We start from the raw sequence: 72,089 nt of genomic DNA, 5'->3' as shown, positions 1-72,089 counted from the left end.
ATTCTAAGAATAAAATGTAGTCCCAGGGAATACTTGAATGTAGGAATATAATGGCACACAGAAGCATAGTTAATCAGTTTGCTAGGTATCCCTTTAGCTATACTATAAACAACTAATGTGGAATAATTCTTGATTCTTAAGGCAGAATGGAAGTGTTTGATACCACACTCATGAACAGCATGCATAGAAATGCATTAAAGACTGAGGCACACTTGCTCAAGATAATAAGGGCCAGAGTTGACGAATTGTGCTAGTTTCTCATTGTTGCTGCAACAAATTATCACAAACATAGTGGCTTGAAAAGAAACAGATTGATGATCTCACAGCTCTGAAGGTTAGAAAACTAAAATGTGTTTCATGGGGCTCACGTCAAAGTTGCAAAGGGCTGCATTCTGTCTGGAGGTTCTAGGGGAGAATCCATTTCTTTGACTTTTCCAGCTCTCAGAGCTGCCCACACTCCTTGGCTGATGGGTCCCTTCATTCATGTTCAAAGCCAGCAGTAGTAGGTTCATTTCTCACGTCACATCACTCCAACCTCTTTCCTTTCCTCTTCCACCTAAAGGCCCCTTGTGATTAGATTGAACCCACATAGATGATCCAGGCTATCCTCTCCATCTGGAGATCCCTAACTTACATCTATGTAAGTAACATGCATATGTACCTATGCTATGTAAGATAACATATTAATAGGTTTTGGGGATTAGGACACGGGTATCCTAGAGGGTGTCTTTTCTGCTTACTATAGAGAACATTTTAGGGTTCTCCAGGAAGGCTTATATTTCATACACTTAAAAACGAAACAATGTTTTTAGTGAAGTGGAAAATATTCAATTCTGGAATATTGTAATTAAAAAAATTTTTTAACGTTTATTTATCATTGAGAGAGAGAGATAAAGCACAAGTGGGGGAGGGGCAGAGATAGGGGGAGACGTAGAATCTGAAGCAGTCTCCAGGCTCTGAGCTGTCAGCACAGAGCCCGACGCAGGGCTCCAACTCACAAACCGTGAGTTCATGACCTGAGCCGAAGTCAGACGCTCAACCAAGTGAGCCACCCAGGCGCCCCTGGAATATTGTAATTTTAATGAAGTTTTCACATTTAGAGAATGAAATGGAAATGTCTTACTGAATATTTTCTAGAGTTGATATTGCTTTGAGCACAAAAGAACATCAGAGCCCAAGACCATGGGGTGATCTAGTGAAGTCAACCCTCTTTATTTAATATACACAGAAACTAAGGCCCAGTGGGGCCAGTGACATGCCGGTGATGACAGAAATGAGCCTAGGGCCTCCTGGCTTCGTTCTTAGGTGTAGGCCTCTTCCATCACATCTTAAGGCCGTCTCTCATTTTTTTCACACTACCAGTCGCTGTTTAGATTTCTGTGTAAAATAACTTAGCTTAATGCTCAAGAAAGGATCTTAGCTAAATGGCATCTGGCATGTCGGACAACTCAGACACTCTTTCACAGCTACTACTACTGATTAGAATAGCCTTCTGACTCTTCCTTCTTCTTTAGGGAAGTACGTGGAGGAACACAGTATTGCAGGGAAAAAAAAGCCATGGTCTTTTGATTGCCATGTGACGATAAAGAGTAGGAGGAAACTATGCTGTGGTAAGGAAAGTGGCTAAACCACAGATGAGGGGCTCACGGGAAAAACATTTTGTAAATACCTTTTCTCTTCTTTAAAATGCATCAGATGCAACGCCTTACTTATCGTGAGGGCAGTGAATTCCATACGGGCTGTTTAGGAAGCAAAAACTATATTAAACACCAAAAGTGTAAGGATCACAACAAACTTAGTGGACTCCTTAATGTATGCCATAATTTTTCTTGGCCAAATTCTTGTTTTGAAAAGGAAAAGCATAACTTCTGCAGGGCAGAGGGCGAAGAGAAGGCGGTGCCGGCCCTAAACACGGGCAGCATGAACAGCTTTGTCAACCGTCCAACCCTTTCCTTAAAAAGTAGAAAATTTTAGCTTCTCCTTGGAGAAGGGCAGCAAAGCCCTTCTGAAATACTGCTGTTAGAAACCCTACCATTAGGAAACTACACTGACAGATTAAAGGTTAAAGAGTGTCTGACGACTTCAGTAAATGCCAAGAAAACATTGTTGAAAGAAAAAAAATCCATCCCAGTTCTTTTCTTCATCTTAAAAAGCTAGTAATAGAAAGAAATTTTCTGAAATGAACTTGTTACAGAGAAGCTACTAAAATTCTAGTGCAGAAGCTGTAATGGTGAAACCCCTGTTCACAGATTCTAGTTAGCTTTTTAGTGCTTCACTCATAATATGACTAAATAGTTAAGGATCCTTAGACATTTGGTTAAAACCCCTAACAGGAGGGGCACCTACATGGCTCAGGCAGTTAAGCAGCTGATTCTTGGTTTCGGCTCAGGTGATGATCTTACAGTTCATGAGTTTGAGCCCCGGGTCAGGCTTTGAGTTCTGACAGCACAGAGTCTGTTTGGGATCCTCTCTTCCTCTTTCTCTGACCCTCCCCTGCTCTCTCTCTCTCTATCTCTTAAAATAAGTAAACATAAAAAAAAAACCCACCTCTAACAAGCTCATAGGTGGAAAAAACAGTAGAGCACAGGGGGAAAATGCAGGAATTAGAAAAACAAATAAAAAGATTTTTTAAAAAAACAAAAAACCACAGGGGTTCCTGGGTGGCTTGGTTGATTGTCTGCCTTTGGCTCAGGTCATGATCTCCTGGTTCAAAAGTTTGAGCCCCACATTGGGCTGTCTTCTGTCAGCACAGAGCCCGCTTTGGATCCTCTGTCCCCCTCTGTATGCCCCTCCCCTCCTCACTCTCTCACCTTCTCTCTCAAAAAAACAAAAACAAAAAACTATAGACAGGAAGGAAGGGAGGGAGCAGGGAGAGAGAGGAAAGAAAGAAAGAAAGAAAGAAAGAAAGAAAGAAAGAAAGAAAGAAAGAAAGAAAGAAAGAAAGATTGATTCAGAAAAGAGCTCCAGAAATTTAAAAATAACAAAGCAAAAACAAGAGAAAGGATGGAAGATAAAGTTGAGAAAATCTCCAAGAAAGTAAAATGAAGAGATAAAGGGGTTGAAAACAGTGGAGAAAAGATAAGATAATTAGAGGATCAATGCAGGAGATCAATATCTGAATAACAGAAATTCTGAAAAGAAAGCTCAGCTAAAGTGACAGACAGGACATTATTAAAGAAATAATAGAAGAAATTTCCAGCATAGACTTCTGGATTCAATTTCAAAGCACAATGGCACACCAAGGCACATCACTGTGAAACTGCAGATCACTTGGAACAAAGAGAAGATTCTGTAAGTTTCCAGAAGTTTACACAAAAATAGCATTGGTTGGCTCTGTCAATTAAGCGTCTGACTTTGGCTCAAGTCATGATCTCACAGATTGTGAGTTTGAGCCCCACATTGGGCTCTGTGCTGACAGCTCAGAGCATGGAGCCTGCTTCAGATTCTGTGTCTCCTTCTCTCTCTGCCCCCACCCCCCGCTCACACTCTGTCTCTATTTCTCAAAAATAAATAAACATTAAAGAATAAAAAATATAAATAATTAAAAATAGCATTGAATTTCAAATAACAATACTTTTAGTGAAAATTTTAGGAATTAATGTCTTCAAAATTTTGAGGGAAAAATATTTTTTTCAAGTTTATTTATTTATTTTGAGAGGGAAAACCAGCAGGAAAGGGGCAGAGAAAGAGGGGGACAGAGGAACAGAAGAGGGTTCTGTGCTGACAGTGAAAGCCTGATGTGGGGCTCGAACTCACAAAGCTTGAGATCATGACCTAAGCCAAAGTTGGACGCTTAACCAACTGAGCCACCCAGGTGTGCTGGGAAAAATATTTCTTTCTTTCTTTTTTCTTTTTTAGTTTTTTTTTTTTTTGATGTTTATTTATTTTTGAGAGAGAGAGAGCGTGCACGAGTGAGAGGCAGAGAGGGAGACACAGAATCAGAAGAAGGCTCCAGGCTCTGAGCTGTCAGACAGAGCCAGACTGGGGGGAGGGGGCGAGAACTCAAGAACCAGGAGATCATGACTTGAGCCAAAATCAGATGTTTAACGAACTGAGTCACCCAGGTACCCCCCTGCCCAGGAAACATATTTCTAACATAAATACCTGAATTCAGCCAAATTATAAATCAATTCTTGTTTGACACATTTCAGACATTTAGAGTCTCAAACACTTTACTTTTCATGAGTGTTTTTAAAGAAGCTACTGAAAAGGGGCACCTGGCTAGTTCAGTCAGTGGAGCATGTGACTCTTGATCTCGAGGTTGTGAGTTTGAGCTCCTTGCTGGGTGTAGAGATTACTTGAACACATTAAAGAAAAGAGAGAGAGAGGCTATTGAAAATGTTTGTTACCAAAACAAGGGACTGAAGTACTTTAGTAAAGTAAATCAAGTAAAGACTTAAAATTCAAAAAAAAGGGGGGATGCAAGAAAAGGAAGATGGCAAGGACTTCATAGACTGATGGCAGAGGCAAGGTGAAGGGTGACTGGTGTTTGGCTGCCCAGCGAGCAGTTATTTTTGATTGGAGAAAGACGACTATATCAGTCAGAACAGGTTAAGTTCAAAAACTTCGTTGAGTTAAAACATCAGAAGTTAATTTCTCCCTCACTCTACATGTCCGTTGTAGATTAGACTGGTTAATAATCTTTGCTTACTATAGTCACTTAGAACCAGGCCAAAAGGGTAGTTTCCTTAAAACTGATGACAAATGACTACCACCACATTAGCAAGGACAAGAAGGATGTCCCCAAGATTTTTTTTAAAGTAAAATATACATATTATTTCAATTAACTGTATTGAAATAAATTTTGGAGTTTTGTTGAAAAGTCTAAAGCTCAATTACTGTGACAGTTACAAACAAAAAAAGAACTCAGCAAAAGAGAAAAACTGAGGTTGTACAAGAAAGGAAATGTAATCATAGTACACTTTGTGTCTTAGCTGTGAACAAAATTTTTAACCATGTCAATATTAACAAAAAATGCATAATATAACAAATAGGAGTAAGTGAGGATAAGGAAGTATGTGTTGGGATAATATAAGAAAGCTCAGCCCTCATCTTTTAAAGCATAAAATAAATAGGAAATAAAATAAATGGGAAAATAAAAAAACGGAAGTACAAGGACACTATTAAAAATATAAAAGTAAATATTATTAGAAATAACTTAAAAATTGGAAAACATTTGCCACAGTGAAGTATTTTTTCATGTATCATTTATGGATTAATTTCAATTGATTGATATTTTCCCCCCTCATTTTGAGCTTCATTTTCTTGCTTATTTGAATGCTTGTTAATTTTTTACTGGATGTCAAATGTTATGAATTTTATTTTGCTGGGTCCTGTATGTTTTTTGTATTCTTATGAATATTCTTTATCCTGCTCTGGGACATAGGTAAGTTACTTGGAAATAGTCTGATTCCTTTGAAGTTTGCTTTTAGAGGTGGGACTGAACATCTAGACTAATTGTCCAACCAAGTACCCCTTCTGAGGATTCTACTTGATACCTTGTGTGGCAGGACATCTTTCCACTCAGGGTGGTAGAGATACAAACTGTTCTCACCCTGTGGGAAGTTTGGGGGTTGTCTGCTTGATCTTTTCGTGAAGGTCTTTCCCTGACCTTAGATAATTTCTTCGCACACCTGTGCTGAGCCTTACCCAGCTGCAGATTTGAAAATCCTTTGCAGAATTCTAGAGTTTTCAGAATTCTAGCTCTCTCTCTCTCTCCTTCACAGACAAAGTGAGTGCACACACAAGCGGGTGATTGGCTGAGGGAGAGGGGAGAGAGACTCTTAAGCAGGCAGCATGCTCAGTGTGGAGTCCAATGCAGGGCTCAGTCCCACAACCCTGGGATCATGACGGGAGAGGAAATCAAGAGTCCAACGCTTAACTGACTGAGTCACCCAGGTGCCACTCAGCTCTTTCATCTGTACTGCTCTGCCTTGAGAATTATAGCAGCCCTGGTACCTTTGAATTTTGAGTTCAGTATCCTGAATTCAAGGAGCCCACCAGGCCGTTCAGGTTCTCCCCCACTGTACTTTAGCCTGAAATTCTCCCCAGGTAGCAAATAGGCATTTATTAGACCCTCCTCACTTATTTTCCTTCTCTCAAGGATCACAGTTCTGCATTGCCTGTTGTCTAAAGTCTGAAAATCATTGTCTTATGTACAAAACCAATGGGCACAATCAACTGAATTTCTAAACTCCAGAAACAAAATGTTAAAAAAAATCTAGTTTTTAAAAAGGATACCATTACAACATGGATAAATCATACTAACATAATATTGAATAAAAGGAACACGACAGAGAATGCATAAAAAGATTCCATTCATATGAAGTTCAAAAACAGCATAAAAAGATTCCATTCATATGAAGTTCAAAAACAGGCAAAAGTAAACTACATTATTTAAGATGATATATCTAGGTGTTAAAACTAAAAAAAAAATAAAATAAATTTATAATTATTTAAAAAGTCAGGATAGTAGTTACTTCTCAAAGGGCCTGGGGGTTGCAACTTGGAATAATTGTTACAAGGCTTGAAATAGCCTATGGTTTGACTTGAGTAACATTAACATGGGTGCTCACTTTATTTTTTAAATTTATTTTTGTTTTTTAATGCTTATTTATTTCTGAGAGAGAGAGACAGAGTGGAGAGTCAGGGGTGCAGAGGGAGAGGGAAACAAAGAATCTGAAGCAGGCTCCAGGTTCTGTCAACACAGAGCCTGATGTGGGGCTTGAACTCAGGAACTGTGAGATTATGAGCTGAGCCGAAGTCGATGTTTAACCAACTGAGCCACCCAGGCACCCCTGGGCGTTCACTTTAAAATTATTTCTTAAACTGGGTCACCTGGGTGGCTCAGTCAGTTAAGCATCCAACCCTTGGTCATGATCTTATGGTTTGTGAGTTTGAGCCCTAAGTTGGGCTGTGCTGACAGTGCACAGCCTGCTTGGGATTCTCTCTCTCCCTCTCTCTGGCCCTCTCCCACTCATGTTCTCTCTCTCAAGTTAAATAAATAAACTTTAAAAGTTTTTTCAAAATTATTTGTTAAACTGTAAGTACATGTGTCTCTTCTCTATATATTAAATTTCATGATTAAGACAGTAAAGAATATATTATTTGTAATAGTAACAAAAATATAAGATCTATGTTTTTCTTAATAGTTTATTGTCAAGCTGGTTTCCATATAACACCCAGTGCTCATCCCCACAAGTGCCCTCCTCCATGCCCTTCACCCCCCTTCCCCTCTCCCCCACCCCAACCAACCCTCAGTGTGTTCTCAGCATTCAAGAGTCTCTCATGGTTTGCCTCCCTCCCTCTCCCCCACTATTTTCCCCCCTTCTTCTCCCCCCTGGTCCTCTGTTAAGTTCCTCCTAATCCTCCTATATGTGCAAACATATGGTATCTGTCCTTGATCCATATGTTGTCTAACAAACGAAGTATAATAACCTCATGGAGAGAATTATATAAGACATTAAAGAAAATGCTAAAAAAAAATCTTCAAAGATACACCACATACATCTATAGGGAAATTTAATATTATAGAGATGACAATTCCCATTAAATTGGTTTGTAGATACAAAATAAACCCAAACAAAATCTTAACAAGGATTTTTGTGGAATTGACAAATTTATTCTAAATTCATATGGAGCTACAAATGGCCAAAACTTGTAAAGATACTCTTGAAAGAAGCAAAGTGTTGGAAACTTTGGAAATATGGCCATTAGGGTAGTATGGTCCTAAAACAAGAATAGATAAATAGACTGATGGAGCAAAACGCAGAATCTAGAAACAAACCCATAAGTATATGGAAAGTTCTGTGACAGAGCTGGAATAGTAGCTCAAAGAAGGAAAAAAAGAGGCTATTGCATATATAATACAGGGACGATTCAAATATATGTGGAATAAAATAGAATTGGATTTCTACTTCAAACAAGTCTCAAAATCAGTTGTAAGTTGATTAACTACTTAAATTCTAAAAGTTTTTAAAATTTGGATAGAAAAAACTATGAAACTTTCAGGACACAATATGGAAATACATCTTTATTACTTTGAGTTAGGAAAGACATAGCAGTGTGTAAACTATAAAGAAAAAGACTGATATATTTGTCTATATTTTAGAAATATTACCTATCAATAGGTGCATAGAGGATACACATATGTACAGAATAGCACAGGAGGTGCATGCATACAATCATCTGATTTATGACAAAGATGTCACTGCAATTCAGTGAAAAATGTTTCAACAGTTTGTTGAAATTGCTGGGTCAGTTGGGTATCAATATAGGAAGAAAAATAGGAAATCTGACTTCCTCACACTATTTCAAAAAAAATTGTGGTAGAGCATGCGACTCTTGATCTCAGGATTGTGAGTTTGAGCCCCACAATGGGCATGGAGCCTACTTAAAATTTTTTTTCAAATGTGTTATAGACCAAAACATGAAAGCTGAAAGAGTCAAACTTCTAGATTGAGAACATATAGCCTTGGCACAAGAAAAGATTTCCTAAAGATGAATCTTTAATGTAATGTTAAGCATTATTATAAAAATCACAAACTGGATATCATTAAAATTAAGAACATATGTTTATCAAAATACAGCATGAAGAGAATGAAAGGGCAAGTCATAAACTGAAAGAAAATAGTCATGTTACTTGTGTCTAACCATGGACTTGAATCCAGTTTATAAAGAAATACAAATCAAAATCAGAAAAACTGACAATCCAAAAAAAAAAAAAGAGCAAAAGATGGTAGCACTTCACTTTTGTTTGTGTTTTGTTTGTTTGTTTGCTTGTTTGTTTGTTTATTATTGAGAGAGGAAGAGAGACAGAGCATGAGCACGGGAGGGGCAGAGAGAAGGGGAGACGCAAAATCTAAAGCAGGCTCCAGGCTCTGAGCTCTCAGCATAGAGCCCAATGTGGGGCTCAAACTCACAAACCGTGAGATCATGACCTGAGCTGAAGTCAGTTGCTCAACCCACTGAGCCACCCAGGGGCCCCCAAGATGGTAATACTTCATAAAAGAAATTTATGAATGACCATTAAGCCTATGAAAAGTTGTTCAACATCATTAGTCATCAGGAGAAGGTACAGTAAAGAGAAAACAAGGCTATTTGGTTAAACAATCTCACACGTGTGGCTAAAGTTCAAGGAATAGCCATACCAAGTGTTGACGAGAGCATAAAGCAACTGAAAATCTCACATTGCTGGTGACAGTACATGTTGGTACCACCATTCTGGCAAACTATCTGGTCATATCTACTAAAGCCAAACATGCACACACCAATACCCAGATATTCCACCCATGGATATAATCCAAGAAAAATAAGGGCTGCTGTTCATCAAAAAATAAGGACAGGAATGTTTATAGCATGAATGTTAAATCACCCAACACATGAACCCACATGGGCATCAACTGTAGAATGAAAAATTGCAAAATGACCACACAGTAGAATACTACACAGCAATAAAAAAGGAAAGTTTTTTACACACATATCTCAAATACAATGTTGGGTAAAAGAAACCAGATAAAAACAGTAGATACGATTCCATTCGTTATGAGTTAACAACAAATAAAACTAAACCGGAGTGGTAAAAGTAGAGTACTGTGAGTATGTGCAGTTCAAGGGTTCCAAATAGAAGGGAGGCATAAGGGATTCTATTGAAGTCCTGTAGGTACCTTATGTCCTGATATAGGTGATGGCTATCTGGATATATACATATACAGTAGTTCTGCACACTTAAGTTTATTCACTTTGCAGAATACAGGTAAAACCTCCATGATAAAATATACATACCTTGTAAGTTTAATTGAGAAAATACAGTTGCAAAGCATAATTGACAAAGGAGTAGCATCCAAATAAATGAAAATGTTCTGTCTATTTTAAAGAAGAATATTAAAACCAACAGAAAACTAGGTGTAAGTGAAAAGAAAACAGAAATGTATGAAAAACATTAAAAGATGTTCAAAGATGCTCAGTCCTATTAGTTATCATGGAAATACAAATTAAAATTGCAAGGTGCCATTTCCAAACACCAGAGAAGCAAAAATACGTTTGTTGATATCAGGGAGGAGGGGTGGGCAAAATGAATGAAGGGGAATGAAAGGTACAGGCTGCCAGTTATGGAATGAGTAAGTCACAGGAAATCACAGGTGCAGCATGAAGAATACAGTCAGCGATAGTGTAGTAGGGATGTACTGATGTAACAGGACAGATGGACAGATAGTAACTACACTCATGGTGGACGTACCTGAATGTACAAACTTGTTAGCTCATTAAGTCGCACACCTGAAACTAATGTAACATAGTGTGTCAACTATAGTGCCATAAAAAAAAATAATAAAGTTCATCAATATCAAGTGTTGGGAAGGACAGTAGAACAATCAGAAGATAAACTGTGTTGATGGCACTTATGATCCCCATCTACATCAAGTTGAAAAAACAGACAAAACTAAAGCACTAAACCGTATATTGATTTGGAAAAATATACAGATGTATTTGTTATTTTTCACAAATGTTTGCATTGAACTTCTATATCAAATATACCTTAAGAAAAAGTTGATAAAATTTGGTTTAGAGCCGAACTAAGTGATCTCTTAAATGTCCTCTTTAAAAAAATGTATTTTGTTTTTTAAGGTAAGTTCTAAACCAACACAGGGCACAAATACACAACCCTGAGATCAAGAGTCGTATAATATGCTTTACCAATTGAGCCACCCAGGTGCCCTTTAAATATCTTCTAATTCTAGTAAATCAAAGGGTTCATTAAAAGTCTTTCTGCGTGGCTTTAATATTCTAGTTATCTGTGCATTCATAAACTGGAAGACTAAGGAGTATTATGTAGAACTTGGACTAACAGTTCCTCTTTATCTTTCTGTAATACAGTACCTGGAAAAACATCATTTTGCACCTCTGCCTTTTTTCAACGTATATGAACAAAATGTTCAAGGACATTGAAACAATTTACTTTACAAGTTCTACCAAACAGGGAGCTAGAGGGCAGGGAGAAAGAAAAAGATAAGATTTGATTCCCAAGGACCTTCTTGTATGAAAGGTCAGATGGAAAATTAGTATCTTTACAAAGTAAATACTTCAGTAATCATTCCAATCTGTTGGTGTTGCATAAGCCTCAAACAGATTTAAAGGGAGGGAGAAATGAAACTGACCAGCTGAAGCTGCACTGTGCTTTCAGAGTGTCATTCTCTTTAGACATTACACATTTCGAAGACAAACTCCAAGTAAATAAAATTTAATGTCACAAAAATGTGCTTTTTTATTAGTAGACATAGAGACATTACCAAAACTCCTTTCACAGAAGCTTTGGTATAATGAACTATCTCTGACTTGTCCATGATATTAACCATTGGACTAAGAAAACATGCCACTTATTCAAAACTATTACAAGGACATTCTCGTATATAGACTGTAATTTTCTTTGGATTAAAGGTATGATATGGTATGTAGGGACATTATAGAAATTGCCCATTTCTACAGTGTTAGCTATCTTTGTCATTTCATTAAATATTATTATTTAACCTTAGCATAAATTACCGCAATAACCCTTAATTAGATATGTCAGTATTACTACCTCTTCTTCTCGTTCCATCCCCTTATCCTCCAGTCCCAAAGCTCAGCTCAACTTGTAAATTGGATATGCGTATTAATTTCACTTATAGGTTTTATTTGAAATTTATTTCTTATCCTTGAGCTCTTGTTAAACATTTACTCTTTAGGCTGTTTCAATGAATCAAGAGAAACAAAAATCTTGCTGTTTTAAAACAAAACAAAACAAAAGCCCCTTCATTATAACTCTTCACCTATAATACCTCATAAACTTGAAACTGAAATTTATGTTGCTTTTTAAAATAGTTTTTCCCTTTGTTTTTTCATTTCTATCGCAATAAGGAGAAGAGGGTGGTGGTTCGTCAATATTTGTGAAAGCCGAGAGCTTACTGACAACCTGACTTCCTGGTTCAAGGCCAGCCCAGCCTTGAGCTGCCCCGGACACCCACAAGGCCAGGTGAAGGTGCACGCTCCCTGCACCTAACCTGAGCCTTTCATCAGTGGGGTCCACATTCTTCCTTTGATTCAACACTTTCTCTATTACTTTTACCCCATTTACAATGTAAATGGAAGGCTTCTCGGTTAAATCACTGTCATTTTTCAGTCAATTGTTGTGCCCTTTTGTTCAGTCATTTTGACATTATACCGACCTTTAAAACTGAAAGTCCTTTGTAAATAAAAATGGAATTGGGAAGAAGCAGCAATGTCCTTACTTTCTCTTAGCTGCTTGTGAGGCCACCCCCCCACCACATACAGCTAAACACAAGCAGCTAAATATAAATTTAGTAATCTGCTAAATAGAAAACAAAATGCTTTGATCTCCTTGAAAACATCTACCAAAGTGTCCACCACCTGTATGCTCTATTGCTAAATCCTTAATTTCAGTGTTTGTTCTAAAATGAATGGGGAATTTCAACTATAAATCCACGTAAAATAAAATATAATATAATCAAACGAAAAGGGAAATCAAAGTAGTAGAGTAAGGCAAAGTTATTAAGCATGTTTTCTGGAATGCTAATATGTCCTAATATAAGTTAGGCCTCCCCCTCTTGGAAATTTTAAATTGTGACATTTGCAAATAGACACCATAGGGGTAGGAAAGTGGGACTGAAAGAGTAGATGTGTAGACAGAAGAAAAAAACAAAAAATCGATGGATTTTTGTGGTGTGTTACACCACTTTGGTGTTTATTATAGAGTAGCTTTCTAGTTCACACTACAGGTGTAAATAAACAAAATGGTGGAGTTTATAAAACAGTAGGTACAGAATGATCCGATTTCATTATTTTTAAATCTACGCGTTTTTTAAAAATCTATACATACATGTGAGGAAAACACAGATATTTTCAGCTATGGGATTGTATATGTTTTATCTCTTTTTTTACTTTTCAAATACATATATGTATATATAAGATGTATATAGTTTTGTAATATGTATACTTAACAGATACTATATATTGTATGTATGCATATTTTATATGTGAATATATATTATATATTTTATATGTAAGTTTTCTATTTATGTATACTATTATTACTAACACTAAAAATGATTTCAATTTAAAAAGAAATTATATTATTTCATTGTGACTCAAGTGGTTCCTGTATTAAACTTTGAATAGTTTGACAATTTCATTCATTCATTTATTAAAACATTTATAGCAAATTTTGAGCATTCACCAAATGTCAGGCCCTCTTATAGGGACCAAGGAAACAGCATAAGACTTACGATAGATGACAGTGCCCTGTTCTGTTCTCAGGTAACCAAGAGGCAAGTCCCAAATCCATGGAAGTCAGCTGTCTCCCAACACTGTCTAGGTGACTTCAAGAAATACTCATTGTGCAGAATCTTGTGTTCAATCCTCAGAGGATGAAAAGAAAAAAGACTGGGGTGAGACATAGCTTCAGACAGTAAAGACCAGTGAAACATTGTAAGTGTGTGAATAAGTGGTGTTCACCTTATGAAGATGAATTCTAAGCTTTATGTGTATTGACTCATTCAGTCTTCACAACAACCTTATCAAGTAAGGTGTATCAAGAAGAAGGTACTGAGGCTCAGAGAGTTTAAGTGTCCTACACAGCAGGAATCAGCTAGTAAATGGCAGCGCCAGATTTTGGACCCAGGCTCTCTGGCCCCTAGCACCTAAGCTCTAAGCCACTGCTCCATCTAGAAGTGGATTTAGTAAAGAAAAGGAAGGAGTGCAGTCAGAACAGAGGAAAGGACGTTGAGCACATTTGCCAGTAAGCCCGTGGGAGGGATGTGACTGACAATGGCCACAACTTTATAGAAAGAGTATATGTAGCCCACAATGAAGAAACTTAAGTAACGAGAGTCTAAGAGCCTTGCCCTTTAAAACTTACATATGGGTAAGTTAAAGGTAAAGCTAAACATGAGAAAAATCTTGAAAGTATATGAAGCCAAGTGTGTTGCAAAAACACCAGAAAGTAATTTTTGTTCTGAAATATTTTGTAGTGATCAAAGTTGAGAAACTTCACGTAGGGAGACCAAGTACAATTATAGGCATGGGATAACTAAGAATGGAAGGATCCGTCACGGGCACAGGAATGCCAGGTTCTGGGACCGGCCAGGGGAGAACATGGGGCAATGTTCTGAGTGGGATGGCTCACAGCTGGACCTCAGGGAAGAGAACTTTCTGTAGAAAATGACTCGAGTTTTGTGATCAGTCCATCAGGTAGCTGTCGTTGCAGCAGACACACCGCTAGTCTGATGGAGGTGGGACCAGAGGGATGGACAGACATCTGGTCAGTGCTGTGGTCATCAGGCCAGATGAAGACAATGTCTGATGGAGAAACACCAAAATGCTGTGAGGATTCACAGTGGACAAGGAGGGGGAACATCTCCAAAAGAGGAGACAGGAGTCAAGAAGGGAAAAATGGAAAAATAAATGAAAACAGGAGAAAAAAAAATCAATGCAAGATGGCCCAGATCAAAAGGAAGATTTTAAAGAGTTAAAAAAATCAATATTTAATGTTTTCACACATCTTCCATAGTATCTGAAATACATGCTTTCATACCTTTATTGTGATCTTAAACTACATAAATTGCCCATGTTAAAAATGAGAAAAAATTGAATTCGGAGGGACACTGATTTTTTTTTCTTTTTTTTTTATTTTTTTATATTTTTTCTTTATTTCTAGGAGAGAGAGAGAGAGAGACAGTGTGAACAAGGGAGGGTCAGAGAGAGAGGGAGACACAGACTCTGAAACAGGCTCCAGGCTCTGAGCCGGCAGTCAGCACAGAGCCCGACGCGGGGCTTGAACCCACGAACCGCGAGATCATGACCCAAGCGAAAGTCGGACGCTTAACCGACTAAGCCACCCAGGCGCCCCTTTTTTTTCTTTTTAGAAAACAACTATGATTGCAGTTATATTAATCACACACACAAAAGCATGACAGAGTGGAGCTTGGGTGGCTCAGTCGGTTAAGCGTCTGACTTCAGCTCAGGTCATGATCTCATGGTTCAAGGGCTCGAGCCCCACGTCGGACTCTGTGCTGACAGCTAGCTCAAAGCCTGGAGGCTGTCTTTGGATTCTGTGTCTCCCTCTCTCTCTGACCCTCCCCTGCTCATGCTGTCTCTCTCTCTCTCTCAAAAATAAATTAAAAAAAATTTTTTTAAATAATAAAAAAAAGCATGACAGTGACTTAACTTTTTTTGGAGATTTCTGAAGTCAGATATACAAATCACATTTTAATATTACTCCTTTTTAGAGTCACATGTTGATCTATTTATGTAGCTGAGCCCTGCAGTTCAAAGGTATTTTAACATTAAGATCTGAGCTCATTTCTGCTCTGTGGAGACACGGTGTTGCAGAATTGTTCCAACGCTTAACGGGCTCAGGTTCTCACTTAATGAGCAAACCACGCTCGCTGTGCTTCTGCAGAGCTGACTGTGACTGGGGAGGAAACAACTATCGGAAAGCATCCCCTGTCCTGCTTGGGAACACAAAGAGCCATCACATTCGAGATAAACTAAAAGAGAATCCTTTTGCAGCGCAGAGAATCAGAGTCCAGCATCAGAAAATGTGTTGCTTCTTAGGAATCATTTTTACTTTTTTAAAGCCTTACCCCATAGGAAAAGGCAACAGGGAAGAAATTCTTTCAAACACACCAGTTTCTGTTACATCTCAGAGACAAAGAGTCTGTAGTCTTTTTCAATCTTTCGGGTTATCACAAACACACAAAAAAGTTATCAATGTTTCTGCTGTGCCAAAGACTGATCTTTTTCTCCGGCCGTTTACTTACTGACCATCCACAACCAATTAGTAAGTGTCTATAGAAGACAAGTAACATGTGGTGACCCACGCCTGGCACGGAGGTTTGTTTCATAAGATGCCCTTGGCCAAGCGGACGTGAACTGCCACTTTAACACCCCCCAGACGGACGCCATGACCCCATTCACTCCTGACAGACCATATTCTTTACAGCCTTTATTCTGTAGCACATTGGATGTCTGCTAAATTGTTATTTGTTCCAAAGCATGCTTTTGCTGTGACAGATGCCCCCGACTCCTTCTCCCCGCTGAGCTCACGGAATCACAGCTGTGTTGTACCACAAGTACAGTGTTGTCAAATCCTTGCTTTGTTTAATTATTCAAGTTGGTTCTACCACAGAATTAAGCTGCCTAGGGGACATTATGGGATTTCAGCATGAACAACACGCGTGACCAGAGAGATGCCAAACCCTGCCAACGGATTCCATTTCTCACTCACAGTGGCAACCGAAAGCTCACCCCCTAATAACCAGAAGCAGGGCTAGATGGAAGAGTTTAATCAAAGCCGGTTTGCCTCCATGCAGTAACTTAGTCCTTCAGGTCAGGAGCCCTAGCATGTTCAAGGCCAGCCTACAAGTTCAGCCTACAAGTGGTTATCTCCTCAACACTCAGGTTCTGGCCAATTTATGAACCCTAGATCAAGGCTGTGGTTTCCTGAATTTAATAGAAATGCGAAGAACAATTTTATCCTCTGCCCTTACTTTGCCTTTATTCTTCCCAAAGTACTTTAAAATGCATAGAGAAGTGTTTATCTGTGGCCTAGACATGGCCTAGTACTCCAGTGGTATTGTGCCAAGACTAACTTAACGTGTTTATGTTCTTTCACCCTGTAACATAAAAAAAAAAAAAAGAATACTAGGAGAGGAAAGAGGCTTTAGAGATCATCTAGTTGGAGACCCACACTTTGCAAGAGGAAATGCAGGTTCAGAGTGGGAGAGTAACTTGAAACGTTTCACACAGCTAAGGAATAGCATACCTCCTGCTGTGTCCTAATTCAGGGCTCTGCTACTATGTCACACCTCCTCCAGCCACTGCAGCAGAAACCAAAAAAAGGCCCTTTTCTATCATCCCACTGTCCTTTCTTTCTCTGCAGCTTGGCGGGGGTGCGTGTCTTTCTCAGAAGAGAGAAGAGACTTCTATGTGTTGTCTCTGTGCTGCGTTAGTGTAAACTATAGATTAGGCTAGAGCAAGGATGAGGCGGAGGGGAGGGCAACTCGGGGAGGTCATACTTATAGGACAGAGCGCCTCACCATTCCCTGTAACACTCTGGTGCCTCGGTGTCTACAGGCTAAGAAATCAGGGCATAGAAAGGGACTTTTCTTGGTCAGCGTGTAACCAGGAGCACAGCTGCGCTGGCGGCTGCACAATTCTCCAGGAGCAACCAGGCATCGGTCCAGCACTGAGAGCTGACTTCTTCCCTGCACCCGTGGAAAGATGCATCGCTCCGGCACTCGCAGGCTGGGAGGGGAGAAGCAGACCCCAAAGCTACAGAAGTTGAACTGAAACATCCAGTTCGCAAGTCTCAGGGATCATTTTCAGTACTGGATTACTTTACAGAGCAGCACGGAGCAAGAGAGAGAGGCGTGTGGTGTAAAGCACACTCTCAATGTTTCAACGATTGGTAGTTTTAGCTAAGGTCTATTTATTTTAACCTGACTTCAAGCAACAGGTTTCTTAGAATTTTAAGGGTCCTGAGAGCTCATCGAGTACAAAATATCAGTACAAAATAACTGAGGCATCCTGCCTGTAACAGGCTTAAAGCCTTTCAACGTATTTTATAGTTAAAATAAGTTATAAAACTGAATTTGGTAACTTGTACTTATAAAATATTTCCCAGGAGAGAGAGAAGACTGAAACTTTACCTAAATATTTTATGGGTTTGTGGATTCCTCATTCAAGTGCTTTCTTTGTACCTTGAACACAGGCGCAGGTGGCACAGGGCTGCTTACGATTCTAGGCAGCTTCCAAGAAAAAGAAAAAGATTCCCAAATGCCTACTATGCGCCAGGCACCTTACAAAAGGCAAAAGCAGACAGAAAAAACAAGTAGGATTTGGTCCTGCCAGGAAGGAGCTTATAACAAGGGCAAATAGCTGGACGACTGTCTTCATCTACTTCCTTACCTAGGACCACCTTCCTAAGTTCCAGTCCTGAACGTGAACACCTGTCTCCTCTGGGTCCACCGATTCCAGTGCATTTCTCAAGCTGAAATGTCCAAAGCTGAATGCATTATTTTCCCTCCAAAATGGATTTTCTGATTATTATATGTGATACCACTATTTTCCGTGTCATCCAAACAACAGACCTTGGAATCGGTTTTTACGCCACCCTTTTGCTACTCCTCGACTCAGTCATACCTTCCCATTGGTCCTTGCATTTTGTAATCTCTGGAGTCCCCACCTCCGCTCTGGTTCCACTGCCTCATGCCTTCATACCTGGGGCAAGGTGCTCACACACACCTGCACTAGTAACTAATTCTTTCTCATCCCACTGCTGGGCTCCCTCGCTACCTTGCATCTCATTACCGAGAAATCTTCCTAAAATATCTCTTTGATCTTGTCATTCATTTGCTCAAGCATTTTTGAGCAGCTAGCATTGGCTTTCAGAAGAATTTAATTGCCTTAACTTGACATTTGCAATGTCCCATCTTCTAGTGGTTACTTACTGTCTATCATCTCCCCCCAGCTCCCCAAAGGTATATTCTCTTCCACATGTGCCACTTGCTAATGCTCTTCCTTTACATGAAATGCCTTCACTCTGCCTCCACTCATTACCACCTTGACTATATCCAAGAGGTTGTCCCTCCTCATCAATTCACTTTCTCTTAATTCCCTGAACATATATTATCTGTACCACCCATTTGCCTGTATAACATCATATATTGTCTTATACTACTGCTATTTTTCTATGTCTTCTATTATATGTGTATTGAATTATTTATAAAGTACAAGGGATGTGCAGTTTAGGTATTTGGTGATAAATAAGAACAATAGTATAGGGAGTAAACAGGTACACAAATAACACTAATATTTATCTTCACATAAGAATGTTAAAAAGTAGGAAACCAGAGCAAAGAAACAGTATCTGCAATTGAAGGTCACAAAAAAAAATTCATGGAGAAGGCAGCATTTGGCCTGAACCCTAAAATCTGGAGACCGTTTTATGATATCTTAGACTCAGTTGATTCTCCAAGAATATGCACTAACTGAATAAATAGTAATGAATTAATAAATCATGAAATTTGATACAAAGGATAAGGTAAATCATCAAAAATCACCTGCTAACTTAATGACAGAGACTAGAAAAGTTTATGTAAATGGCTCAGGAGCAGTTCTCAATGCAGATAGACATTCCAGCATTTTTTTTCTTTGATCTTCAAGCCTGCCCAGATTTTGTATCGGGGTCTACTAGAGATCTGCAATATTGTCGTGTTCTGCTAGAGATGGGCAGTATCTAAGCACCAACAGAGCAAAGGACGCAGATCTCCCTTTCCAGGGCCCGTAACTGTAAGCTACTCTTGGAAGGATCTTCTTTCCACAGGGAGGAAAATACTCTAGTTTTAACCTTTCTGAGAACGGAAAATGTCTTGTAGGCAGCTTCCCAGACATGCCATTTGTCCTCTTTGTAACAAGTTCCATGGAGACAGTCTTTCAGTCCATGTCACAGTCGGGGAAATAAAGGTATGGAAAATGGGGGAACTGCCCAAAGTTACAGAGCAAACCAGCGGCGAGTAGATGTAATACCATCAGGGGGCTGGGGTCTTCTGCCCTGCATCCAGTGGCTCATGCCACCTGCTCCTGGGAGTAATCAGAGTTAGTCCCAGGGCTTCCTTTGACAATGGGACCTTTCGACGACCCTGGTCTCTTTATATATTAACACACCATATCAACTCTCCCATCTGCCACGTACTGAGCTTCCCATCCCCACAGGCACCGATATTACAGGTACCTAAAGAGCAGGTTATAAATATTAATCGAGAGAGTGAAGTTCATGCCTGAGAATGTTATGACAGTCGAAGTAACATTATAAGACAGAAATTGCTTCCACTGAATAAGGAGACATCTTTTCTCTGCGTGAAGCCTCTGCCTGCAATGTAATTTCCTATGGGGGTGGCAGCATGAAGGAAAGAGTAGAAAAGCAAACCAATGTGGTTCTTTATAATGAACACATTGATGAGGTCTTATGAAAGTAAATAAAGTGCCTGTAAAACACTGGGAAGTTTCTTTGAAAATAGCCTGTAAATTGGTCATAAAGGTTACCTCGGCCTACAAGCCAAGGCCCTGAATACAATTAGGACTCACTGAAAGAGTCCAGACCGATGGCGAGGAGGAGTCTAAGTACTGGGCCCTGCGAAGGGAGCAAGGAGAGAATGGTTAGGGAGGAATGTTAATTGCCTCTTGAATAGACCCCTGAGGAGACTGGGCAGGCCCTCTTCATCCTCTTTTGGGGTAAGGCCCAGTGATGGGGATGAGAAGTTAACGATAAAAATTTCACAGCTAGACTAAGTTCTTGGCTTCACGCAGTCAAGCGCAGTTGTGATTATTCCCAGACTTGGGATATTTCTCGAGTATTGTTGAGCTTAAAGACATAGGAAATGTACCAAGAGTGGTTCCAAAAATCCTTGATCTTTTATAAACCTAGTAATTAAGAACTTAATTTTTTTTTAATTTTTTTAATGTTTTATTTATTTCTGAGAAAGAGAGAGAGAGACAGCATGAGCAGGGGAGGATCAGAGAGAGAGGGAGACAAAGAATCTGAAACAGGCTCCAGGCTGAGCTAGCTGTCAGCACAGAGCCCGACGCGGGGCTCAAACCCACAAACCGTGAGATCATGACCTGAGCCGAAGTCAGACGCTTAACTGACTGAGCCACCCAAGTGCCCCAAGAACTTAATTTTTTAAAGCTTATTTATTTTGAGAGAGAGAGAGAGAGACAAGAGAGAGAGCGGCAGGGGAGGGGCAGAGAGAGAGGAAGAAAGAGAGTCCCAAGCAGGCTCCACACTGTCGGTGCAGAGCCTGAGGCAGGGCTCAATCTCAAGAACTGCGAGATCATGACCTGAGCTGAAACCGAGAGTCAGAGGCTTAACCAATTGAGCCACCCAGGCACTTTGTAATTGAGAATTTATAAGAATTATGCCAGCCTCTCTTATTGGTACTTCGTTAAGGCGTGTTTGTATTAATGGTCCATGTTTCTATATCTTAATAGAGGTTTACAAATGATTTTCACCTACATTACTTCATTTGAACCTCCCACCAAGTATGTAAAGTAAGAGACTGAAAAAACTTAACCGATTAGCTCAAGTTCAACTAATCCCTCAGAAGGCTTAGGGGGATTCACTTGTTAGAACCTCCTTGGGTTATTCCATCCAGGTGACCTGCTGTGCCAAGGACAGTGTTGGATGCTGGCCAAACACTGCACCACAGCCAGGGTCACTAGTTTGTGCAAGACAATCTTAGTGAGAAACAGATGAGAAAGGGTAAGTATTCTCCAGTGACTGTGTGAAAGTGCAGGCTTAAGGAAAGCTGATCTCTCACTAAAAAATAAATAAAGAAATATTATTTTCTTAAGCCACTAAATTTTGGTGGTGTTTTAGGCAGCAAAAGCTAACTGATACTTTGGCCTAAAGGTGTTGCCCTAGCTACAGAAATTTCCAGAAACATCTCTTCGGTGACTTGTTTAGGAAATAACTACTCCTATCTGCAAAAGACCTGTAAGACTTTAAAACACTATATTTGTGTAAAGTTATCATTTTATCCCAAAAAGTTACTCAACGAATGGAACCAAAAGATGGAGCAAATCCTGTAAGATGCAGAGTCCCTAAAGATGAGTCAGGAAATGCGGCGCCTGGGTGGCTTAGTCGGTTAAGCGTCCGACTTTCACTTAGGTCATGATCTCGCGGTTCGTGGGTTCGAGCCCCGCGTCGGGCCCTGTGCTGACTGCCAGCTCGGAGCCTGGAGCCTGTTTCAGTCTGTGACTCCCTCTCTCTCTGACCCTCCCCTGCTCACGCTGTCTCTCTCTCTCTCTCCTAGAAATAAATAAAACATTAAAAAAAAATCTTTTTTAAAAAGATGAGTCAGGAAATGAACAGTAGTTTGGTTAAGTTTTTAGAAGCCAGTTGCCAAACTTTTATCAGAGGGCCCCTAAACTACCATTTCTCTTCAACTAAACCCTCAAATTCATACTTTACTCCACCCTCTTCACCACCTACTCCAGCTCTTCATTTAACAAAGTTCTGAGTAGTCCCCTCGAACCTATCAAGATTTTCTTATTTCTGAATTGTGAATGGTCCTGACCATTACACATTAGAGAGTGTAAAGAAGAAATCCTTTTTAACAACACAAAGGCTAAACTTTCTATAATTAGATCAGATCCAGAATTATATCACAAAGTTATAAGTTTTGCTGAGTAAATCTAGTGCAATAAATCTTACAGTGATAACTTCCTGAAAAACTGAAGAAAAACAAATCACTGAATCCACAAAATATGAAGGAATGTGGAAATATGGTGATGTTCAGATGAGAGGTGTAGAAAAATGTACTGAAAACAGATAGCATTTTCCCAAAGATGATATAATTTAAATTGCACTAAAAAGACACGCATGGTGGGATTTTTAAATTGTATACATACAAAAAACTTCTATAAATCACCTTAACAAAATCAAACCAGGAAATATTCATTCACATAAGGTATACATAAATGATGTAAAATGCTGAACACAAGAGACAGAATTTCAACTAAACATGGAAATGTGATGTAGTTAAATAGAACACATAGTTATGACAGTACAGACTATTCCCCTTGTCAAATTAGCAACCATCAAAATAAATTTTATCTGGATTCAATCCCATGAAAATGAGAGAATTATATCAATTAGATTGTAAAGGTCAATTAATAATCATAATACAATAGATACAGTACATAATTATAAGAACTGTAATACAAGTCAATAAAGTTTTATTGTACAGAATTGGGTAAATTATTATATCGTCCTAAAGTTTATTTCAAAAGTATCTCTAAAGTAACTGGACCACTGTATAAAAACGTTTAACCAGTATTTATTCAGTGCCTTCCATCTGTAAGTCAGCCATTACACAAAATTTCTTTGTTCATTCTGGCCCTGTTAATGTGAAGTTGGACCATGTTATCCAAAACATCCCACTGTGTTTTATCACAGAAACTCATTTATCCCCTTATGTACACTTAACTTTCATTAGCACTCTGGCTGCCACAAAATGCATGGCTGCATTTCAGTAGTAAAAGAGGTGCTACAATTACAGACACTTTTGTGTGGCATCCCCTTGTCTCACCTCTTCCCACTACCCAAACCACATTAAACTATCCAAGTTGCCATGAATATACCACACTCTTTAACACCATCAGAACTTCTGCACAGGCTGTTTTTTCCACCACCTCCAACCACCATTGCCCTCCCAAGCACATACTCACACACATATACACACTTAACTGCTTTTCAGATCTTCAATACATGTTTCAAGGCTAGATTCAAATATCATTTGATTCAAACTTTATGAAGCCTTAATGTTTCCCCAAAGCTAAGTCAGACCACCATTTAAATCATTTTTAACAAATATGTATAAAGTAATTTCCTTATAGCATCTAACAGACTGAACAATAATTTATCTACTTATGCACTTGTTTTCCATTGACTGTAAGCTTCTCAAGACAGTCTGTATTTTATTCACCTTTACATTCTCAAGCTTCAGCACAATAACTGGAATTTAATGGCTGCATAATAAGTGATGAATACGGAATGAATAAATAAATGAATGAGTGCAGTGAATGAAAATACAGGGGTAAGAATCAGGGTGTCAAAATTATCCTTCCTGGTCTGCCACCAACTACCTGAGGAGCCTGAGAGCAATAAATCTTCCAAATCCAATTTCTTCCTGTTAAATAAGAGAGCTGGATTGGATCATCTAAAGATCTCTTCAATAGTAGCAATAAAAAAGAAATAACATTTTTTGAGCTCCTTCTAAATTCGAGACACTGGCTCAGTGCTTTACACACACATTAACACTAACCTTTATGACATTCCTACAAAGTGGGTACTATTTATTCCCATTTTGCAGAGAAGGGAAGTCAAAGTTAGTTTAAGTAAACTTATGGCTCCACACATTATGAGGATAAAGTTAGGATCCATGCCCAAGTCTGACTGGTTCCAAAGCCCATATTACTCTCTAAGACACTAGTAAGAGAGTATGTTGGCAACTTGTAGGCCATATTGTAAGTGTTAAGACTATCCACTTTTGTGTGCAAGTGGAGGATTATCTCTCCACTTTTGTATACAAGATCCCATGTCATCGAAGAATGGTGATAATACAGCCATTCTGTTCTGGGGCACTAAGCACATATACCACATCAGTTATTACTGAAATCCACTTGAGATCCTGGCAATCAACTCCTACCTTGATCAAACTGAAAGTCACAAGATTTTCTCAATTCCCCATCAGATAAAGCCTCTACTAATATGTGCTATTGATGTAAAACCTCACTAAAACATTGATGTCATCAAAGAAGATGGATGAAAATCTGTTTAGAGTCTCTTTGTAACAAAGAGAAAAGATTCATTGCCAAATCCAAGGCACAGCAGGTTTCTGAATAACAAGATTTTATATGTGTGTGTGTGTGTGTGTGAGTGTGTGTGTGTAAGTCATTACTTACAGTGGGTCATTCTCTGCTTATTGGAAATAAAACAAAAATAAAAGATAATATACCTTAAGATCAGGAAATATTGACTTTTTCATATCTTGTTATCAGCATACCATGAGTTCAATGCATAATTAGATATTTACATATCTTCCTCTACTCACAAGGGTGTTACCTCCTGATAAACCCATACTTAGTTGAAAATATCTTAAGTAGAAAAAGGTAGGGACACCTGGGTGCTCAGTTGGTTAAATGTCAGACTTGATCTCAGCTCGGGTCTTGATTTAGGGTCATGAGTTCAAGCTCCGGATCCGGCTCTGCATGGGGCATGAAGCCTGCTTAAAAAAAAAAAAAAAAGAAAAGAAAGAAATAAAATGCATTTAATTATACCTAACCTACTCAATATCATAGTTTAGTCTAGACAATCTTAAATCTGCTCAGAACACTCGTATTAGCCTACAGTTGGGCAAAATCCTCTAACACAAAGCTGCTTTATAATAGTTGTTGAATATCTCATGTAATCTATTGAATACTGTACTGAGCGCAAAATCAGAATGTCTGTATTGGTACAGAGTGGTTATAAGTGTATCAGTTGTTTATCCTCACGATCGCATGGCTGATGTGGCTGGTTGCCACTGCCCAGTATAATAGGAGATTGTGCTGCAAATTGTTAGCTTCAGAGAAGATCAAAATTCAAACTGTGAAGCGCAGTCTCTTCTTTTTTTCACATTTATTTATTTTTGAAAAAGACAGAACAAAAGACAGAGTGCGAACAGGGGAGGTGCAGAGAGCGGGGAGGACACAGAATCTGAAGGAGGCTCTAGGCTCTGAGCTGTCAGCACAGAACCCAACGCGGGGCTCAAACTCACGGACCATGGACCTGAGCCAAACTTAGATGCTTAACTGACTGAGCCACCCAGGGGTCCCACCAAAGTACAGTTTCTACTGAATGCATACTACTTTTGTGCCATCATAAAGACAAAAAATTAGAAGTTGAGCCATTGTTAGTTGGGGACTATCTGTATTCCTGATCATATATTTTGTATTTTATGTTCATGAGCTTTGTTCTTAAATCTCTTTTAAACCTGGAAAATATCTATTGAGTGTACTTTTTCATTTGCTTTCCCAATTATATAGTGTGGAAAGTTTTGGAAAAGTAAATACCAATATCTCAGAAATTATCTCTGGGAATTGGGATTATAGGGAACTTTCACTCTTGATATTACTCATTTTGGTGTGACTCAAATTTCCTACGAAGATCATGCATTGGTTTTGTAATTAGAAAAAGCATATATATAATCACAATTTTTAACAATGACTCCAAAAAAGTGTATCACATAAATCTGATTAAAAAGAATATGCATGGTAGATCAGAAAGTTCAGATTTATTTTGCCTCTGGATGATTTAGGAACTCTCAGCATTAGAAGATAATGCAGATGTGCAGAGTATTATCTAATATCTGATCTTGAATGAGTATCTAGGGATTGACAACATCTCATCAGAATGCCATGTGGTACTGAGTCACAAAATGCCTTTAATTTAAAATCACCTCCAAAGTATACTCAAACATTTGGCACAGGGAATACTATGAGCCCATGAGGGAAATGTTCTAATCCTCCAACATAAGGACTCCAGGTCATGTTCTTCATTTCAGCCTGCATCACCTCTTAATCTTGACAACAAAATCCTCACCAAAATTTTGGCAAGCATACCAGGAATGATGCTGCCAAACGTGCATCATTACCGATCAGTCTGGTTTCCCCTCTGCTGAAACATGAAGCGATCTAACAAAAATTGCTTGATGCAAATCACAAACAGGTTTTCTGCAAATTTGGCTCTTTGGTTTATGAGCAGAAGGAAGGGGAATTACCCCACAGTTACCTCTGTCTGCCCACCGACACTATCTATCAGACGTTGGCAAACAATGACTCATGGGTCAAATCTGGCTGTTCCCCACTCGCTCTTAACTGTTTGTATGATCCACAAATTAAGAATAGTCTTTTAAATTGTTGGATAAAAATCAAAAGAAGAATGATGTTTCATGACATGTGAAAATCACATATAACTCAAATTTCAGTGTCCATAAATAAAGTTTTATTGGAACACGGCCCACTTATTCATTTATGTATTATCTATGGCTGCGTATATGCTACAACAGGGTTGAGTCATTCCAGCAGTGACCATATGGCCCTCCGGGTGGTGGAATAGTATCTCCCCAAAATTCATGTCCACCCAGAACCTCAAAATGTGAACTGATTTGGAAATAGGGTCTTTGTAGGTGAAATTAAGTTAAAATGAGGGCATGCTGGGTTAGGGTAAGCCTTAAATTCAGTGACTTGTGTTCTTATAAAAAGAGGGAAGGACACAGATACACAGAAGGAAGGAATTTATGTGGAGATAGAGGCTGTGATTGGAACAAGGCATCTACTAACCCAGGAACACCGAGGATTGCCAGCAACCATCAGAAGCTTGAAAAGAGACATGGAATGCTTTCTCGTTCATAGCCTCCAAAACTGTGAGAGTAAACATCTGTTGCCTTGAACCATCAAAAGAAATACATTTCAGTCGTTTTGTGGTATTTTATTATAGCAGCCTGGAAACTAATATATCTGCAAAATCTAAAATATCTGGCTCTTTCCATAAAAATGTTGCTGACTCTTTTTAAAAAAATTTTTTTTAAAGTTTATTTATTTTGAGAGAAAGAGAGAGCCAACAGGAGAGGGGCTGAGATAGACAGGGAGAGACAGAGAATCCCAAGCAGGCTCCACACAGTCAGTGTAGAGTCTGACATGGGGCTCAAGCCGCAAACTGGGAGATCATGATCTGAGCTGAACCAAGAGCCGGACGTTTAACCGACTGAGCCACTCAGGTACCCCTGTTGCTGACTCGTAATACAGAGAATTGTGCCCTGGAAAAAAGTTCAACACAAGATGTTACCCTAGGTCAATTTAACCAGGGCAATACTGGGTCTATAATGGGCATAAAAGCATTAAGAGACCACAGGGCAATTAGCAGACCAGGCAGTTCTCACCACACATGCTCATACTTAATTTACCGTTTTTCTTAATCTCACATAAGTAAAGAATACCAATTCTTTACTAATTCTTTAGTTGTTGATCACAAACTGTTAGGTTGCACTGCATGAGTTTCAGTAACCTCACTGTTCTATTTTCCATGAGTGTAACAGGAAGTCAGTGTTTCAGTTATGTGAGGCCAATGGTCAAGAGCTCAGCTGGGAGAGGTTATCTAACTCTAAGGAGCGATCCCCTATAACTAACATGAATCTGGCTGAATAGGATTGCCACCCCTCTTTAAAGTGTCTAGGAAGTGCCATTATGATCACTACAGAGTCTAACAGTAGTATTTAAAATCTTTAATCTCAACCTGATACCCATCAGAATGGCTAACATTAACAACTCAGGCAATGACTGATGTTGGCAAGGATGTAGAGGAAGAGGGATCCTTTTGCACTGCTGGTGGGAATGCAAACTGATGCAGCCATTCTGAAAAACACTATGGATTTCTTCAAAAAATTAAAAATAGAGCTACCCTATGACCTAGCAGTTGCACTACTAGGTATCCATCCAAGAGATACAAGTATGCTGTTTCGAAAGGACTGCACCCCAACGTTCATAGCAGCAACATCAACAAGAGCCAAAGTATGGAAAGAGCCCAAATGTCCATCAATGGATGGATGGATAAAGAAGATGTAGTATATATATACAATGGAGTATTACTTGGCAATCAAAAAAAATGAATCTTGCCATTTGCAACCACATGGATGGAACTAGAGGGTATCATGCTAAGTGAAATTAGTCAGTCAGAGAAAGACAAATATCATATGACTTCACTCATATGAGGACCTTAAGATACAAAACAGATGAAAGTAAGGGAAGGGAAGCAAAAAAAATATAAAAACAGGGAGGGGGACAAAAACATAAGAGACTCTTAAATATGGAGAACACACAGAGGGTTACTGGAGGGGTTGTGGAGGGGGGATGAGCTAAGTGAGTAAGGGGCATTAAGGAATCTACTCCTGAAATCATTGTTGCACTACATGCTAACTAACTTGGATGTAAATTAATTAATTAATTAATTAATCAATCTTTAAACTCAGAGGCACTCAATAAATATGTGTTAATTGATTAATGAATATCCACTTCTATTTATTGGTAATATTTATTTTTTCTAAAAAAACTTTTAATGTTTTATTTATTTCTGAGAGAGAGACACACAGTGTGAGCAGGAAAGGGTCAGAGACAGAGAGGGAGACACAGAATCCGAAGCAGGCTCCGGGCTCTGAGCCAGCTGTCAGCACAGAACCTGACACAGGGCTTGAACCCACGAACCGTGAGATCATGACCTGAGCAGAAGTCAGACGCTTAACTGACTGAGCCACCCAGCCGCCCCTCATTGGTAATATTTAAAGAATACTACATGGCAATGAGAAACAATGAAATCTGGCCATGTGTAGCAACATGGATGGACCTTGAGGGTGTTATGCTGAGTGAAATAAGTCAGGCAGAGAAGGACAAATATCATATGTTTGCACGTATAGGAGGATTTGGAGGAACTTGACGGAGGAACAAGGGGGAGAAGAAGGGCGGAAATGGTGGGGGAAAGGGAGAGAGGCAAATCATGAGAGACTCTTGAATGCTGACAAAAACTGAGGACTGATGGATGTGGGGGGGAGGGGGGGATGGGCATGGAGGAGGGCACTTTGGGGATGAGCACTGAGTGTTATGTAGAAACTAATTTGACAATAAACTATTTGTAAAAAAATAAATAAATAAAAAAAATAAAAATAAAAAATTGTACAGACTAAAAAAAAAAAATAAAGTACACTACTCATAAAAAAAAAAAATAAAGAAGACTCAGGTTTTTAGTAACTTCTATCATATTTGATTATAGGACTCTCCAATGCTCGTGTTCTACTGGATACAGAAACATAATAAGATGGTAATAAAATGTTTCTTTCTCAATAATCATTTAATTTTTGTGTGACCTGAATTCATCTGGCTCAAGACTAGATTTGTATCTTGGCTTCATTATTGAAATAAAGGATAAAACATACCTAGTGAAAGGAAGATGAAATGTCACGTGTAATTATAACATAAAAATACCCATGATGCTGGCTATGGAAGATTGGGAACTCCGGGCCCAGGATACCAAACAACTCAGAAAAATACTCACATTTCAGTTACGCACCAAATTATAATTTGCTTCACATGACAGGGAACTTCAAAGACTTTGGTGATTCTTACACCAACCACCATGATTTTCCAAGTGGAGCTGAAGGTTCAAATTTGGTTTGATGAACCCCTTGTTTCTTGGCTAAGAAAACAACAAAATTGCCAACCATGCAAGTTGCATGACGCAAAGCTCCCTTCCAAGTGTTCTTTATAGAGAAGATATGGGTCAGCCAAAGATGCATCCACTCCACAGTGAAAAGCTGGTACGCTGAGATCCTGAGACAGCTACTTCCAGCCCCCATCCGGGCACTAGATCCCCCCTAGTCATTAAGGTATAGTTGCCGCATGAAAGAGCTGAGGCTTACCTGATTGAGCTTAAGGGTTCGTGTGTGCAGCCACGAGAACAAGGGACACACAGTAGAGATACTGAAGCTTACGTGTAATTATTTTAAATGTTTTCATCTTTAAAATAAGAACATTTCATTTTTTAAAATAATACGTTTTTGGGGCACCTGGATGGCTCAGTCAGTTAAGCATCTTACTCTTAATTTCGGGTCAGGTCATGATGTCACAGTTCAAGATGTCAAGCCCCATGTCGGGCTCTGTGCTGTGTCAGAGTGGAGTCTGCTTGGAATTCTCTCTCCCTTTCTTTGCACCCACGCCACTCATGTTCTCTCTCAAAATAAATAAATAAACTTAAAAAATTGTTTTAAGTGTTTTCTGTCAAGAGGAACGGATGAAGGACAGCAAAACAAGGAACCTTATCACAGATAAGGTACTGGGTGACCTCCGGCACCATGTCTTCCCAGGATCCATTTCACCACAAAGAAGCCACAGACTTCAACAGTAGGATAGAAGTTCTGTGAGACTCCTGTGAATAGTGACACAAAGATTTTATTAAAATACAAGGCTTAGGCTTACCCACATTCCACCATTCGCTTGTGGGAGACTCCATCTGGCTTCTGAACACCAATGGGTGTCATGGAAGGTTCATAACTCACTCATTACTGAGGTAGGAGCCCCCCAGGAAAACAAGGATGTCAGAACCCTCATCCTCATATACTGCTTCATTATGGCACCTAGATTTTCTCTAGCATTTGATGGCTATCTCCACAAGTGCTAGAAATTCAGATACCTCCTGAGGGAAGACAAAGCATGCCTTCTTTATTTTATTTTGTGACCTTTACTTCTTCAACTGGCCTCCATTCTACACAACCCAGCTCCCCTCATCTTTGGTCCTTTCAGTCTGTGCCTTTCGTAACTTTTTTGTATTTAGAACAAGCCATGTTTTTATCATCTACTACATCTATTTTTGACTGGATCAACATTTAAATGGGCTGACTCCTCTACATATTTCATTTTTTTCTTTTTACTTTGATGTGATCTAATAGGCATCAATGGCGTCCTACCGGAAGCACTGTACTTAACAATAGAGAAAAATGATACAGAGGCAGTTAAATCTTTCAGAGTCTTCTCTTTCCGATGTGGAATTAGCAGAAATATCTGCCTACTTTAAAGAAAATGTCTAGAGACCTTTGCATAATCAAGGGACACAATGCATCAGGCATTCCTCTTGACTAGCCACCCATATAAATTATTAGGATATATCACTAAGCCAGAATCTATCCATTTTACTGCCTCTACTTTTTGATAAATAACGTTGATATCACATTTACTGAAAAATATGATGTCTATTTGATAAATCTAAGTTTTGATAAATAATGCTGATATCGTTTTTACTGAAATTTGCAGATTTCCCCTGACATCAAAGTACTTGATGATAGATTAAGTGTTCTGATAATTGCTAAAACTACCATCAGTTTGTCAAGCGTGGATACTGATCAAACAACTCTGCTTTGCAATCATACTAAATAAAAGACAAATGCTAAGCTTAATTATAATTATAATGTTTTTCAGTTTTATGAGCAGGAGGATGTCTTACAGCTTTATTTTGTAGGGGAAGTTTGAAATTAATACTTAAGGAGATGTACTGAGGTCTCACTTATGGGAAGCCTTTAAATTTTTTTAATGTTTATTTTTGAGAGAGACAGACAGACCGTGAGGGAGGGAGGGGCAGAGAGAGAGGGTGACACATAATCCAAAGCAGGCTCCAGGCTCTGAGCTGTCAGCACAGAGCCCAGCGAGGGGCATGAACTCCCAGACTGTGAGATCATGACCTGAGCCAAAGTCGGATGCTTAACCAACTGAGCCACCCAGGTGCCCCACTTATGGGGAGGCTTTAAAGAAATATTAGGTTAAAAACAAATCTCAGGGGCGCCTGGGTGGCTGAGTCAGTTGAGTGTCGACCGACTCTTGATTTTGGCTCAGGTCACGATCTCACAGTTTGTGAGTTCGAGTTCCACGCTGGGCTCTGTGCTAATAGGGCAGAGCCTGCGTGGGATCCTTTCTCTCTCTGCCCTTCCTACTCGCTCTCTCTCTCAAAAATAAATAATAAATAAACACTTTAAAAATAAATCTCCTGAAATTCTAGCAAGATACACATTATTCATTTTGAACATGAATCAAATTTGAGAATTTTAACCTTAGAAGAGTCTATTCTTCCAATATCTTGCGATTCATCAGATTTATGGAATTATGTTATGTTTCTTTCACTCAGATTCATTATTCAACTTGAAGTCACCTCTAAAGGAGAGAGAGAGAGAGAGAGAGACAGTGACAAGAATGAGACTGTAGGCAAAAGCTCCTTACTGTGGGGAGTAGGACCAATCAGAAGTCTTGGTTTTTGATCATTATTCTGTTATTAACCAGAATAATACCTACTATTTCTGGCACCCGATCATACTTGTGACACACATGTAGTAACCCATTTACTAACAAGAGGGACTATAACGTACAGCATGCTGGCTATAGTTAATGCTGCGTTAAGAGACTGAATCTTAAACAGCCTCATCACGCACACAAAAAATTTCACTACTATGTATAGTGACAGATGGTAACTAGACTTATTATGGTGATCATTTTGTAGTGTCTACAAATATTGAATCATCGTGTTGTATGCATGGAACTAGTATATGTCAATTATACCTCAGTAAAAAAAATAAAAAATAAAACAATAGGAGAAAGAGAAAACAATGGATTGTTTAGGAACAATGTGTACAACTTGTGATGAAGACGTCTCTAACCCCACACCTGAGGATATAAATGAGATCTGAAACCAGAGACATCTGATGTTTCTCAAGGGTAAAGTCAATAGTATAAAGATGTCAATTTTATACAACTGGATTTTCAGTTGGTATAAATTTATATGATCCCATCAAATATTCAGAGAGAAAATGTTTTCGGGATTAAAAGGTTGATCCCAAATTTCATTTGGAAGAATAAACGACAGACTAAGAAAACTGATTTTTTAAAACAAAAGAACAAAAAGGGATAGCTTTCCCTACCAGATAGTAAAATATACTACAAAGTTATACTAATTAAAAAAAATAAGGATGGCACAGTTGGTTGAGCAACTGATTCTTGATTTCAACTCAGGTCATGATCTCAATAGTTCATGAGATTGAACCCCACATCAGGCTCTGTACTGACACTGTGGAGCCTGCTTGGGATTCTCTGTCTCCCTCTCTCTCTGTCCCTCCCCTGCTTGCTCTCTCCCTCAAAATAAATAGATAGACTTAAAAGACAATTAAATACATATATATATATATATATATATATATATAGGCATATAATTAGGAATATGGTTTAGTTGAACAGAAGAACCAATAAAGCAACAGACCCATTTTTTATGAGAATATTGGTGTAGATCAATGGCAGCATTTCAAATTGATTGTGGCAGGACATAAGAAAAAAAAAAAAGGGAGAGGCTTACCTTACACTACCTTTCAAAATAAGTTCCAACTGAATTAATAATCATAACATTTAAAAAATATAACAAACGTGAGGAAAATATATATGTAATTTTAAGGCAGCAAAATCATTCTTAAATAAGACAGAAAACTCAAGAGGCCATAAGGAAAACAACTGATGGAAACTAAACTTTTCTGCCCAACAAAAGACCACATAAACTAAGTTAAAAGAGGTGACTGACTAGAAGAAAATATCTGCCATGTATCACAATAAGGAGGTGGGGCCTCTGGGTGGTTCAGTGAGTTAAGCATCCCACACTTGATTTCAGCTCAGGCCATAATCTCACGGTTTTGTGAGTTCGAGCCTGGCATCAGGCTCTGCAATCACAGGGCTGAGCCTTCTTGGAATTCTCTCTCTGCCCCTTTTCCAATCGCACACATGTCCTCTCTGTCTCTCAAAATAAATAAACTTAAAAAAAGGAGGGGTGATAATTGCTATAATATGTAAAGAGTATATGCTCTTTCAAATCAATAATGAAAAGGCAGTCTGATATAGTTAGGTAAAAGTAAAAATGAGCAAAAGAAAAAGAAAAAATGATAAAAAATGTGAAAAGATACTAGTTATTTCCCATCAAATTACAAAACACTGAGCAACTGATATTATGCAGTTTTCACAAGGAAATGGGGAACCAGGCATTTTCATCACTATTCACCAGACTATAAACAATCACATTTTTGTACGTTAATTCAGCAACATCCCCCAATATGCTCTAGATTCTGATAACTAATCATAACCTTTGATGAAACAATATTACTTTGACAATCATCCTGCAAAAATACTTACACATCTGGACAAATGTATATATGAGTACTATTATAATGGGGAAAACTTAAAACAACTTAAATATTCATTTTTAGGGGGATTTACTAAATACATGTTAAATTAGTTATTTACTAAATACATGTTAGTTCTATACAAACTCTGAAACATGATGCAGTGGCTAAGAAGAATCAGGTTTTCCTTGGGGGGTCAGTGGGTCGAGCATCTGACTCCTGATTTCGGCTCAGGTCGTGATCCCAGGGTCGTGAGATCAAGCCCCATATGGGGCTCTGCACTGAGGATGGAGCCTGCTTGGGATTCTCTTTCTCCCTCTGACCCTCTTCCCTGGTCTCTCTCTCTCTCTCTCTTAAAAAAAAAAAAAAGAGATTTTTCTATTTGTACTCTTAGGGGAATTCATCAAGATAGGAAGTTTCAAAAACAAACCACAAAATACAATACAAAGACTATACAAGAACTTGTAAAAATCATGTACATATCTGTGTGTGAGCATAAAAATGAACAGACAAAAAAAGCCCAGAAAGATGCATCACGAACAGCTAACAGACGGTAGAGGAATTTCTAAAACAAGGAATAAGGAAGAAAGGGAGTATATTTCAGTTACTTTATATTCTTTTGTTTGTTAAAAATTGCAACAAGCAGGTGTATCTTTTCTCATTAAAAATTTTTACGGGAAAAATAGGAGTTACCAATGTGTAGTATTTTTATTAACATAGCTCCCACCTTATGCAGAACTACTTGGTCATGTATTAAACCTGCAGTTCCAAGGACTCAAAGTCTAGAGCTTTCTTCTGGGACAAGTTCATTTCTTTTCCTTATTTTTTCATAGTTATGTATATAGCTCTAGTTTTTATAAGGCTAAACTAGTACAGAAGCCTAACCTCTACTACTGAAACTTACAATGCTGAATACAGGCCTAATCTGAAAGTCTCTATTTCTTCCAGGGGCCACCAATGCTGTGACACCTTCAGGACACCTTCAGAACAGCCATGCTCTGGGCAGGACATCAACCTTGAATCACGTGACACTGGTGCCTCGGCAAAAGGGAGAACACGATTTGGATCTGATGCCCAATCTTCTACGAAATTCCAAGGTTCTTGTTATGTAAGAGAAAGGGAATGTGTAAACCCAGTTACCAAGCCTTGGAGGTCACTCTTTGCTACTTATTTGCAGTGTACTCTCGGGAAAGTTGCTTCACCTTCCAAGGCTTCAGTATCTCTTCCATCATTGAAATGATACCAACGCTGACCTCACAGAGCATGGACCCAAAGCTAAGTGTATTTGATTCCAGAACTCTTAACTGATCCACCAGAAAGAGCCCTGACTCCTGCTATATTCACATATTTCACATTTTGTAATCATGATGATAATAATAATAATCACTGTGAGGATTATAATTGTTGAAAATGATATTTTTCTCAAAATTGGAAGAAAAAACAAAACCTGCAAAAATAAAATTTGCAAAAGGACAACAAAATATTGCCCAAAGAAATCCAGGGTACAAATAAAGTAACAGATTGTTGCTAACAAGAGTTTTAATTTGCTCTTGGGAAGAAAAAGGGAGAGAGGGAGAGAGAGAGAGAGAGAGAGAGAGAACCTGAAGAAAGCTCGTTAATCTTACTGGACTTTCCATGAGGAGGGTGGGATTTTAAAAAGTCTGATTGTGCAAATTTCTCTAGTTGCTCTTTACCCTGACTCTCTTTGCTAGTTTTCCCATTGAAGGCCCAGAAGAGATGTCCAAGGACAGAGGACAAAACAACTACATATATTAAAAAACTCTGGTTTGTAGAATATTTAAGGAAAAGCATAGAATAAGAAAAGATAATCAGAAGGAAAGCAAAATGTGGTGCTATAGCATTTGCTTAATCATGTAGAAGTCTAAACGTTAATTAAAATTGACATTAATTAAGAAATATAATCCCACTTGCTTCATGAGAGCCGTTGGCTTGCTGGAAGAAAAAGACAACGACTCACATGGAATCACCCATTCTACTACAGGCCTTCTAGGGCCTTGTATAGTCTCTTGTCAGCTTCTCCCAGAATTCCTTTGGGAATTCTGCCCAAGGGAGAGGTCAAGAAATGGGTTCACTGCAAGTCCTTACTTTACAAATAAGTACTTAATAACAGCTCTGCTGATAGATGTTTTGCTTATTTCTTTTACTTCCAAATCTGTTCAGAGGTTTTTACCAAATCCCCCTATTCCAAGATGAAAAGAAAACCCAGTATTTATTAAGAGCTTACTACGTGCCACCCCAAGCTATTACACGTGTTACCTCAGAATATTCATTGTCTCTCCTTTTTTGGTTCAAATCTCAACAGGAAACTTCTTACAAAGCACACCTTAAAACAACAATGATCATAACGCATTATCGTAACAACTCTTTAAGACAGGAATTTTTATCCACGTCTTACAAAGGAGGAAACTTGGGCTTAAGAGACCTAAGTCAACTGTGTAAGGTCACAACAGAGCTGCCAACTGTTTGAACCTGAAATTGAACTCTTGTCCTCAAATCCTGTAGGCCACTACACCACAGCTGTTTCACCTGGGAGCAGTAAATTCTCTAAAGACAAGCAGTAATTTTAGAAAGAGCCAAAGGCATGGTGAATAAACCTATCTTTTGAAACCTAACTGAATACTGAAATGTTTAATGTACGTAGAAGGTGTTAGTGTTATTAAAGTGAGTGATTAAAGTGGGTAGAACAGTATAGTAATAAAACCATCAGCATATAGTATAATTATAAAGTAGTAAGACAGAGTTTCTCATATGGCTTGTGAGGTCCGTCCCGAAGAGAAATGTGTTTTTCCAAACTGATTTGAAGATTGGAATTGGTCTCATGGCTTCTGATAAAGTGAACTGCTTGTTCCTATGAGTGCTAATTTAATGACAGTGGAAGTCAATATTTAAAAAAAATTTTTTTTTCAATATTTAGTTTTGAGAGAGTGAGAGATAGAGTGTGAGCAGAGGAGGGGCAAAGAGAGAGGGAGACACAGAATCTGAAGCAGGTTCCAGGCTCTGAGCTGTCAGCACAGAGCCCGATGCGAGGCTTGAACACAAAAACCACAAGATCATGACCTGAGCCAAAGTTGCACGCTCAACTGACTAAGCCACCCAGGTGCCCTTGGAAATCAATATTCTTAACTTCATATTTTATCCTATTTATGTATAACTATATACTTCAATAATTACAATATAATAATAATGTATTATATAAACAGTATATTTTATAACATATATGTGTGTATATATGTAATGTGCAATATAACTATAACCATACAATGACATAAACTACATTTTAATATGTTTCATGAAATAGTCCTGAAGACTTATTAAGGGCTTAATAATAAGTTCTGAAATAAGAATTAAATGGAAAAAACATCATAAGCATGTATTTGCCTATATTGTATCAAGTTTTTACTGATTTCCCCTACTAAATTGAATGAATCTTTTGATTGTATCAATAAAAAGAAGACAAGTTGAAAATCAAAATCTTTTTAAAAACGTAGTGACAATGGCTACATTAACAAAATATCTTTTTTAAAAAGAGGGGCACCTGCATGGCTCAGTCAGTTTAGCGTCCAACTTCAGTTCACTGCTCGTTAGTTCGAGCCCTACACCAGGTTCTGTGCTCACAGCTCAGAGCCTGGAGCCTATTTTGGATTCTGTGTCTCCCTTCTCTCTCTGACCCTCTCCAATTCACACTCTGTCTCTCTCTCTCCCTCAAAAATAAATAAACATTAAAAAATAAAGTAGCAGCAATATCTAAAATATAACAATTCTTTGTTTGCTTATTACAAGATACTCTCAGAACATCACAATGATAATAATATAGATTTTGTAACTTCAAAAGTCGCAGATAGTTTTTGCATCTGGTGAAAAGAATATAAACAAATGTAGAGAAAATCATTCTGTTTTAGTCGACGAATGGACCGTGTATAGTTTAAACTCAGTAGAAATACTTAGGACATTTAAAGTACAGTGGGAAAAAAAGACAAGAGGCCCAGCCAAAAAAAGTGTTAGGATGAGAAAATGAAATGCTGAGAACATGAAAAAGTATTTTGATCAAGAAGAAAAAAACTTGTCTTATCTACACAATCGGGAGGAAATGTCTATTATTTACCAATTGCTATTTTTTCTTCTCTGCCTCTTGGGCGACATTTTGCCCCTTCTGGTGCAACTACTGCTGTGGCTGAGTCAAACATACGAGCCTGGGAGGGGACATAAAAAGTTCAAAGTTAGGGTTCTCTCCTCAGCAGAAAGGGAGATCAGTACCACTCCCCTTTAGACTTGCTCCTTTTGAACGCCTAAGAATAGAAGCTGATGGAGCTCTGGCTTGTTAAATTGTTTGAAATTATGAAGTATCGTTAAGGTCTTCAATTTTCTCTATATAAAGTATGTTAAATGGGGCTGTACTAAGATCTTATAATTATTAGTTCTTTACCAGGAGACAGATAAAACAATCATAAGGGAGAGTTTAATATACGCCACTCAGTGATCAAACTAACCTTCTGCCTAGAGATAATAGGGACATGGGGTGTCTGGGTGGCTCAGTTGGTTAAGCATCTGACTTCAGCTCCAACTTCATGATCTCGCGGTCTGTGAGTTCGAGCCCCACATAGGGCTCTGGGCTGACAGCTCAGATTCTGTGTCTCCTTCTCTCCCTGCCCCACCCCCACTCACGCTCTGTCTTTCTGTCTCTCTCTCAAAAAAAAAAATATTAAAAAAATTGTTTTAAAGAGATTATAGGGGCAGAATCTTGCTGACTTTTGATCAAGGGAGTTACAAAGGAGATGTCTGTGGCAGAGAAGTCCCTGGAGCAGGGGGAGACTACCTAGAGGTAATTCAGACAGAAAGCATCAAGAAATTTGAACCTTGATTTCAGTTTGAAACTGAGAAGGGAGAAAATACCAGACATGTTTGAAAGGAAAAAAAGGCAACATAACTTGACAAGAATGATCCATGAGGTGTTCTGGGCTGTAGTAAATCATATGGTGAGAATTCCAATCCTCTCTTTGCTACTGAACTATTTTTATAGTTTGCAAAGTCAAATCAATGGTAATTTGAGTGGGAGAAATAGCAACATGAGGGATCACGTGTCCAAGATGGGAAAGAAAGATGGTGGACATGGAAAGAGAGGTTTCCAGGTTGCCCAAACAGGCAAAAATTTCAAACTGTTAGTTTGTTAGGTAAAATTTTGTTTTAGTTTTTATTTCTAATTGTTAGTACAACCCTTCTGAGGTCTTATATCTGTTCTTTGCCTGGAAAAGGAGGGAGACGAATGATTCAAAAATGCCTCCAAGAAACCTGATGAAATTCTTTCAGAACGCAATGCTAATTTGGATGGGAAAATGATAACCTCAGTTTGAGGCAGGGGTAAGAAATATACACACAGCAGTGCCCAGATAAGTAGGGAGGCAGCAGAAAATGGAAATCTGGGATCTGCATTAGCAGTTAGGACAGGAAATGCTGATGGTAGTGTCATCGGCATAGAGGCAGTATTTGAAGCAATGAGAATAAAACTCAAAATCAATTAGAAACATGCCATGACTATCTTTTTATTAAATATCAAAGTGGAACAGGAGGGGAAGGTGCATTCTAGCCGAGAGCAGAGACAGCAGTGAGGCCAGCGGGCCGGTGACAAAGTCTACCTGTCCCCGCAGACCACAAGCACTGGCTGATCTGGGCTGTATAGTTAGGACTTCAAGCAAATTATTTAACTCCCTTATAAGCGAGGATTAACTTAACTGGTATTTGAATTTACTGCAGGTATTATTCATAATATATGCAAAACCGCTTTAAATTTAAAAACTAACCAGTATTTATACCTATAACCAAAATGTAAACCAAATTCCCACTGTGGCCTTCCTGGAAGAATGTCTCATTGTGATCACCCCTCCAATTCCTGCTGGGATTTTCTTCCTTCCCAGGCCTCCCCCCTATTTTCCCCACCGTGGCGCTGCGAAGGTCGTCTGCACCCTCTCACCTCTAACCTGTCCCTGCCGCATGTCTCATCCGAATTTCCTTCCCAACTGTAACTTCCCTCTCTGTACTTCTATACACTCTTTTACCTCCATTCCAAGTGACTTCACTCCACCTTAAGCAGCGCACACGCTTTTGTCCCTAGGGAAGGTGCAGGTAAATTCTGGGTGCAACCTAACCATGTTTCTATTCAATTACACAAAATCTAATTTGTGGTGACTGTATTGTGGATTAAGTTACCAAGTACGTTTCCAGGTTCAAGAATCTGACCTATCAGATTCTGGGTGTGTGTGTGTGTTGTGTGTGTATGTCCATGCGCACACGTGTGTTTCTTTAAATGCTAATTCTCATTTTATGGATGTGGCCCCCGATATTTCTCTCAGGATGCATAAATAAAGTTTCATATTCTTTGGTTAATTTTTAGTGCCTCGGGCAATTTTGTAACCTCCAAGAGAACTGGAAACGTCCCATAAAATTCTTATTCTCTCTAAGGCAGCATGGTATCCAGGGAAACAGTGTCACAGGCTTTGGAACTACCAAGAGCTGGAATCAGAACCCAGCCCAGACCACTTATGAGCAGCAAAAACTCCAGCCTGTTATGTAACGCCTGGAGGACTTAGTTTGGGAACACAATGGAAGTAATGGTCTCTACCTTGTAAGGTTACCCTGGGGATTCAATAAGGCAAAGTAAGCAAAGCACTACCAGAGACTGGTATAATAACTACCTGTTGAGCAAGCGATTGCAGTGACCTTCCCAGTCAGCCCATCAGAACGCCTACCAGTGTGCTGACTGGCCTGAAAGATCCATCAAACTGGAGCAGACCTCACAGGTCTGGTTTAGCAGCAGCTTCATAAAAACTGGTCCATTTATAGATTGCAACAAGTGATTTCTAAAGGTTAAACGTACCCCTTTGTTTCAAACGGCATTACCATTTGGAATAAAAATAACTGTTTGATATAACTTTATGCTTGAATTTCAAGAAATACAGTTCAAGCATCCCATTCTAGCCAGGAAGTTAATCTACTTTTTAATATCAGAAAGTATTTATGGCTTTCAAATAAGAACGAACAATTACGCTTTGCATGGTTCTTATGCTATCACGCCTGAAAAGTCAACTTTTTCCTTATGAATTTTGTACACTCACTTCTAGTTTGGTAATTCTGTAAGACTAGGAAACTGATCTTTTCAATGTAACCTTTGATTGTGATCAGCTCCTTTATTTATTTGTCTGTTACCTCTGGAAACAAAGAGGAGAGAGGAATTATCTCCTTATCCCAACTCTGTTCTTTCATGAGCTGATATGGAAAGTTTTCAGCCTGTCTGTCCCTGGAGGGTAAATGTTACAAATTCTAGGATATGCTACCGTAGAAAAGCTTTGACTGAGAATTTCTGGAGAAAATTTTTCCGTTAAAATTTTAATTTTTCCTGCTTTTTGTTTACCCTTCTATAATCTAGAATGTACCCCACCCTTTGGTAACCCTTTCCCATACAAAAGCTTTTGCTAATTCAATTGATAGGCCTGAAGAGCAGTGACTAAAAATGTACTCATGCTTTTAGTGGTTTTGTAGTAATCACCTATATGTATCTGGAGGGCATTCAACATTTCAGAAACTTCATTCCTGTTGTACAGGTGTTAGTCCCTGAGTCTCCAGATCAGATAATCAGTGACTCTGATGTTTCCTGATTATGAAAGAATCTTTCCATTTGAGTGGAATTGGATAGTTAATAAGGAGCACTAAAACAAAGTCTAAAGTTAAAGAATGTTTTTGTATATGGTGCCAATTAAAAAATTAATAAAGCTCCTATCTATACAAAATATTTGGTCCCACTGCAACGTTACAACCATTTGAGACCTTATTAGATTCCTAAAATCAGGTACCCCTCAAAAGACAATGGCTAACACATTAGTTGTATTTCACTTTTCAAACTTGTTGAGCATCAATTTTCAAATGTGTAAAATGGGGATGAAGATACGAGTCCATGGGTTTGTAGTTAAGAGTGAAACACAAGCCCAGCATAGACTCACACAGTGCCGTGTCTGGCACATGGTAAATACCCTCCCTTTTGCATTTTTATAAACATTTGTATGAAATCATACAGGATTAACTGTAATGGAGCATTATGAGTGCAGTCATTTTAATCTATATTTACTTCTGTGCAGATACTGACTGTATAGGTGCAACACGATTTGGATATAGGTTGAGAAAGTAAATGGCTGGTAATTTTAAAGAGGATTGTAATGGACATGATTGTTCAGTTACAACTTCATATGAGAGAGAAAGCTTGATATGCCGATTAAGCATCAGTAGGATTTATCAACCTCAAATGGGCACTCATGATTGCTCTGAAGTCTTACTGTGCCCCCAAATCTCAATCCAATGTTTCCCAATCATCATTCCATACCTTCTGTAATACAATCCAATTCCAACTCTCCCTCACTCTTAGCTAATGACTCCAAGGACAAACTTAACCCGTCAGAAGGGAATTCTCCCATTTTCCCTCTAGCAAATCTGTAGCCATTCTTTCCCTTTTTAAGGAAAGGAGCAGGGTCTCTCAAAAGCCAGTGTCTCAGCATGTGCCCTATATCTCAGTCCCCTCCGGTACTCTTAGGGAACCTCATCCCATTCATTGCTCCTTTTCCCGCTTATTTGTATCTATAGCATGTCCTTTCTACTGGATTAATTTCCAGAGCAGTCAACTTTGCTCTAATATCTTCCATTCAAGACAACACAATCCAAAACAAAAAAGCAGTATACCTTCCCTTTCTAGCTACTACCCTCTCTCTCCACACTCTACCCAGTCAAACTTCATAAAGAAAGGGCCATTTGGGCTGTCATCTTCTTCACCTACCATTTAGTCTTCAGCACCAAATCTGGATTTCACCCTCAACATACTATCAAAACTTCTCTGGGGCCTGTTACTCACAACTTCTGTATTCTGTACACAGAATGCTGTTCCATCCAATGGAAACTTTTCAGTCTTTATTTTATTTGATTTCTCAACAGCATTTTACAAAACTAACCACCTCTCTTGGAAACGCAATCTCTATTGATTTTCCTGACACCACATTTTCCTGGTTTTCTGTCTACTCCTTGGGGGTTCCTTCTCAGTCTTCTTTGCCATCTAGGCTCTTTTTCTACCCAATCTCTCTTTCTCTCTATTTTTTCCTATTCATTGTTTGTTTTATTATGTTATGTTATACGATCAAATTCTTTTTTTTTTTTCCACCTCTTTTGATATATAATTGAGTAATCTCTACCCAGCCTCTGAAAGAAGTTACTCAGAGTTTGATTCTGAATTCTCTGGTCTTTTGCATGCTGTTAGACTTGACTTCAGAAAATATTTACATATGGAATGGTCACAAATCTATATATATTTATACTCCAAACCAGTCTTTGAGCTCCAGATTCTTATATCTGCACATTTAATTTTTCCACAAGGATGCTTTGTAGGCATGTCAAAATATGTCCAAACCAATCACTTGAGCTTCCTCCCAAACCCATTTGAACCCTTTCCTCCTCAGGAGCTTTCCTATTTTGTCCATCTGAACAAAACTCTCCACGTTTTTACCTAACTAATGTCTACTTTCCCTTAGGTTTCTTTAAATATCACTGCTTTTTTTCTTTTTTTACATTAAAAAAAATGTTCATTTATTTTTGAGCGACAGAGAGAGTAGGGAAGGGGCAGAGAGAGAGGCGACAGAGGATCCTAAGCAGGCTTTATACTGACAGAAGAAAGCCCGATGTGGGGCTCCAACTCACAAACCATGAGATTGTGACCTGAGCCAGAGTCAGATGCTTAACCGATTGAGCCACCCAGGTGACCCTTCATTATTTTTTTAATATGTTTTACTTTAGAGAGAGAGAGCTTGCACATGTGGGAGAGGGACAGGGGAGAGAGACAGAAAATCTTAAAGGCTCCACGCTCAGTGCCAAACCGGATGCAGGGTTCAATTCTAGGACCCTGGAATCATGACCTGAGCAAAAATCACGGAACACTAAGCCTCTCAACCGACTGAGCCACTCAGGCACCCCCTAAATGTCACTGCTTTAACAAGGCCTTCTTTCACTCTCCTAAATATATTAAACTCTCTTATAGCGCCCTGCATGTCCCTTCAGAGCACATATGACTACTTATAATCACAACTCTATCTGTAATCTCCGTGTTCGAGTCTGCCATCTCCCTCACTTTGCTCTAGCTCCCCCTCCTCACAACACTTCCATGCTTCTAATATTCCATATAATTTGCTTACATATAGTTATAAATTTTTGTTTTTCTCTCCACTCCGGAATGTAAGTTCCATAAAGATTTCTTGTCTCTTTTGTTCCCTGCTATGTTCCAAATGGCCAGCGCACGCTAGAAATTCAATAAATATCTGGTGGATGAATGAGAAGCTACGTCTGCTTTGCTACACACGATATTCCAAACTAATCAATTTCAGTGGAATTGAAGTTCAAGTACTCTAAAATCTAGGATGGAAAATGGAGCACAACACCATCAACACAGTAGGATCTCTTACCCTGTGAATGAATGAATGCTTTTAAACGAAAAAGGTGTATTTAATTTGGAATCTAGACAATGGTCCTCATCTTTATTTTTTTGTTTGTTTGTTTGTTTGGCTTAGCACACAGGCTTGTCTTTTGTTCTCTCTCTCCACATTCTAAGAAAGTTTAAGAGATAATAATATGAGGCGGGAGTTCCAGGGGAGGAAAGACCATGCCCTTGTACTTCTGGCGTCAGCTGATGTCTAGCCCTCTTCCTGGTACTTAGCAGCAGCTGAATAAATAAATAAAATTAGGAACCACCCAGTGAATATGTCCCACCAGGTGAAGGCTAGACAGCATCAGGCAGTAGTGAAAGAAGCTGGAGACTTGGAATCAAGGGGGTGAGCTCTATTCCTGCTTCTACCATCTGACAAAATCTGGCAACTTCCCTAGGCCTGTTTTTTCCACCTGGTGAGGAGATGAAAGTAGATGATCTACTAAACTGTAAGTTCCCTGGGGCTAGGGACTGCATCTGTGTTGTTCACTGATGTGAAAACAAGGCCTAGATCAGTATGTGCGGCACACAGTAGGCCCTCAAGAATTTGTGTAACTATCTCTAAGAATTCCTTCCAGTGCTAACATCTTAAGGAAAGCATAACTTTGAAGTTTTCTAAATAAATATGTCTTTTACTAGAATCATGTACAGATTACCATCATCTTAGAAACAAATAGCCTCGTGCACGGTGAAAAGAATACAAATAAAAATACCTGTTTCGTCTTGGTGAGTTGGTTACGGGGAATTACCTGTTTTACATCTCACTGTGCATTCTTGGGCTCTTTAATTATACTTATATAAATAATCATACTTATACACTTAGCGTTTGATTTGAAACCTTCAGCTCTGGGTGCGAGAACACCCAACTCCGAGGGACTGTGTACTCACAACTACAACTTGGGCTGCTTCCAGTCTTGGCGGTCCTTCCCTGTCATTATGTAGTTTCCGAGGCAGAATGGGCTCTTCCCATTTCTCAGCCCGTTCCTTCCTCGCCCTTCCTCTGCCTTCACCCATCTGCCCCATTCGTGGCTTTCCCCTTGGCTGGTCCGACGCTGGGAGAGGCCGGGAGGACCGGCCCCAGCGCTCAGCGCCCCGGGCAGCCGCAACCCGCCTCCCCTCACCAGTTTCTGGGGACCGCCGGCCTCGCGAGCTGCGCTCTACAAGCGCTTTCGTACCGAGAGGAAATCCCGCTTCCTACCGTAAACTAGGGCTCGCTCGTGGGGAGCAGGAGCGAGTCCCTGCGTCTACGCTTGCTTTCTAGCCCCGGAGCTGCTGCGGGAACTGATTGGTTCCCTCGCGCCCCGACGCTCGGGGTCCCCCCGCGCTGCGGCTGGACCCCGCCCCCTCGCGCGGCCATCTGCTACGCTGTCTCGCTGTCTCTCGCTCGGCATCTCTTTCCCCTCCACCACTCCCGGTCCACCCCCCCCGGCTCCGCCCCTTTCCCCTCCCCCCGGCCGGGGCTCCGAATCTTTCGTGGCAGTTGCCAGGGAGACAAGCCGATACCAGGCAAATAGGCATTCGAGAAAGAAAAGGGGGGAAAAGCTACACGGCAGTCTGGTAACAAAGGGGCAATAAAAGCAGCCCCCAAATGGAGGGCTGAGGACGCGTCTGCGAGAAAATCCGAAAGCGAGCTAGCAATCCCCCCAAAGTTAAAACCAGGAGGGGGATGCAGAGGAGGGGGCACGATTCACGTTGGGGGTGGGGGAAATCAACCACCTTAAATGAGCTTTTGAGAATCGCCTGGATGGTGGTTTTGGATCCGCCCAGCTGGCTTTTCAAGTTGGAACTCCGCTAATACAAGAAATTCGCGTCCACCTCGGCGGCTGAGGGCTTGGGCCAGGCCAGCGGGCTCCCTTAAGGGTGATAACATGTTTGGCAGGATACACTTCTACGGAAACGTCTTTCTCTCCGCTCTGGGGAATATGACTTCGTGATTGAGTGATGCATCTGAAGACAGTGGACAGTGAGAAGACGAGGCTTCGTGTAACGATGCATACAGCTTGGTGATTTTCAAAGCAATACTTGAACAAAGAGTTATTGGCTCGAACCAACCATCTTTTTCACTCAGAGTGTGACCCATTTCCCTACAATAAGCAGAAAATAAAACTGTTTTGAGAATTCCGAGCCAACACCAGGAGAAATGAACCATTTTCTCGACTGCTTCTCATCTCCATAAGCGAAAGATTATTCATTGCAGGATTACTAAATGTAAACGAGAAAAGGGTCTGATGTGGAAACCAGTGAAAACTTTGGGAGCAAAAATGTAGGCGGTAGGAGAATGCTTATTAGGCTGTATCCTTGCTTTTTGACCGCCCCCCCCCCCCCCCCCCCCCCCCCCCCCCCCCGTTTAAATCAGTGCCTTGTCTTTCACACAGAAAATAGCTTCTGGTTCTTTGGTGGCAAGGGGGTGCAGATGGAGGTACTCTGTGTCCCCTTCAGAATCTTTTTCTCTAACCCCAGCTAGACTCGGAGCGTTCAGGGATCTCCTTGCTATTTCTCAACATGCAGTTTCTCCTTAGAACTGTAATCGTCAATCCGGTTGTTTAGCATTTCATCGCTGCTGCCTCCCTCCCTTGAAAGAACACACTCGCTTGCATGCACACTTACACATGTTCAGAAAGAGTCCATCCGATTCTGGCAAGCGGCTGAAATCGATTCATATCTACGCGAATTGCATCCCAACCGTGTATATGGACGCATACACTCGAGGCTGTCTTGTTTCACCATACAGAAAAATTGTCATTTCATACAGTGATAAAATGCGAACCGTTATGATCTTCAGTAAATGGCCCTCACTTTATATTGTGGGGGAAAAAAATCACTATTTGGCAATAGTCGGGAGTGGGGGGGATTCGATGAGCGTCGCAGACTAGAATCGAAATATTTTATTTCATGCCAATGCGGGAGAGAGAAGAGAGTGTGGCTTAGGCTCGTTGCCGCTTTTGCATTTTCCACATCTGGCCTACAGACCTAATTCTAACTCGAGATGTCGTTTGATGAAATTCGATCTTCGTGGTTTAAATACCTTTCAATTTGGGGCGATTTAACATTTGCAACCGTTAAAGAAACCCCGTGCAGTATCTGTGAAACCAATATGGAACACGGAGAAAGAAAACATGCTGCACACAAATCCTAACCATTGTCTTTAACACTCGCGCGCGCGCGCACACACACACACACACACACACACACACACACATAAACACACAGGGAAGATGGGGGAGGGGAGCGAGTGGAGAGAGACAGACACGGATATAGACCGACAAGAGTCAAAGCGAGTCAAGTTAACGCTTTCTCCGCCCCCATCCACAAGTATCCCCCTCCCGCGTTAATTAATTCCAAACAAAGCAAGCCAATCAAGTGATGCATTATTATTATCAAGCAGAGGGGGGCGAGAGGCATGTATTTTTTAATTGATTTATTTATTTGGAGGACATTAATTCTCGGTCTGAGGCTGATTTTCAAACCATTTGCAAAGCGCGGCTCCATTGTTCGCCGGGCGCGCAGGCTCCGCCCCCTGCTTTGTGTGCGGCGCGCGGATTGGCCGGCGCGCGCGGGGGCCGCGTCAGCGCCCGCGAGCCCATTCATCTGTGCACTTGGGCGTTGGACCCCGCATCTTATTAGCAACCAGGGAGATTTCTCCATTTTCCTCTTGTCTACATTGCGGCTACAAATCTGGGATTTTTTTATTACTTCTTTTTTTTTTAAAAAACTACACTTGGGCTCCTTTTTTTGTGCTCGACTTTTCCTCCCTTTTTCCCTCCCTCCTGCCCTGCTGCTTTTTTATCTCTTCGACTTAAATTTTTTTATCCGGAGTGTATTTAATCGGTTCTGTTCTGTCCTCTTCACCACCCCCACTCCCCCCTCCCTCCGGTGTGTGTGCTGCTGCCGCCGCCGCCGCCGCCGCTGCCGCCGCCGCTGCTGCCGCCGCTCGCCCCGTCGTTACACCAACCGGAGGCTCTTTGTTCCCCCCCTTGGATCTGTTGAGTTTCTTTGTTGAAGAAGCCAGCATGGGTGCCCAGTTCTCCAAGACCGCTGCGAAGGGAGAAGCCGCCGCGGAGAGGCCCGGGGAGGCGGCCGTGGCCTCGTCGCCTTCCAAAGCGAACGGGCAGGTAAATTCTACCTGTGTTTCTGGTCATTTCTTTGGTGTCTTTCTCCAGTCCCGACGTTTCTCTTTCCCTCCTGGTCGCGCCCGAGGCGCGTTCGGCGCAGAGAGGAGCGTGGCCAGATTCCAGTCTGAAAGTTGAATGGAAAGCGATAAGCCTAAATTGTCAATTTCTCATAGTGGGCGGGGGGGGGGTCCTCTCCTCCACCCCAGAGGAGCGGTTCCCGGATAACCCTGGCAAATTCTTGTGTAGACGCGAGGAAAGAAGTGATAAATCGTCTAAAATGGCGTGTTTGGAGCTTGGCAGAACGTGACTAGCTAGGTGCTAACCCCCCTCCCCCCAGTCAGGCTGCATCTGTGTTTGGTGGGCACAAAGGTGTTTGGGTGGCTCTCCGTGTTTGCTGTCGAGATTGGGTCGCTTTCAAGATTTCCGAACGGGTGTGATTGTTGGGGGGGAGGGTGGGGGAGTGGGGAAGGTGGTGGAGAGAGGCTAGGAGGGAAAAGCCGTCTTCTTGTATGCTGAGGCGGCGTGCCCTGGGTTCTTGGAAAGGTTGCTGGCTGGAGCCGAGCTGAAGGGTTACGGTATCTCTCGGTGGGGCTTTCCCTCTGTGGTCAATCTTTATTCGTTAGCTGTCGGTGGAATTACACACCCATCCGACTTGTAAATGGCATCCCTGGGGTGGGAAGACTCAGTGGGTCCTTGAAGACCCTGTCCAGATGGTCCAGGAGAGACAGTTCGTGTGTTTCGGATGGGATTGTGCGCGAGTGCTTGGCGCCTAGACCACTGCGGGGGGGCCCCCCGGAGCTGCCCGGACTCAGGCGGATGACCACGGTCGGGTGGGCGCGAGAGGTCGGCCATGGGTGGCTGCTTCGAAAACACCGGGCACCCACCACGCCTCTTTTCCTAGAGCAGAGGCCGTGTAGCCTCGCCTGCTCCAACCTAATGGGGAAGGCGAGCTCTGCCAAGAGGCTCTGAACCCGGTAAAAATGCAAAATGAGCCGCCGAGGCGCGCCCCGGCTACACAGAATCGTAGGCGAAGGTGGGCGTGGAAGCAGAGGCAAGACCTGAGAAATAATGGGTTTCCCCCTGCCTTGGTGGCTTTATTCGGACCGGGACGCCGGGAGGCCACCTGAGCTTTGTTTGCGGACTCTCGGCTGCGCGATCCGGGCTCGGGGGCGCCTCGGCCGGCGGGCAGGGCCGGGCTGGGCAGGGCGGGGTGGCCCCGCGGCCCCGCCCCTCCGCGCCCGCCCGCGCCCCGCTCCGCGCCGTGGAGGCGCAGCGCCCCCTGGCGACCCGAAGCCCTAGGGGGCGTAGGACCTTTGCGCGCGCAGCCCTGGCGCTTCTGGCTGGAGCGCTTGATGCCCCCGGGAGTTCTCGGTGTTTTGAAGAGCCCTGTAGGGTTAAGGGGGAAGGGGGGGGGGGGGCTGTGTACCGGCTCTGGCTCTGTGCCTTCTCCCGAAGGTCTGGCGTGTCGTGTGCTATGTGGCTTTCTTTGCACAGCCCGTGAAGCGAAGGCTGGAATGGGTCACCCTTTGCTTTCCACGCCGGGGGGCTCGGCCGTCTTCAATCCGCAGGGCATTTGTTGAGTGGTCGGGGCTCCTGCTGTGTCTTTAGGGCGCCCCCAATGGCGCTGCCCCGCTTCTTCGGAGAGCGCTCGTCTAGGCAGGCAACCCCGCCTCCCCGTGAGGGGGTGGTGGCGACTCCAGCGCCAGAGGGGCCCAGGGGAGAAGCGGGTCCGTCCCGGCCCCGGGGTGGGGGCGGCGATGGCGGCGCCCGGGCCGCTGCAGTGACAATCCCGCCTTCTCTGCTCCCGCAGGAAAATGGCCACGTGAAGGTAAACGGCGACGCCTCTCCCGCGGCCGCCGAGCCGGGCGCCAAGGAGGAGCTGCAGGCCAACGGCAGCGCCCCGGCCGCCGACAAGGAGGATCCCGCGGGCGCCGGGAGCGGGGCGGCGTCGCCCGCCGCGGCCGAGAAGGAGGAGCCGGCCGCCGCCGCCCCCGCCCCCGAGGCCGGGGCCGGCCCCGCGGAGAAGGAGTCTGCCGCGGAGGGCGAGGCCGCCGAGCCGGGCTCGCCCTCGGCCGCGGAGGGGGAGGCCGCCTCGGCCGCCTCCTCGACGTCTTCGCCCAAGGCGGAGGACGGGGCCACGCCCTCGCCCAGCAACGAGACCCCGAAAAAAAAAAAGAAGCGCTTTTCCTTCAAGAAGTCTTTCAAGCTGAGCGGCTTCTCCTTCAAGAAGAACAAGAAGGAAGCGGGAGAGGGCGGGGAGGCCGAGGGCGCAGCCGGCGCCTCCGCCGAAGGCGGCAAGGACGAGGCCTCCGGGAGCGCCGCTCCGGCCGCCGCAGAGGCGGGCGCGGCCTCCGGGGAGCAGGCGGCGACCGCGCCGGGCGAGGAGGCCGCGGCGGGTGAGGAGGGGGCGGCGGGCGGCGACCCGCAGGAGGCCAAGCCCGAGGAGGCGGCCGTCGCGCCCGAGAAGCCGCCCGCCGGCGACGAGCCCAAGGCCCCCGAGGAGCCCAGCAAGGCCGAGGAGAAGGCCGAGGAGGCCGGGGCCAGCGCCGCCGCCTGCGAGGCGCCCTCAGCCGCCGGGCCCGGCGCGCCCCCGGAGCAGGAGGCGGCGGCCGCGGAGGAGGCGGCGGCCGCGTCAGCCTCGTCAGCCTGCGCAGCCCCCACACAGGAGGCCCAGCCCGAGTGCAGTCCGGAAGCCCCCCCAGCGGAGGCGGCAGAGTAGACGGGCCCGAGTTTTGAGATAATCTAAGAACTTTTCTCCCCCCTCCCCCCCCGTTTGTTTGTTGGAGTGGTGCCAGGTACTGGTTTTGGAGAACTTGTCTACAACCAGGGATTGATTTTAAAGATGTCTTTTTTTTATTTTACTGTTTTTTAAGCAGCAGATTTTGTTCCTCCACCCCCTCCTCCCCACAGATTCCCATCTCAGATCATTCTGTTACCACCATTCCAACAGGTCGAGGAGAGCTTAAACACCTTCCTCCGCCTTGTTTCTCTTTTGTTTTGTTTTTTTTTTTTTTTTGCATCAGTATTAATGTTTTTTGCATACTTTGCATCTTTATTCAAAAATGTAAACTTTCTTTGTCAATCTATGGACATGCCCATATATGAAGGAGATGGGTGGGTCAAAAGGGATATCAGATGAAGTGATAAGGGGCCACGATGGAGAAGTGGAAGTGGTGCGTCACGTTGCCAAGAATCCACGTACCGCTAGGAATGATGGTGTAAAGGCTTAGTCTTTCTTTTTTTTTTTTTTAAAGAAAAGTTATTACGATGTATTTTGCGAGGCAGGTTTACAACACTACAAGTCTTGACTAAGAAGGAAAGAGAAAAAAAAATAAAAACACCAATACCCAGATTTTAAAAAAGATCATAGTCTTAGGAGTTCATTTAAACCATAGGAACTTTTCACTTATCTCATGTTAGCTGTACCAGTCAGTGATTAAGTAGAACTACAAGTTGTATAGGCTTTATTGTTTATTGCTGGTTTATGACCTTAATAAAGTGTAATTATGTATTACCAGCAGGGTGTTTTTAACTGTGACTATTGTATAAAAAACAAATCTTGATATCCAGAAGCACATGAAGTTTGCAACTTTCCACCCTGCCCATTTTTGTAAAACTGCAGTCATCTTGGACCTTTTAAACACAAATTTTAAACTCAACCAAGCTGTGATAAGTGGAATGGTTACTGTTTATACTGTGGTATGTTTTTGATTACAGCAGACAATGCTTTCTTTTCCAGTCGTCTTTGAGAATAAAGGAAAAAAAAATCTTCAGATGCAATGGTTTCGTGTAGCATCTTGTCTATCATGTTTTGTAAATACTGGAGAAGCTTTGACCAATTTGACTTAGAGATGGAATGTAACTTTGCTTACAAAAATTGCTATTAAACTCCTGCTTAAGGTGTTCTAATTTTCTGTGAGCACACTAAAAGCGAAAAATAAATGTGAATAAAATGTACAAATCTGTGGTGTTTATTTATGTTCTACTGAGACTTCTAGGTCTTAAGGTTAACTTTGAGGAACATCTTGCATGCCATCAAGAGTCAATTTTCTTGTGGTTTTTAATCTGAAATTGTCATGCCGAAATTCATGATCCGAGGTGTCAGATTACATACAGGAAGCTCTTAGAACATTCCATGTCTGTAACCATTTACCTGCATTGAATCTTCATTGAAAAATTCAACAGTTATTTTTATTGTAGTTGTATAGCATGTCAGAAAGGAATCATTTAATACGAAAGTGATGTGACCCGAAGACTCTTTAAATGTCATTTGAACGTTTCATAAAATACATTTTTTTTTGTCACACAGGTCCAGAAACTTAAATTTATACTGAGAATCTATTTAATCCAAACTGCAGATGAGCCACAAAAGTGGCCAAATGTGTTTCAGAAACTGATGGTGTATTACCTGCCATTGTAATTGCTTAGTGCTTGGCTAATTTCCAAATATTGCTTAGATTATGTGTTATACTTTAGGGAAACAGGCTTATGTAAAGAAGTAATGGTGATGAATGGGCAACATTGTCAGTTTATGGGCTGTTAGTACTTGCCTCAATTCAATAGTTGCAAACTTTTTTTTAAATGAAAGTAGTGTGTTAGTATCTTGTTACTCAAAGGAAAAGGTAGAGAATAATACTTCCTTATATAGTAATAATCCTTACTAGTTTCACCTTTGCTCTTACCACCCCATAACTGGATATTCTCCTTCCCTGGACCCTAAACTGAATTGAATTTGAAGATAAAGACATATCATATACCATTACTTCACTAAATGCGAAGGAAAGTCACGCACACCTGCTTTGCTGTTTTTGAGCCGTGTGCCTTGTAAGGTTCACAGTGAGTCCGTGAACCACGTCTGTAACAGCCGAACACCGAGTCTTAAACTCATTAGAAAAATAAATTAATTAGCTCTTGACACGTGCTATTAACTGGAATAATGGATCATAAATAATAGTTCATGACCTCTCCTTACCAAATACCCTCCCCACTCATACAACAGCATTTGGAAAATTATGTACTTTTAGTTGGAGTTTCTTGACCTTGAAGGATGTTTGAAGTTAAAAGTCAGATCTGGTAACCAAAGGACTGGTATCTGGGGTCTTTCCAACCTTACCAACTTTCAAATTCGTACTCGGCCAAGTACAGGGCCTGGTATGTGGTAGGACTCAAAAAAAAAAAAAAAAGTGGGTTTTAAAAATTAACTCGTGAGTAGTCAAAAATACTATGTAGTCAATTATATCGCTAGGCTTGTTTTTTTTTAACAGCTGGAATTAAGGTGCATTATTTTGATTTTAACCTTTGCCTAAAACACTTTGGGTGGTATTGATGGAGTGGTGGGTTTTCCACCAAGTGATTTAATGAAATTTGACATATATCTTTTCATCCAAAGTTTTGTACATCACATTGTTTTCTAATGGAAAAATGTTAATATGGCCTTTTGTATTACTAACAATAGCTTTGAGATTAAGGAAAAATAAATAACTCTTGTACAGTTCAGTATTGTCTATTAAATCTGTATTGGCAGTATGTATAATGGCATTTGCTATGGTTATGAAATACTTCCTCTGGATTATAATAATCATTTGATTCAATTCCTATTGTAAAATAAAGTTTTACTAGTTGATATAATCAAGCTTGCTAAAATAGGATTTTTTACAAATTTAATTTTGAAATGGAAGTTTTAGAGAAAAGCTTAAAACCTTACGTGCTGGTGGTAAGTATGACTATTATTCAGTTTAAGGGATTTGGAAGGTATGCTTGACATACTTAAGATACAATATTAGATCCATTGAAGGTGAGTTCTATGTTAACAAGTCGGCTAAAAATTTTAATGATAGATCTTGATACTAATTTAGAGAAGCAGTGTAATTACATTTTCCCTTCATGTATCTTAATAAAATTTTGCAACTAAAAATTTGGGGAAAAGGTGCTTTTTGCAGTCATGTATTTTGGAAGTGGGATATAGTCTAATGTAATTCACGTTAGCTTTAAAAAGTAAACAATTGGTTAAGGAACAGGGCAATTTGCTTTTAGCTTTCCTTTAACCATTCACTGTGCAATAGTGAGCATTTTTTTCCCCTTCCCACTTCCCAGCTATGTGAAAGTGCTTAAAGCAGGGTGTGGCAAACATGAATTTTAAAATGCTTTCAGTCTGTAAATGTTCCAATCCCTTCTGGGGATTCAAGTTCCAGCACTCCTTTAAATTATACCCAACAGTGCTATTTTAAAAATGGGAAATAAATACTTCTAAAAGATGTGAATGTTAACTATATCTTATGTACCTGAAAAAGCAATAAATTACTGATCCCAGAAATACTTAATCTCTACAGTTCTTGTCAACTGCTCAAAGGCAGTTTACAACCCCTGCTCAACCACTGAGCCAGCCAAGCACCCCTCACCAACAACTTTGAAACAAAACAAAATATCCCATAAGATTTAGCATCTGCGAGTATATAAAATAATGACCGCAAAATTTCTAGGAATCCTGAAAACCCCACTTTTAGTGGGGCATAAAATAGATAAAATTAGAGCATACGGCTTTTTAAGTACTCCTAGTAAATTACTGTTACAACTTCTCTCATTTTTGGGTAAAGTGACTTTTTGCTTAGGATTTCAACATAACGCATTTCAACTGAAGTCGTTAAGTTAACATTACAGGCTGTCTTCCTAGCAAGTGGGACACTCTTCCTTAGGTTTGAAATGTGAGTTAAGGACTGGCTATCATTCAATGCCTGTGTAGTGGGGGTGAGAAAAGAGAAGGGATTCTTGGGAGAGTTATAAACTAGAAGTGTAAGAAAGACTTTTGCTTTGATATATCCGTATTTTGGAAAGCACCATCCAATACAAATATAATGAGAGCCGCATATAATTTTGAACTTTTTTAATAATCATATTTAAAAAAATAAGAACCAACATGAAATTAATAATCCAAAAAATCTTCAACATGTAATCTACATGAAAAGTGTTGAGACATACGTTTTTTTCTTACTAAGTATTTGGAATCCCAGCGTATTTTATACTAACAACATACCTCAGTTTGGAGCAACCACATTTCAGGTGCTCCCTAGTCACATAGGGCTACCGCATTGGAGAGGACAGGTCTGAAGAACCAGAATCTGATAGTCAACGAGTAAGTAGGGATGTTGAGTACAGACTTTGCAAAGTGTAATTTATGTGATTAATTTCATGCTCTTCAAGGGTTTAGCTTTTGAGCCAACAGTGAGGTATTATTTCTAAATCTCAAACCATTTTAAGCAGTTAATATGGCATTAGTGTTATCAATAAATATGTTGAGATTCTGAATGGTTTTGTTCTAGACAGAACTTTAGGCTCTCCTCCCGCCCCATTCATATTGAAGCACTGAGCCCCAGTACTTTAGAATGTGACTGTATTTGGAGACAAGGTCTTTAAAGAGGTAATTAAGTTCAAATCAAGGTGTTACGGCAGGCCCTAATCCAACACAGCTGGTGTTATTATAAGAAGAAATAGATTGTCCACATTGTGAGACACCAGGGGCACATGTGAATGGACAGAAAAGAATCATGTCAAGACACAATGAAAAGTTGGTCATCCGCAATCCAAGGAAAGAGGCCTCAGAAGATATCAAACATGTCAGCACCTTGATTTTCGACTTGCAGCCTCTAGAATTGAGAGTAAATATCTGTTGTTTAAGCCACCCAGTCTGTGGTACTTCGTTACGGCAGCCACCGTCAGAAACTTACAGGACTCCTAGGTAAGATTGGAAAGACTGTCCCTTCCTAGGGATGTAAAGAATTTTACAGACTTGCTTTTTCTCTTCCCTCAATGGAAAAGAAACTGCCTTCTACCTTGAGAACTTTACTATTGTTATTGTTACCTTAGAAAAGAGAAATGATAGTTTAAAACTTAGAAAGGTAGAGTCTATTGCTATCTTAATTATTAAATAGTTGATAGAAAAGATCTCTAGAACACAGGTAGTAAAAAAAATATATTGTCTAAAAACACTGTTATGTTTTGTCTGAATACATAACTAATATTATCTCTGAATTTATCCATCTCCTTTTTCCCTTGCAATTTACTTGTGCAAGAAACTGAGTTATTTGTTCTATAGTGTCCAAGTATTTTGCTGATTGCCCCTCATACTGTCATTTAACACACTATTTTGTCTTTCCTGTCTTTCTTGTGTTTTCTGTAAATTGATCAACAGACCTAGAGAAGCTTGATCAGATTCAAAGGGCTATATCACACAGGTGATGTTGTATTTCTATCAGAAGGCACACAATGTTTGGTCATTTGTCTTTTTCTGATATTCAAAGGCATTGATTTTTGCTTAAATCCATTAATACAGAGTTGCCAAATGTTGTTTTTCTGATTGTCATTCCTTTTTCATTTATTGGTTCAGTTATTTCTATAAAGAGAAACTTTCCCTCATCAACCATTTGGTTGTCCATTGGTTGTCCTTTGTTAATGGAAATGTAGAATAAATGTTTAAATCTTTTACTTTATTTACTGATTTTCAGAATAATGAATTGGTTCCTTAATACCCTTCAAGGGTGACCAGTGATGGTATTTGCTTGTTTAGTATCATTGTACATTTATAGATTTAAAGTTACTAATGCAAGTAATATATATGATGCTCAAATTGGCTCATGGCAGATTATGCTTTGAAGCTATAGAATTCAATAAATGAAATCACTTTTTACGTTTTATTAAGATGCTATTCACATATATGCTAAAAGATAAATGAAACTCAATATTTATTTTACTCACATGAAATGGGTTGACGTACTTAAGTGTTGGCTACATCCCTAATTTTAGTTGGGGTTTCATGCTGAGAAGCCGTCTGTTTACACAATTTCAAGGAAATGGGAGGCATCGTAATTTTTTTCCTTACCCCCTAATTACTGCTGTATAATCATATTTAAATGTCATTAAAATCTATCAATATAACACCTTACTCCATGTAGTAGGAAAAATGTCTGGAAATGTATGAGTTAGAGGAGACTGAGCAGTGTCCAGTCACAGAGACTTACATGTTGGCATTTGATGAAGCAGTGGACCAAATAGAACATGTTGGCAAACGTATATTACTAATTCTGCCAGCAAGATACTAAAACTTCTCTCCTGGGGTATAGACCAGTGAAATTGGTAATTTTTAAAGAAAAAAATATGCTCGTTGTATAGCCCAGAGATTCCTGTGACAGGATTAATTAATTAATGGCTTTCATAAAGAAGTTTTGAAGAAGTTGAATTTAAGTGACCATAAGATAATATTCTTTTCTAAGCAAATTGCCAACTAGAGCTACTTATTTTAATGTTCTGGAAAAATTGGCAAGCATTGGATGAGGCAACAGATCATCTAAAATAGATACCGTTTTAATAGATTTGAAGACACTTGGTGAATTGTAAAGAAAAAGAAGCCTATGGACTTGATCATGTCATATTATAAAATATTAATTATAAGTAGAAAAATGAATTATCTCAACAAGGGTCATTTTCCTCTGTCTTTAGAATGCTATCTAGTTCATGAATTGTATTACTGTAAGACAAAGACTGGCTTACTTTCCTTTACTCATATGGTTCCTGATATTTTAAAATCATAAGTTATTGCTAAGAATTTTGAAATGTTTTAAATGAGAATTTTAATCTTTTAAATTTATTGGTATGTAGCTTCTAAACTTAAAATTTTATTCAGTCTAGAAGTGAAACGTATCAGAACTCCAATGGTGAATTTATTGAAAACAAACCAAAAATATGCAAATACTAGAGTTTCCTCCAAACAATAATGAAAGTTTTTCAAATCTCTTGAGAAAATCTACATTGTGTAGCATTCTTATAGAGAGCACAAAGATTTTTCATGCTTATTAATGCTTAGTAAACAAAGAAGAACTTAACGTACAATCAGTAAAAAACATAGTGATATCAAATGAAAATTATTTCTTGTGAAGCATTTCTTCCATAACTTCTTGAGACTTAAAACATAAAATAAGCATATTTCTTGAGAAAGTGCAGGGATTTTTTTGTTTGTTTAGATCAGGAAGACTCGTTAAAACTAGTTGTTCATAAAACATGCTTGCTCTTTTCTTTCTTACTGTTCTGAATTCCAATTTTGTTATCAAAAGTATATTTACAAGTAATATATGCATATTTTAGATATGTAAACGTATGTACAAAATAAATTAATAATAGAAGCGCACATTCATATTTATGCCTAATTTGATATATATTTTTATAAAGACATTAAATGTAATTTTATAGTTGTATATTGGATACAAACATATATCTAATATATATTATAAAATCAAGCATAAATCTGAATGTGTGCTCTCTATTTTTAATATCAAATATTTTGGCGGTGCCCGGGTGGCTCAGTTGATCAAGCATTGGACCCTTGATTTCAGCTCAGGTCATCATCCCAGGATTGTAGGATTGAGCCCCACATTGGACTTGGTGCTGAGCATAATGCCTGCTTAAGATTCTCTCTCTCTCCCTTCCCCCTCTCTCCAGCTCACGCACACTCTCTCTCTTTCTCTATCTCTCAAATTAAAAAAAATTTTTTTTTAATCTTTTAAACAAAGTTTCTGTAGTTTTCAATTTTGTCACTTCCTTTATTTGCTCCTTGAAGTTTTTGGAATGTACCATATCTTCCAAATGCTTCCTAAGATTATAGAGAACAATGGTTGAATGAGGTTTTAGATTTGGTTAAAGGAGGGTATTTTGGCCAGAAGTTGAATTCGCTAAAGATTCTTTGATTGAAAATCTATAATTCAGATTAATTTTTCATAACATAATATCTAGTTATAATAATAACCATCATGTGCATCTGACCCATGATAAAGAAGAAACAGGCACAATAAAGACTACTGACTGACTTTTCTTTTTTTGTTCTATGGATCTTCTTACTGGTTATACTTGTGATTATAATGTTATTTACCAGTGAAAGTACAAGAATGAAGTGATGAAGTGATGATTAGGCACTTAGGAGCTGGAGTCAAGATCTGGTTCTGCCACATGCAAACTTTTTATAATATTAGGTACATTATCCATCTGAGTCTCAGAGTTCTTATATGTCCAATTGAGAATTAAGAGTCCCAACTATTAGTAATGAGTGCATCTAGTCTAGTGTCTAGGATTTGAGAAGTATTCAGTGGATGTTTGCTATTATTATTTATTTCACAGTATCTGCATTTTTTGGTTCAACATTGAGTCATCTGCCTTAGATACTCTGCTGGTACCCTGAAATTATTTGCAATATGTTTTAATTAAGATGCTTTATACAAAGATTTTTTTAAAAAGACAGATTTCTACTTAAGGATCTATGCCATACTTCCATTTTCATTTTGGCAAACATTTGTTGTACACCTAATATGTTCTAGGGAATGGGCTGCAATCTAGAAACATAAGAGTGAATATACTGCTTGCCTAGAATCTATTCTGGTGGGAAAATCACATGTTAAAAATAATACCAATACTACTACTAATAATTTATAATGTGATTTTTTAAATGTCAAACACATTTAATTATCATATGGCCTTGATTACAGACGTTAGATGAAAACAAATCAAATATTCTAAAAATCAATACTTGGTATAGCTTTTAAATTTATGTGTCCAGTTTATATTTAATAATGCTTTAGTAAAGAGCAGGAAAAATAAACAGAACCTACAGAAGATACATATTCAGCTTATCTATTATCTATTTATTTTTTAAAGCTTTATTGATGTATAATTGATATACAATAAACTGCACGTAGTTAAAGCGCACAATCTGATATGTACACACCTGTGAAATCATCACCAGAATCAAGATAAAGATAATATCCATGAAGATTCTGTGGGTCAGGGATTAGAGCAGGCACAGCAGGGACAGCTTGTCTCTGATACGTGGTGTTTGTGGTCACCAGCTAGGGTTGCTTGAAGAGCTGGAGACTGCGGGGGTAATAGATTGCAGTCATGTGTCTGGGATCTTCATTCTCCTTCGTGGGTGTTTAGTAGAATTAGAAGGCCTAAGATGGTTCCTCGACACTGGTCTTGGTGCCTGAGCTGGGATGGCTGGAACAGGGGAGAGAGAAGTAGCCGGCCTCTGTGCCCTCTGCACTCACGGCTGTTTCAGGACACTTAGACATGCTGCAAGGCAGCTGGCTTCTCCCAGAGGTGGAGTTTCAAGAGAGTGTTCCAAGGGATAGGAAGTGGAGACTGCCAATCCCTCATAGCTTGTCTCAGAAATTGGCATGGCTCACTTCTGCTGCACTTTATGGGTCAGAATAGTCACAGAGCCCATTCAGACTCTAGGACAGAAGTGCGTGGACACCATCTCTTGGTGGGAGAAGCGTCAAAGAAATTTTGACCACCTTTAAGTCATGACAATACCTATTGGATATGCTATATTCCTGAGTAAAAAAAGACTTCAAATTGAAAACATGAATAAACTATTTTTTGGTGGATTTCAGGGCTATAGGAGGAGAAGGAGGTGGAAGAATTTCCGTCAATTCCTCTGTCTTTATTGCTCTTTATCAAGCAATGTACCTGGAGCTGTTATACCCTGATATATTATTATAAATGGGTGCATTTGTACATAAATACATATGATCAAGCCATATGGTAAATACTTTTGTTTTTTATTATAGATATTGTGTCATTTAATAGTATATTTTAGCCATATAAATTCAAGATTTAAAAACCGTTGAGACAATTTATTCAGTAAAACCATTTTAGACGGACATATCAGATTCTATTTATGCTATCTTATTAGAACATTACCCTGTTGGGAATCTAATGTACTTTTTTTACCTTCATAAGAATCCATTTTTTTTTTTTAAGACAGATAGACTACAAGTGGGGAAGGGGGAAGAGGGAGAGATAGAATCATAAGCAGGCTCCATGTTCCACGCAGAACCTGACATGAGGCTCGATTCCACCACCCTGCGATCATGATCTGAGCTGAAATCAAGAGTCGGATGATCAACCCAGATGCCCCCATTTTTTTTTCCTTAAAGTTGGCTGGGGCAGGAACAGGGTGGAAGGGATAGAGAGGATTACAGCTCTACAAGTAGATGTGGTATATTTTAACAAGCTTTACTAGAAATAATTTCAAATAGATGGCTTCATATTTTCTAAATAAATATAATCTACTATAAGGATAGCATATTGAAGAAGAGTCTTTAAGCCGTATATATTTAAATATAAAGATATATTTCTTACATGTTCAACACTATGTGAAATGTGCACATCTAGCATAAAAACTAACCAAAAAATTTTATTTGGTGAAATATACCAATTAAAGCTAAACCTCTCAAGAGAATGTTTTCATCATAGTCTTTTGAGAAACACAAGGGAAAGGCAGTGTATAAGTAGAGCGTACCCATGGAAGAGGGGTTCCTGATTCACTTGAAGGGGGCTAAATAAGTGTGTATTAATCATTATTTGTAATACTTATGTTTACAGGGAAGTGGCCATTCTTGGAAAGAAAGAATGACCTCATATCATCCTTTTTGGCTCCTCTCAGCCACAGCTCATCTCAAGTAATACTTTGGTGGTTTCTTAAGTTTCTCATGGTACCTTTATTACTAAAACATTTCTTCTTTTGACTGAAGCACACAGGAATGAGAAGAAGCAAGATGGAATCTGTTCGCATGCATATGTGCTTGCTTACATGAGTCCTCTATCGGGGAGATTAACAAGAACCATTATAAATGTTAGTCACTTGGGGGGGGGGGTGTGAATGGCTCAGTTGGTTAAGCGACCGACTTCAGTTCAGGTCATGATCTGTGGTTTTGTGATTTCCATGTTCTGTGTTAACAGCTCAGAGCCTGGAAGCTGCTTTGGAATCTCTGTCTTCCTCTCTCGCTGTCCCTCCCCCACTCACATTCTGTCTGTCTATCTGTCTCTCTCTCAAAAATAAATAGACATTTTTAAAACAATGTTAGTCATGGGGCGCCTGGGTGGCTCAGTCAGTTAAGTGTCCGACTTTGGCTCAGGCTATGATCTCACAGTTCGTGGGTTCGAGCCCCACGTCGGGCTCTGTGCTGACAGCTAGCTCAGAGCCTGGAGCCTGCTTCAGATTCTGTATCTCCTTCTCTCTCTGACCCTCCCCTGCTCATGCTGCCTCTCTCTCTCTCAGAAATAATAAAACATTTAAAAAATTTTTAAATAAAATAAAAAATGTTAGTCATTTGGAATACTAGATTAGAGTGGTAACCAGGTGGTAAAGAGTTTGGATCATTAGATAAATCTGAAGGTGATTTACAGAAGCAAGCGGTGTCTATTGAGGAATACAGTTTAAGGCAGTGGAATTCCTTGGGAGAATAGAGGCAGCACCCAAAGCAAGCAATGAAAGCAACATGTTTCCTTTGTTTCAAGTATGTGTTACATTTGCTTATAGAATGTTTAAAACATATTTCACATCTTTTTTTTAAGAGTTTCATATCAGGGCTTTTTGTTTTTTGTTTTCTTCTTTTAAACAGTTTCTTCACAAAGGTAAGCCACTACCAAGAAGTTAGGAGATCATGTAACCAGTGTGAAAGGCAATTAAAATTAATTATTGTGTTGAGGTTAGATAAGGTTAAAGTATCTACCCACCCACCAACATTCCAGACCTCTATCTGTGTGTGTGTGTGTGGGGGGGGGGTGATAAATAAGTGTTTGACATCTGTAGTTTGAATTGATTAGTATTGGAAGAAATAGCAATCACACCTGGTGGAGAGTAAATAAAGCTAGGGAAAAGAGAGACTCAGAGTATTCCTGTATCACTCAAACTCAAACTTAAGTCTTAGTGCTTCCAACATGTGTCTTCAAAGTGAAGCTTTTTTGTTCTTTCTCAAGAAAATCTTGCAAAATCTTTTTCATATAAAATCATCCCAGATGATGTCAGAAAGTAATTTTAGGGGCACCTGGGTGGCTCAGTTGGTTAAACATCTGACTCTTGATTTTGGCTCAGGTCATGGTCTCATGGTTCGTGAGACTGAGCCCCACATGGGGCTCTGAGCTGACAATGTGGAGCCTGCTTGGGATTCTCTCTCTTCCTCTCTCTCTGCCCCTCCCCTACTCATGTGCATGCATGCACCCGGCACATTCTCTCCCTCTCTCTCTCTCTCTCTCTCTCTCTCAAAATAAATAAATAAACATTTAAAAAGAAATTTAATGGGGTGCCTAGGTGGCTCAGTAGGTTAAGCATCTGACTCTCAATTTTAGCTCAGGAACCATCTCATGGTTCATGGGTTCAAGCCCCGATTTGGGTTCTGCACTGACACCACAGAGCCTGCTTAGGATTCTTTCTCTTCTCTCTCTGCCCTTCCCCTCCCTCCCTCTCTCTCTCTGTCTCTGTCTCTCTCGCTCCAAATAAGTCAATAAATACCCTAAAAATAAAATTAAAAAATAAATAAATACATGGTTAAATTCCTTTAAGAGTTTGTATAAATTATTTGAAAAACCAATAACCCAATAGAATCTGAGCAAGGGACACGATTGGTCACTTAAGAGAAAATATAAATGGCTCTAAAGAATATTACAATATCTTCAACTTCATTTATAAAAATGGATCTGCAGATTGAAATTATATCTTTCTGCCTATTCAATTTAACAAAAATCAAAAAGCCCAATAACACATAGTATTACTGAGGGTGTGGGAGAGCAATGACATTCATATATCATTGATAGAAATGTAAAGTAGTAAAATCTTGAGGATAACAATTTTGAAACATCTATGAAAACTATAAATGCATATCATCTTGTATGCAGCAATTCCACTTTGAAGAACTCATCCCACAGACATAATTACCCAAGCAAAATGACATCATACTTGATCATTCATTGCAGCATTATCTTTAATAACAAAAGAGGAGCAGAGAAAAAACAACCTGAATGTCCATCAATAGAAGCTGGATTATATAAATTAGAGTACCTCCATATGATGGACTACTATGTGCTGTTGGTTATTAATCGCTATTCACAAACTACCCTAAACACAGTGGCTTAACACAACAACAATTATTGGCCTTTTCTCAAAATTCTGTGGTGATGGGGCTTAGCTAGGAAGTTCTGTTGTAGATGATGTCATTTGGGGTTGCAGTTATCTGGGCTGGAATGCCCAGGATGGCTCACATACATGGCTGGCAGTTGGTGCGGGCTGTTGGAAGGAAAAATCAGCTGGGATTGTTGACATAGTGCATTAGCATAAACTCTCATCCATGTGGCCTCTCCTCACAGCTTGGTCTTCTTCCAGCAGGATGGCTAGCTTCCAAGAAGGAGTGTTCCCAGGACATAAAGCTGCAGATTGCTTAAGGCCCAGCCTCGGAAGTTATACAGCATCACTTCTACCTTATTCTATTGACAAAATAAGTTATGAGGGCAGTCCAGATACAAGGGGATGAAAACAGACTCCATCTCTTTAAGTAAAAGCGTGGCAAAGAATTTGTGATGGTATGTAATCTACCAAGCCATGCATCTGTGTAATAGGAAGAGGTAATACTTCATATACTGACTTGGAATAATTTCTGGTATCCATTGTTAAGTGATGGGTGTATAACAGTTTGTTTAATGTGATAGTATCTATGTATACAAAAAGTGTGGGTGGGGAAGAATACACTTAATTGCTTACATGTGCCCAAGAATATCTTTAGAAAATACACAAGCAACTGGGTATCTAGTTCCAGGAGTGGAAAAATGTTTACTGATTTCTCTTTGTACCTTTTGAATTTTGTACAGTATGAAAGTATTACCTACTTTAAAAAATTAACCCATAAAATATTATAAGTATTATAGGCTACATTTTCTGAGCTAAAAATTAAAATATATTTAGTAGGGGCACCCGGGTGGTTCAGTCAACTGAGTGTCTGACTCTTGATTTCTGCTCAAGTCATGATCTCAGTTTGTGAGTTCGAGCCCGGAGTTGGGGTCTAAGCGGATAGCATGGAGCCTACATGGTACTCTCTTTCTCTCTCGTTCTCTCTCTCTCTCTCTCTCTCTCTCTCTCTCTCTCGCTAACTTGCTCTCTCTCCCCCTCCCCCACTTGCTTTCTCTCTTCCTCTCTAAATAAATAAATAAACTTTAAAAAATAAAAAAATATATTTAGTAGAAGGCAGGAAATTTGAAATCTATCCTTAAAAATGTATCATTTTTGATAGTGATTATATTCATCATGTGACTGGAGCTCAGAACACAAAGGACTGACTACCTACATTGGGAGAGAATGACTCAGGGCCACCATGCAAAGAAATAGCTTTTACACTAGAGTTTAAAGGTTTAGTGGAAAGCTAGCCTGCAAATATTGGTAAACTTCAGGAAGGAAAAATCGAGAGGGGTCAAGCCTCATGGCTTCTATTTTTTAGGTGAAAGAAGAGGCAAGGTCATACCTTGATGTGAGTTCTTGGTGATAAGAAGGAAAGCTTAAGAAGAATGAAAAAGTTGGCAGCATTTCTGTAGGAAATGAGTAGGAGAAGTTAAGAACACGTAGAATACCTGGTCAAAAAAATATATGAGTTTGCAATGCTGCCTTCAGCACAGTGATGAGGTTTTTCTCTGCCAACTCAGACATAGCTAAAAATAATAAACTGATCCAAGATCAAGGATGGACAAGACATGAGCAGGAGAAGGACAAAAGAATGTGGAATGTGGTGTGAGAGACTTAAGACTGTGGACCGTGCCATCCTGGACAGGAATCCAGAAGAAATGGAAGAGGACAGTATCAGCAGGACCCGTGAGGTTGCGGGGGGTAGTTACTGGAAGCAAGGGTAGTAGAGCCAGCCGAATAGAACACAATTTGATGACAGGTTTGAAGTTGAAGGTTTCACACATAGCACAAATGTGGATAATCCGAGGAATGACTGGCCATGGGGTTCTGCTTTTAGCATTGGTTGTTAGAAATGTATCGTCCATATTTCACTTGGGGACATTACTTTCGGACAGGTAAGGATAAATTGGTTAAGTCCACTTACCACACTGGGACATTGTCCTAGTAAAAACACATGGTTTAACAATGGCCCCTACTTCCTGGTAATTCATTAATATATTTATATGAAAAGACAACACAATGTACTACACACACAGTATTTTGGTCTGTGTTAGAAAATTCAGGAATCATAATTTATGTAGACACTATAGAAGTAACTTTAAAAATGAAAAATGATATAAAAAATTAAATACTTTAAAACATGTTTAAAATACAATAATGTTGAGTTAGGCTGTAAACTTAAACAAATTTTTTTTAATGTTTGTTTATTTTTGAGAGAGAGAGAGAGGGACTGAGTGGATCAGGGGCAGAAAGAGGGAGACGCAGACTCCCTAGCAGGCTCCAGGCTCTGAGCTTCAGCACAGAGCCCCACTTGGGGCTCCACCCCAAGAACCGTAAGACCATGATCTTAGCCCAAGTCGGGGCTTAACAGACTGAACCATCCAGGCGTCCCTAGTCTGTAAACTGCTTGAGAGAAGAGACCAGTTTTTAACTCAGGACATTCCAATACTCCTTTTGTATCCTTGCTCCCCTCAAGCTGTATCAATGTTTGGAACAGTGCAGGTCAATAGTAAGAGATAAATAATACTTCTTGTTCTAGTGGCTGGTTGGTGGTTTTAGTTGTATCTTCTGGGGACTTGGATTCCAGCTAGAATAATCCTCCTCCCTCCCATCCCCTCAAGGATGGGTGTGCTCTTTCTTGTTCTTCTCCTAGTTTAAAGAACAGGCTACTTCCCTGCTTAGATTCCAAATTCCTTAGGAAAACAGAAGCTGCAACAAAACCACACCAGTAACTTCCACTCACATGTCAGTTTTAAAACAACTTGGGAAAGGTCAGCCTATTTGACTTCCTTCTATTGTTGAATTTACCCAGTTCCTGATTATATTACAGTGTGGTGGTGACTTTTAAAGGCGATTCCTTTATCTGTTTTGGTTTTCTAAGCAACATAAATTAGCCAGGAGCTTTCTTTTCACCCTGAATATTATTTGCCTTGGGAAAAGACTAGCTGTGATAAAAGTTGTTATCTTTAGCGGCCTTTCCAAGAACATCTACGCCACTTGAGTGGAAACCCAGTCAAGAGATAGGGTAGAAGGGAGCCGAAGAAAACACACCAGTGACAGAAGAGGTCCTTGGTATGTACTGAATCTCAGTTGGAAGGTCAAGGCCATTCCTTGGCAGATCAAGGACTCCAGTTATACCATGTAGTGGTTAATGTGAATATGGCCTGTAGAAAACTGTTCCTAAGAAAGATTTTTAGCCTGTCTTACACAAAAGCCAGAACAATATATCATTTTTATGTTTTTCATTCTATCATTGTTTTTTACTTTTAACTACCAATACTAGTCTAAAATTTTCTATAGCTTTCTATGTAGTCTCTACATTTTTAATTCATTCTTAAATGCTGCACAGACAGTATCTGGTAATTAAAATGAAAGTCAGTGTATTCAACGTGAAGAAAGAGTTGAATCAAAGTATCACTGCAAAACAAACAAAGGAATAAGTGGGGTGGCAGTAGTCTGGGAGGGGAGGGTCCTGGTTCTAGTTTAGAAGCAATGGACTAGCACTGCACTTGATGTTTAGAGTTTAATTTCTTTCTCTGATGACTTGAATGTGTTCCATGAGCAAACAAGCTTTCAGACTTGCAGTAATTCTTTTTTTCTTAAGTTTTTCATGTTTCTATTTTATTTATTTTGAGAGAGAGAGCGCATGCGTGAAAGGGAGAGGAGCAGAGAGTGAGAGAATCCCAAGCAGGCTCTATATGGTGAGCACAGAACCCCACATGGGGCTCCACCTCATAAACTATGAGGTCATGACATGAACCAAAATCAGGAAGTGGACAGACCCTTAACCAAATGAATCACCCAGGCGCCCCTAGACTTGCAATAATTCTACTTACCAGAAAAATGTTCGATATATGTGAGCATCAGTTTTTAGAAAGTTGGCTACCAAACAAGTAAGCTCAAAGTAGGGATGTGGAGCCCAAAACGTCCCAAAACATTAAGAGTACAGGTTCTGCTCTGTTGAATTCTCATGGTATGACCTTGGGCCACCTACTTAAACCTCTCTGTGCCTCAAGTTCTTACCCAACTTGTAAATGAGCATACCTCTTAGAGTTGGATTAGGATTAAATTAGGAAATAATATATATAAGTACAGTATTACTCACAGTGTCTGGTACATAGCAAGCATCACAGACCACCTCGTTTTTAAAGTAGGTGTAGATTTTGGGGCGCCTGCGTGGCTTAGTCGGTTGAGCGTCCGGCTTTCGCTTAGGTCATGATCTCGCGGTTCGTGGGTTTGAGCCCCGCGTCGGGCTCTGTGCTGACTGCCAGCTCAAAGCCTGGAGCCTGTTTCAGTCTGTGACTCCCTCTCTCTCTGACCCTCGCCTGCTCACTCTGTCTCTCTCTCTCTCCTAGAAATAAATAAATAAATAAATAAATAAATAAATAAATAAAATAAAACAATGCCCTTTCCTAGTGATGGAAAAGAATAGAAAGACTGAAGAATCTTGAATTCTGTGAAGGGACTGTGAAAGAAGAGAGTGATGATTAAGCATTTGGTTGACACCAATAAGGAAACGGGCTTAATTTATAGCAGGGAAGACTATGTGTTGGGTTTGTAGGTTTCCTGGCACATTGCCATTACACTGTAAGATATTGTTGATCTGGAAATGACAAAGAAAGGAAAAGCTACTTGATTTCAACCAACATGGTATGAATAAATTTTGCGGCTTCCCTGTGTCGGGTAGGTTGGATGTGAGGTATAGCGATTTGACATAAATATATACTACCTCCCGGAAAAGAACTGGATTTTAACGCTATTAAGACCACAAATTACAGAATCATTTCATCAAGAGTTTCTTATTAATGATTCAGTAACTAAACTCCCTTGTTTGTGTTCCAAGACCAATGATCCTTATAAGGAAGTTTACTCCAGAGCACACAGTATTTATAGTGATGTTTACACCCTAAGAATATTCTGTATGAATTAACATCAGTATTGGACATCTAGTAGTCATTTAAATTTGTTAGCAATCTCAGTTTAAATCACTGTGTAGATAATCTCTATGGCAGGCTACATGAGTAATAGGATTTTGAGTTTTGTGGGATTCATAAAGTTTTAAAACTCATTGTTTTTATATATATTTACTATTTCATTTTTTTAAAGTAGCACACAAACAGAAACTCAAAATATTTCTAAACCAAATTTAGTCCAGAACACATGTTAAAAATAATTGGTAAAATGATATTTTAAAACCTGCCACCTACCAGCCAGGAGTGTTCGGCGTCTTTCTTGGGTCTCTCTTTGCTGGCTGTGTCTGGGGACCTGTTTCAGATTTCACCTGGGAAGAGCTCAAGATTTTGAACCGAAAGTTATAACAACCCAAAAATGTCTCCAGATATCACCAAATGTCCCCCGAGGTCAGAATGACTGCCATCTGTACTACTGAGAACTACTACTGGTATCAATTTTGTATATAATTTTATGTTACAGTTACCATATATGTTTTGTTATTGTGCTGTGTTTAAAAAATGATATTTTAAAAACAAATGTGAGGAAATTTTAGAAAAAAACTGGAGTATCTCATTGACATAATGATCAAATTTTAGCTCAAAGGTATTTTTGAAGATCATTTAATTTGCCCGCCCTTGTTCTATGATTGACAGGCTGCTTTTGTTCAACTGTGACATGAACAGGGTTCTGCAGTGCAGAAGTTGTGTGGCTGTAAGTGGTGCCCTGCTGACAGATGAGAAAATGGAAGCAGAGGAACTTGCCCCACTTTGTGAAAAGTTGGTTTCTTATTGGGGTCTGTCCAAACCCCATAACGTCGAAATAAAAGTTGACCTGTCAGATCTAAATTCACATTATTACCCAGACACATTGCTCAGTTAAAATCAGTAGAGATAACAAAACTGATCTAAATCATAAAAAACAATGCAATCTAGGGGTGCCTGGGTGGCTCAGTCAGTTAAGCATCAGACTTCAGCTCAGGTCATTGTTATGCCCGAATCACGAGTCCCCAGAGACCTCCAAGGAGCCGGCACCAATGCAAGTACGAAAGGCTCTTTATTACAAGCTCGAGCAGGAGCTCACCCTTCTCCCTGCACAGAGGCAGCAAAGTGAAGCCCCGAACAGTGGGGAGCAGGGTTTTTATGGGGGAAGGGCGGGGGTGTTACCGTGCACACGTTGTACGTTTTCCGTCATTACATCAGCACCAATCATAATTGTACAATACCCATAGTAACAGCATAGTAACGGTTTTGACCATTCAGTATCTGCGAGGTGTTCGTTAAGTTTGGCAGGACCCAAGCATGACCTTTGAGAGTCTTTTAAAATGACCAATTATGAGGTGGGCTCAGAGAATCTATGTGGGGCTTATGCAAGTGGTGATTGATTGGCAAGTTTGTACAAAGTAACTACCTGCAGTTCCCAGCCCTGACTCGTCTCCAAGACTACAGGAATGTTACACATTTCTTTTGATTGGCAGAGAGTGGCTTCATCTGAGGCTTTTCCTGGAACTGGGATGATCTCTCAGTTCGTGGGTTTGAGCCTTGCGTCAGGCTTTGTGTTGATAGCTTGGAGCCTAGAACCTGCTTCAGATTCTGTGTCTCTTTCTCTCTCTGCTCCTCCCCCATTTGCACTCTGTCTCTCTTACTCTCTCTCTTACTCTCTCTTTCTCAAAATTAAATAAACATTAAAAAATTTTTTTAATAAAAATTTATGCTTCACAGGAGACTGAATTTTTGGAAACCATTTAAAAAATGCATCCAAAGGAAGGACATAGGACAAAGTAGAGAAAATATTGTACAGCTGATTAAATAGCATAGTGAGGGGCACCTGGGTGGCTCAGTCAGTTGAGCATCTGACTCCTGATTTTAGTTCAGGTCATGGTCTCACAATTTCATGGGTTCAAGCCCCTCATGGGAATCTGTGCTGACGGCATGGAGCCTGCTTAAGAGTCTCTCTCACACTCTCTCTCTGCCCCTCCCCTGCTCACATTCTCTCTCTTTCTCTCTCTCTCTCTCTCAAAATAAATACACTTTAAAAAAAGAAACAAAAACTAGCATTGTTATTGTTATTCTTGCCAGCTGAAGGAGCCCTTGGGGGTAACTGAGAGAATGCAGAAGCAGAGGTAAGACTAAGATGTTTACTTTTGCTTCTAACTTAGATGGCATGTCACTCATATGCTT

At 40.0% G+C, this 72,089-nt stretch overlaps 1 protein-coding gene across 1 annotated transcript; it reads left to right on the top strand.

The window, feature by feature from the left end:
* Positions 1-48,439: 48,439 nt before the first annotated feature.
* MARCKS (myristoylated alanine rich protein kinase C substrate) lies at positions 48,440-54,175 on the top strand. Its single transcript, XM_039249965.1, has 2 exons — positions 48,440-48,974; positions 50,785-54,175. The coding sequence occupies exons 1-2, from the start codon at positions 48,873-48,875 to the stop codon at positions 51,691-51,693; spliced, it is 1,011 nt and encodes a 336-aa protein (XP_039105896.1). The 5' UTR covers positions 48,440-48,872; the 3' UTR covers positions 51,694-54,175.
* The last annotated feature ends 17,914 nt before the right edge of the window (positions 54,176-72,089 follow it).

This window comes from Hyaena hyaena, unplaced genomic scaffold, assembly GCF_003009895.1.
Source record: "Hyaena hyaena isolate Hyena2069 unplaced genomic scaffold, ASM300989v1 scaffold_355, whole genome shotgun sequence".
NCBI lineage: Eukaryota > Metazoa > Chordata > Mammalia > Carnivora > Hyaenidae > Hyaena > Hyaena hyaena.
The sequence above is the reverse complement of the archived record's forward strand: the minus strand, read 5'-3'. Positions and strand labels throughout refer to the sequence as shown.

Excerpts from the sequence above, each read along its gene's own strand:
- MARCKS (XM_039249965.1), top strand. The coding sequence starts at position 48,873 with ATGGGTGCCCAGTTCTCCAAGACCGCTGCGAAGGGAGAAGCCGCCGCG. Across the intron at positions 48,975-50,784 it reads CTTCCAAAGCGAACGGGCAG|GAAAATGGCCACGTGAAGGT; the intron begins GTAAATTCTACC and ends CTGCTCCCGCAG.